Below are 72089 nucleotides of genomic sequence, written 5' to 3'. Positions count from 1 at the left end.
TTCAGGATTTAAGTCATATACCACCTTCTGCAGTAGGTCTTCTACTAGGTCTCCTGAGATTACCACCCAATTTTTCTGCATATATATTATATGTACCTATATACATATTTTCTCTTCCATTAGAATGTGAGCTCCTTGAGGGCAAGGACTATTTTTTTCCCTTTCTTTGTATCCCCAGAGCTTATTAAGTTGCAGTGCCTGGCACATTGTAAATGCTTAATAAATGTTTTTTGATTGTTTGCTTCATAACATTTAAAAAAATAAATCTTTATGATCCAAAGTTACCTGAGTCTTGCTTATTAAGTGGAAGAAAGATGCGTACTCAATGAGACCAAATTACATGAGTACATTCAGAATATGCTCATGGTCTTTAACCCAGAATCAAAAGGATGGTTTGGGGGTATATGCAGAAGCAGACTATGCTAATATACTGTAGTCTGGGTTAATGAGCACACCGCAGAAGAGTTATGTGAGTTGATTTAGAGTTAAACAGAACCACAAAAACAACATATACAATGATTAATATAAAGAAAATATAATGGAAAGAGCCTTTGTCCCAATGAATGCTATAAAATTGTAATGAGCAAGCTTGGGCCCAGAGAAGAGCAGAAAAAAATGCACCTCCTTCCTGTCATTGTGGAAGTGGGATGACTATGAGTGTAGAATATTGCATATGCTGTCAGACATGATGCTTTATTGCCTATTTTTGCTAAACTGCTCCCTTCCTGACCCCACACACACTTTCTGTTTTATTCTTTGTTTCAACAGATGACTTATTGCATAGGTCAGGGGAAGGGATGTATTTGGAAATGACAGCAATATAAAAACAAATGATGTCATGAAAACTTTTTTAAAAAATGGAACCTCTTCCAGGACCAGCGCTAAAGAACATGAAAAAGAGGCTTAATTAGAGTGCAACTCCCCTGGAGTAGCAGTGTCATAGAAAGTGTTGACCAAAGTAGATATCTTGCTAATGGAGAGGGATATCCATTTAACTAGATAGCTTTCCTTGTAAAACAAAACAGAACAAAACAAACTTCCCTTTTTATTATAATGGATTTCATAAACATCACAGAGATGAACATTTCCCTATGCAAACAAAAAAGAAAAAGAAAGAAAGAAAAAGCAGACTGCATATGAATTGCAAGACTTCCCACCACCCACAACTCCAGCTTTTTGAAAATTTCAAATTTAGGACTGTAGTTCCAAAACTGTCTTGCTTGTCTGCATTCTCTCTGAATTTTCTAATGCTCTTTGGTGTATGTTTTTAAATTGATTCTCTTTTCTTTATTTTTTTCCTTTTTTAAAGTACTGCTATCAATACTTAAAAAAAAAATACTATTTCACTCCTTTGTCTTTACCCCTCCTCAGCCCTCTCTTCTAACAAATAAGTTTAGTTAAGTAAGTCAAATCCACAGATTGACCATGTCGAAAAATGTATGTTTCATTCTGGACCCAATTCACTTCTCTGTCAAGATGTGGGAAGCGTGATTCATCATTAGGCTTCTGGACTTGTGATTGGTCATTGAGTTAATAAGTTCTTTAGTTGTTTTCTTTTATAATGTCAAAATCACTGTAAAGGTTGTTTCCTGGTTTTGCTCACTTAATTATGCATCAGTTCATATGATACTTTTTAGATTTCTCCTAATGATTTCTTTTGTCATTTCTCATAGAGTAACAATATTCCATTACATCCAAATGCTATAATTTATTTAGTCATTTTCCAATTGATGAGTAGCCTCTTCGTTTCTAGTTATTTGATACAAAAAAAAAGTTCTGCCATAAATATTTTTGTTTTTATGGGTCTTTTCCCCTTTCCTCTGGTCTCTTTGGCAAATACATGCATGTGCATATGCACACATGTGCATACATGTACACACAAATATGTGTAGATACATGTGTTTCTATGGATATACATATACACACCTTAACATATACATATATACACATACACACATTCACAAATACGTTTGTGTGGATATGTATGTGTGTGTACACATTCATGTATCTTTGGATATATATGTGTGTGTATGTACACATAAATACATAGATATACAATACATACCCATGCATAGATTTGTAAGTATATTTGTGTGTATGTATACACATGTATATACATACACACATACACGCACACACCCATCTGCATATACAGTTGTCTGTATGTGTCTACATATGTATATGTACACATAAATAGGGCAGCTGAGTGGCACAGCAAATAGAGTGCTGGCTCTGAAGTCAGGAAAACTCCTCTTCCTGAATTCAAATACAGCCTCTGACACTTGCTACCTGTGTGACCTTGGTCAGGTCACTCGAACCTGTTTGCCTCAGTTTCCTCATCTGTATAAATGAGCTGGAGAAGGAAATGGCAAACCATTATAGTATCTTTGCAAAGATGATCCTAAAAGGAGTCACAAAGCCTGAGACCCAACTGAAAAACAACTAAACAACAACAACAATAATAGACACACACATAATACAGATAGATAGATAGATGATAGCTGATAGATAGATAGACAGATAGGCATGCTTAGTAGTAATATCTCTGAGTCAAAGGGTTTGCACAGTTTTATGACTTTGGGGGCATAATTCCAAATTGCTTTCCAGAATGGTCCAGGATATCTAGGACCTTAGAGCCATAGAAACCTTTTGGAGAGAGGTGGAAGAGGCTATTTCATTGTCGGGACAGGGTAGCCTGCATGAAGCTTAGGGGAAACATGTTTGAGGCACAGAAGGGAAAATATCTTCCTTCATCAAGGTGCCAGGATCCAGTGCATGGCTCACAGAGTCTAAATATGAGCAGCGGTGAATATAAAGCAGAGGAGCTCAGCTGGAGTTATGTCCCACGATGAGCAGTGGGGACTTTACTATTATCTAGGAGGAAACACCTTGTTTTTTTTTGTTTTTTCCTTTTAGCTGGCTTGGCATTTTCCTCAGTGTTGATATATTCTGGTCAGACCGGCCAACTCTGATGTGTTAGAGTGCAGTTTAAGAGAGAGAGGTGAAAGGCACAGCAGGTAAGCAAGCCTCAAAGAATATTACAGTGGCTCAGGTGTGGCACTGTTACTTGCTGTAATACCTGGCCCCCTCTGCTTTGTCTATGGAGAGGGCATTCAGTCAAGAGCTTCTGTAACATGTTTCTGTTTCCCTGGGGTGTTGTGGAGCCCATGGTTGGGTGTCATATAATTTGATATCTAGGAAATAGAGTCCATCCAAGAAAGGATCTGAATGGCCATTCCATATCCTGCAGATTCAACCTGACATATGATTAGATATCTGGTTCTGTATGATTGAGTGCAAGCCCCCAACACTGGGAAAGATGGCGCACTGGTTGCTAACTTGGAAATAGTCTATAATGCCAGGGTGGTTTCAATATAAAAATACAATGCAGCTCAAGGCCAGAGTGTACTAGATGAAGATACCCAAACTTGGAAACCTACAAAGCAATGGACTGAGGATCCCTCCAGACCTGGAAACCATGCCAGCCCAAATCTACCAATCTGCAACACTCAGCAGCTTATTTTGACATACAAATAGGACATAGTTAAGGTGAAAAACAGTAAAGGAGTCTGAGGAGACTGTCATTTGTATCACCCGAGCTAGTCTGTGGCCAGACTTTGGGATACAGATGTTGGACTCTGTCCACATATGTTATTTCCAGGCTTGATGCTTTTCTATTTGGTTTTATTTTTCATTTAGTTTCCAAGTACAGCCTCTCTAGAAAAATTTTAACATTTTCCTGGCTGAACTAAGAATTTTTCCTCAGGGTTCTGACCATACCAGAGGGAGAATAGAGTTGGAATATTGGGTGTCCCAAGCCCCTTGACATAGGAGATGGAAATGAAGCAGACCCAAAGGTGAAAATTTGAAGACAGAGTCAATTGAGGAAGCAGGGAATAGAATGTGATTGTAATTGCTTGTCTGTTCCTACTTGGCCTTCTGCTTCAAAATGTTATCACTGAATTCCTCTTGCCCCCTTCTCCTGCCTCCACAACACATACTTTGGACCATCCTTTCAGGTGAGAATCCTTGCCTGCTAATCATATCTTGCCTGGATCTGCTTTCATCTGATGCAGTCAGGGGTGGTCAAGCTAATCAGATGCTGAAGGTACAGCTTCATCATTGGGCAGTGTAGGGGCAGGGTGAGGAGGAACGGGATAGGAATTAAAACAAAGGACATTTCATAAGAGCACTTTATGTAAGTCCACATATTTTCGATGCAAAAAAAAATCCTGGTCACATGATCCATAAGAATTTATTTGGTGATAAATCAAGTCACACGATATAGCGGAAAGAGCCCTGGATTTGGAGCTGGAGGATCTGGGTTTTAATCCTAGCTTTGTCACTTAGCACCTTATGAACTTTGCAAGTCACTTCTCTTCGCCCTTAGTTTCCTCCTCAGCAAAATGAAGGGGTTGAACTAAATTATCTCTAAGGTCTCTTCCAACTCTAAATCCTGTGACTTGAAGTCATGGATGACAGGGGAAGTGTGAAGCTTCCAATGAACCCAGAAGGCATGATTTTCAAAGTTTGCCTAGCTGGTGCACCCACAGTGTCCTGGCATCAGCCTTCATACCTAGTAAGAAGTTCACACCCTCATTAACTGTGAAGGACTCAGTATCCATTGCCAACTTGGATCAATACTTCCTGGGTTCCCACTCTGCCTGAGCTCCCCTGGGTTCTAGATCTGGTCCAGTAGATGCTGCCACCCCCATTTCTGGCCACTAGACAACCAATGATTCATTCATGTCTTTGCTGACCAATGTATGGATAAATCCATTTTCCTCCTGGTCAACAGAGATGAGATTACAGTTCAAAGTAACTTTTAAAAATCATATTTTTATTGATACCTTTTGTTTTCACATAACATTACTTTCCAAATATATCCCTTCCTTTTTTGCCTCCTTGGTGAGTCACTCCTTGTAACAAAGATTTAAAAAGAAAAAGAAAAAAAAAACATTTCAAGAAAAACAGCCAACTCATCAAACATGTCTGATAGTATATCGCATGTTCTACACCCATGTTGCTATGCCCTTGCAAAGAAAAGGGGAGGGGTGCATTTTCTCAACCATCTGGTAACTTTTGCTAAGAAACAGAAAAACACAAGGAAAAAGTTTGCCTTAGAGTCCAGGGTTTCTGTCCTGTCTAATCTGGGCATAAGGGATAGGGTAAGACTCACAGCTTAGTACAGTTGAGAGTTCTGTAGGGTGCTAGTGTATAGCAGAGGGGTCAAACACACAACCCATGGCCCACAACACTCCCAAGTATGGCTTGAAGCAGATTAAAATATAACTGGAAATATTTGAAAAATAAATTAAAAATACAATAAAATGTAGATAATGTTATATTTAAGAACTAAGACAATAATGCAGCCTACAGGGATCTTTATGGTTGGATTAGAGGTTCCTGTTTCCATATGAATTTGACACCATTGGTGTACACTACCATGAACCAAAGACCTGGAAATTAATGGAAGTTTGGGGGTGAATTTGAAGCTGGGTCATGTCAACAAGCTTTTATTAAGTACTTATGTGCAAGGCACTGTGCTGAGCACTATATATACAAATATAAGCAACCAAAAAAAAAGTTCCTATTCTCAAGAAGATTACATCCTAAATGGAGAAGTTAACACATAAAAGGAAGTTGAAAAGGATCAGATTAAGGTGGAAGTGGAGGTGGAACAGAAGGTACCCTCTGGGACCCTTGGTGAAGAAAGAAGTCCAAAGAGTCAAGAACAGAGCCCAGAGAGGAATAAAAAAGTGAACCTTGTTCGCTTGGACACTTTCTTTAAAATGGAGATTCTAGCAAGAATTGACCAATCAAAGGAAAGAGTTTCAAGGGAGGAGTCATCTTCCATGGTGAGAAGGCCACAGCGTAAAGGTGAAGGCTGCTGTGGCATGGTGAATAAACAAGTGTGGAGAGTCAGAAAAGGAGCCTGGAGAGAAATGATGGTGGGTCTTTCCTGTAGTGATGACATTGATAATTGGTCATCCAAAAGAGTCTGAAGGGGCCAAAGGCTAACAGATGTGTTCATATAATTTGGTGATGGATTAGGTTGGGGATTCAGGCTTTGAGATTGAAATCAAAGTCATGGGCAAGAGCTGGAATGAGCAAAACCGGGAGTCATGGAAATCATAGTTGGACAGCACCTGACCAACCTTCTGGTGCAGCTTATATCTAGCCACATCCTGCAACTACCCACCCTACAACTGCTCATCTAGTCTCTGCTTTAAGATGTGCGGTGAAGTGACAGAAGGGTGGGGGTGCTGCTTTGGGGTTTGTGGGTTCAGAGGAATTTGGAGGCATCTGCTTTAGGTTTTAAGGCCAGCTTCAAAAAGTTTCCTCATTATTGCTGCTGTGAGTAGGTTCCCTGGATTCCAATCTTCTTATTACTTAGGCTGATTTCTTGGAATCTGACTCCCAAATCTGCCAAAGCTGTTGACCCCTGGGTTCATGGTTGTCTCAGTCTAACCTTCTGAAAGGTCACTTCTCTCATGCAGAGTATAACTCCCCATTGTTCTCTGTAACTTGATATGACTATGGTCTTAGCCAGATACTGACTAAGCTTGTCAGGGGGTCAGTGGGAACAAAATATTTAATCGAGAACAATAGAGTCAGATGTGTACAGATATGCTCTGTGTGTTTGTTTATAGCCGTGTGTAGATGACTTGCTATCATTTTTTGCTAACTCCACAAAGTTTGGTAACATTGTATAAATATTTAATTCTATTTATTTCGAATGGACAAAAATTATTTTTTCTCCTTCCCCCTTCCCTGAAAAGAAGCCCAAACCCTGTTAACAATTTGAATAGTCAAGTCTTAGCTTAGTTGTAAAACATCTTGTTGCCTAGGCTGGGAATGCCTTCCCTCTCCTATATCTGTTGAATTCCTACATAATCTTTGTCTGTTTTGAATGGTAGCCCTGTCATGAAACCTTCCTTAATTATTCCTACCAGTAACATCTTTACCCTGCAGACCACACATAATACTTTGTTTCTATCTTACTGATATATCTATCACACAATATTGTGCATTATAGCAACATCTGCCTATCCCATACAGACCTAGAGATGAACCCGAACCAGGAGCATGTCAGGTCAGGCAAGTAATGGAGATATTTCACAGTGGAAAATTTGGAAGGAGACTGAATTTGAATATGAAGAGAGAGACTGAGGACATGGTGCTTAAATTGGCAAAAGCCCATGTATCTGCTTTCCATCAGTTTTGGCATGTGCTACCTAGCTAGCTTTATGAGGGTTCACCCTCAGACTTCTCTGGTATTAGAGGGACAAAGATGGAATTTAATGTATATAGTTAATAACAAGACAAGAAGGAAAACTGGATATTCCAAGTGAAACGTGGTTGCCTATAAGAAAAATCAGTGTCTCATGCTGCCCTGTTTGCTCAACCCATGGTACATCTTCAGAAGAGACCTTCTGGGAGCTCCTACATTGCATCAACAGTAAATTGATCCATCAAGGTCTCAGTATTTGAATTTTTATTGCATACTTCCATTAGGCTGGAGTTATCATATGTTACATAATTATAATTTCCCCTCACTAGTCCACTGCATCCTAGGCCATCACTAGTCATCTTGACTTTTGTCTTGCCACTGAACTGCAGTGACTCTGGAGGAGAGACTGAGGCTGAAGACTTTGCGTAAATTCAATTCACATGCAAGTCAATACATCACCCTCATGATGTCATCTGTCTTCTTTGAGAACAAAGGACAAACAACAACTAGAACAACAATAAGTTGATCCATGCAATGGTTTGTGAGTGGATAGCCTTGGGTACAAAGGTCATGCTTGCTCCCAATTGGGAATGATGGGAAATTGAGCTTCCAGGTTTTTGATCTGCCTGCCACTTGAAGGAGGGATATAGGGGCTGGAAAAGTCAAACATTGTAGATGCATATACTGGGTATTTGGGTATATTGACCACTGAGGTTAGGGACTGTTTCATCTATGTCCTTATCTCCTTCCCGCTATCATCTAGTGCAGTGCCTAGATCTTAATAGGCATTAAATAAGTGCTTGTTGATGGATTACTACAGTTTAGTTCTGCCATATGATTAAAACATTTATGCCATATGTCGTTGTAAATGACTTTAAATGAAATTATTTGTTGTTGTTTCATCATTTTAGTTGTGTCCAACTCTTTGTGACCCCATTTGGAATTTCCTTGACAAAAAAAAACAAAACTGAAGTGGCTTGTCATTTCATTTCCTTCTGCAGCTCATTTTGTAGATGAGGAAACTGAGGCAAGCAGGGTTAAGAGACTTGCCTAGGGTCCCATAGCTAGTAAGTCTCTGAGGCCAGATTTAAACTCAGGAAGATGAGTTTTCCTGACTTCAGGGTTGGCACTCTATCCACTGTGTCATGTAGCTACCCTTTAAAAGAAATACATATGGGTAAAGGATGAATGGAAGAAGTCACTGAAAATGGAGTATTCATGATGGAAAAATGGAGACCCCCAACTACTACTATCACTGATGTAGTAAACTGATAACCTGATGAGGAGGCAGAACAAAGGAGTGAGCAAAAACCAATTGGTCTGAGAGTCTGTAAATGGCACAGGGAGCTGGGCAGATACCCCAGAGCCTTTGGTGTTGGGTGGAACTGATTATAATAGTTATCTATGTATGTGTCTTTTCCTCCAACGGTAGATGGTGAGCTTCCTGAGAACAGAGACTTTTTTTCCAACTTTATGTCTTCCCAAGGACATAGCACAGTGTTCTGCACACAGTAGGTACAGAATATGGGTTTTTGTTTAGTTTTATTTGATTATGAAGAGACTGTAATATCTTTTTGTTGCAACAATCCCCAACTTTCTATATGAGGAAGTGGAAATAACACAAAGACAGGAAGAGCATTCAGACCCAACCCAATACACACAACCAAGATCCAAGCTCGAAGTGACTCAATTGTAAAAGTACTGAAAGACTGAGTCCTACAATATTTGAAAGAAAGGAATATGCTGAACAAATGGGAGAAAACATAGATGGTATTAGGGCAAAAAAAAGGCAATCAAAGGATCATCAACAACTACCAGTCCTTATATCTATTCCTTCTCTACTTTCTTATCTCTCCATATGAGATTGAGCTACCCATGTATTTGGGGCATCCTTGATGAAAATATTAGAAAAGAACAGATAAGATTTCACAAATTACATCATATGGCAGATCACATGTTCACAGTCACAAAATTGCCTAAAAGTTATAGCAAATAAAAGATCCCCTTGTGAAATATTTTATTAGAAATGACAAAGACAAATATTTTATTAGAAAAATTCTGCTTTAAAGGTTCTTTTCTAACAAGGGATAGCTTAAACTATGTAAGCTCCTTGGGAATAGGGATTGTTTCATTCTTTTATGTGTATTTTCAGAGACTAGTATCGTGAACAGTTCATAAATGCTTGTTGAATGATTGATTGATTGATCAATTCACTAACACATGGCCATGAAACCAAGGCCAAGTTAAGGGCCTGTCATGAGAGCAGACTACCAAAATCTCAGGACCAAGGCTGGGGTGTCTTTAATTTTGAAAGTTAACCTTGGTAGCTCTAATTTATTGTTAGTGTAGTCTAGACTTAATATTGGTGGGAGGGGATAAGGAAGGACTTATGTTGTCTCATGAAATACAGGAACCACAAATGATCCTTGGAGGTGAGCTGCAGGTAAGATTCACTAGATATCAGCAGGAGGCAGACTGTGCCCCAGAAGGTCACAGGAATGACAAACTGTAGGTGACTTGTTCAGGATACTCTCAGCATACTGAGGTAGTCATACTAAGACCATTACCTGGATAATAAAAGTTAGCATTTATATAACACTTTAAGGTATGCAAAACTTTTTACATTTTATCTCCTCCACCCTGGGAGATAGGTGCTTTTATTATCCCCATTTCACAGTTGAAGAAACAGAGGCACACAGATGTTAATGACTTGCTGGTTATTGGTACATATCTGAGGCCGGATTTGAACTGACGTCTTCATGACCAGGCAGCTAAGTGGCGTAGCAGATAGAGCACTGAGATGGGAAGGAAGAAGACTCATCTTCTTCAAGTTCAGAGCTGACTCAGACACTAGCTGTGTGACCCTGGGCAAGTCACTTAATCCTATTTGCCTCAGTTTCCTCATCTGAAGAGAAAAAATGGCAAGCTACTCCAATATCTTTGCCAAGACAACCCCAAATGGGGTCATGGAGAGTCAGACACAACTGAAATGACTGAACAACAACAACAAAAAAATAAAACTTCACGATTCCAAGCTGGACTAAGAGAAGCTAGACTAGAACCCAAGGCTTCTCACTTCCAATCCAGTGCTCCCAAGCACGTGCAGGACTATGTCAAAATGTGTCAATATGATAATTAAAGCAAATGAAGAAAAGAGGAATATCCTATACCCTTATTTGAGTGCCATTTTGATGGAGGTGAGAGAAGCAAAGCCTGGTTATAGGAATAGGAGGAAGGATGGAGGTACATGTATATCAGGAAGGGAGATCTCAGAAAACTAAAGCTAGGTCAATAAGACCTATTGGGGAGAGGCTGAGTGTAGTCAAAGAGCCAAGGGCAAACCCAGTCCCAAACCAGGCCTAGGAGAAGAGGATGTCTATTTATTTATTAAGTAGTCTTTTCTTTTTCCAACTCATCTTCCACACAGTTGCAAAAATAATTTTCCTAAAGTACAAATTTTACCATGTCATTGCCCTGCACAAAAATCTCTAGTGGCTCTGTATTGCCTATAAAACAAATGAAATACAAGCTCTTTAGGGAACATAATGAAGTCTATAAATTAAAAGTCAATCATCTTGACTTTCATTCCAGGTAAACTTCTAGAAACTATTATTAAAAGAATATAGTGGACATCTAGAAAAGACTTGGTATTCATAAAGATGCTGAATGATTTATCAAGAACTGCACTCATGGGGCTAATCTCATTCCTTTAAAAAATTCTCTTTTTAACTGTGAAATTAACAATTATTCAACGAACAAATTTTTCAACAAGCAAAGAAAAAGGAGACTCATAAAAGAAACTAAACTTCTGTATATACAGTTGATTGATTTTTAATAACCATATTAAACCTTAGCAAGGTAATAACAAAATTATTCTATTTGGCACCCCTTCTAAATTTAATTTTTTTCTAAAATACAATTCGATTGATTTTGTTTTCATATCTTCCGGATTTCTCACTATACCATTACCTTTCCTCCTCCCAGAGGGTCCTCCTCCATATCAAATGATATAATATATTATGTCCCCAAAGTCTTGGTGCAATTTTAAGCTTTTGGGATATCTTATATATGAAAAGTACTTCTAAAATCTTAAAACTTTGTTTAAATGTTAGCTATTATTACAACAAAGAGTTCAAGTAAGAGGGGAAAACAATTTAGCAAAACTAACAGACATATTGAAAAAGTATGAAATTATCCTCAGTGGGAGATACAAAAAGTCCCTCACTTCTGCAAAGAAGCAGGGCAGCTAGGTCAGTGGATAGAGCACTGGGCCTGGAGCCAGGAGAACCAAGAAGACCTGAATTAAAATCCAGTCTCAGACATTGCCTAGCTGTGTGACCCTGGGCAAGTCACTTAACACCTATATGCTGCATGGATCCTGTGTTGGTAATCAGTACTAGCTGATAAAGGGTGATCCACTGGAGAAGGAAATGATAAACCACTCTAGCATACTTGCCAAAAAAAAAAAAAAAAAGAAACAAATCCATGGAGAACTGGTCCATGGGGTCCTGAAGAGTTGGACATGACTAAAAAACATCTGCAAAAAAGGAATGGATGTGTCATCTTAAATCTCTTTTGTGGGGTCAAGCTTGATTTTCATAATTTCATAACATTCAGTTACGATTGTTTTGTTGTTCTTTCCACTTATATTGTTGTAGTTGTTGAATCTATTGTGTTCCTGGTTCTGCTTTTTTCCCCTTTTAATCAATTCACATGTCATCCTGTGCTTCTCTATATTCACAACAGTCACCAATTCTTACAGCACAGCAGTTTCCCACAATTTATTTGACCATTCCCCAATAGATGAGCATCTATTTTCTTTCTAGTTCTTTGCTACCACAAAAAGTGTTTCTAGAAATATTTTGGTGTATATAAGGCCTTTTAAAAAATATCATTGACCTCATTGGGGTATATGTCTAGCAGTGTGATCTCTGTGTCAAAGAGTTTGGACATTTTAATCATTTTCTTCACATAATTACAAATGACTTTCCAGAGTAGTTAAAACAATTAACATCTCTACTAACAGTGCATTAGCATGCCTTTTGACAACCCATCAGACATTGACCATTCTCATCTCCAACACTGACTATTTCCATCTTTTAATATCTTTGCTAATTTGCTGGGTGTCTTAATATCTTTTTATTACATGTTTATTAGACTGGGAATGCCAGTGACATAGTTTGCCTTGATTGTAATTTAGCAAAGTATTGGACCAAATTACTCATGATATCATTACAGAGAAGTTGAAACTTGAGAATATGTCTAGTTGATAATTTATTTGGGCAGATTTAAAAATGTTTGAATAAAAAGAACTAAAGAATAGTTACTAATGGGTCAATGTCAGCTTTGAAGCAAGTTTCCAGTGGAGTGCCCCAGGGATCTGTCCTTGACCTTGAATGCATAATTTAGATAAAGGCATACTTGGCATACTTATCAAATTTGCAAATGACAAAAAGCTAGAGATAGGGTAGGGAGTGACATTTTTTGAATCTATTAATTGCAGATGGTAGTAAATCTGCATAGAGTGGATGACAGAGTCAGGATTCAAAAAATAACTTGACAGGTTAGGTTAGGCTAAATCTAATGATATGGAATTTAATAGGGATAAAAGGAATGAACCTAAGTTTAAAAAAGCAACTTCACAAATGCCAGATGGGGGAGAAGTAGCTATATACCAGTTTTGGAAAAAAAAAAACAATCTGGGAATTTTTATGGACTACATGAAGAATCAAAGAGCATACCACAACAGTGGATGATCCTAATTCTATCTCAGGTTGCACTGAGAAGCAGAGCATCCAGTCCTAGGGCAGTGGTAGTCTTGTTGTATTCTGCTGAGGTTAGACCCCATCTGAATATTTTGTCCAATTCTGGGTGCCGTATGCAGGGTGGTAGAGAGAAAACTAAGTGGGAGAGGAATCAGAAAAACTGGGTTACAACTGTCCCATTGACCTATTGCGTTGTTGTTGAGTTGTTTCAGTTGTGTCTGATTCTTTTTTATCCCATTTGGAGTTATCTTGGCAAAGACACTGGAATGCTTTGCCATTTTCTTCTCCAGCTCATTTTACAGATGAGGAAGCTGAGGCAAACAGAGTTAAGTGACTTGCCCAGAGCCACACAGCTAGTAAATGTCTGAGACTGGATTTGAACTCATGAAGATGAGTCTTTCTGACTCTAGGCCTGGCACTCTATCTACTGAGCCACATTAGCTTCTCCAACCTACTGAGTCATTCTGTGCAAATTCTTTCTTCTCCCTGGCCCTCAGGTTTCTCTTCCATCAATTCAGGAGACTGGATGAGGTAGTTTTTAAGGTCCCGATCAACCTTCTATGATTCTGTGACGCTTCTAACTACATATAGTATTAGCCTCATGTATAGAAAAATAGGCAGCCATCTACATGGTATGATTTAATGCAAGATGAAAATGATATTTTCAAAGACTTGTGAACAAAAACGTCACAGGACCATAGATTTAGAGCTTGAAGCCACCTCAGAGATCATCTAGTCCAACCCCCTTTCTCTATCAAACTATTGAAATTTTGCCATTAGACATGCATGACTTGGGGTCTTAAAAGCCTCTGGGTCACTTATTAAAATACAAATGAAGATATAGCTGACCTACTTATCGAATTTCAGAAGGCAACAAAATTGAGAGGATTAAATAAAATGTTGGTTATCAGAATCAGGATCCAAAGAAATTTGAGTGATTCAAATGGGCTGACTAAAAAGATAACATTTAATATAGAGAGTTAGATGGCACCATGGATAGAGCACTTATCTGAACTGGGAAAACTTGAGTTCAATTTTTTCTCAGACACTTACAAGGTGCCTTACCATTAGTAAGTCACTTACATCTTCGAGTCTCAGTTTTTTCATCTCTTAAATAGAGGTAACAAAAGTATCAGCCTTACAAAGTTGTTGAGAAAACCAAATAAGCTAACACATGTAGAATGCTTTGAAAATTTTAAGGCGCTATATAAATGCTAGCTATTACAAATAGAGATAAATGAAAAATAATTCACTTGGATTAAAAAAAACTTCACAGGTATAGAACGGGGGAAGTATGATTAGATCTAAAAAAAGAAAAAAATAGGGGATTTTAATGGATTGAAAATTCAATTCAAGTCGTCTGTGTGACATAATAGCCAAAAAAGAGAGTTATTGTCAGTCCTTCAATGAATATTTATTTAGCACCTACTATGTGCCAGGCACTATGCTAAGCTCTTGTGATTTTTAGACTCTCTTGAGGGAGACAGTGTGAATAAGGCAGCTAATACTTTTGCTACACCCTGCCCTGGACAGATCACATCTCAAGTTACATGTTTGGTTTTGAAAACCATATTTTAGGAAAGGCATGGAGAACTTAGAGGGTCAAGGAAAGGGTGACCAATAGGGTGAGGAAACTGGAAAACATGCCCCAAAATAATTAGTAAAAGAATTATTTTAACAAAAGAAAAAAAAGAAAGTTTAACTTGGAGAAGAGATTTAGGGGAGACTCAGTAACTGTCTTGCAAAGGGCTATGTGGAAAAGAATATTTCTTGAAATGAATAGATTAGACTTATGGCCCCAGGATACAGAACTAGAACCAATGGATATGAATTGAAGAGAGGCAAGTTCCTGACTCTCCAGACTTCTTGAAGATCCCTCTACCCCTCAGTTCCTCTTTCTGATTAGTCTTTTCTTCCTGGAGCCTCCATTTTAAGGAATTCTCTGCCCTGACTCTCTGATCTTTCTCCAACATGCCCCCCCCCCCTTTCACCCCCATTTTATGTGTTGTCTTCCTCCATTAGAATACAAGCTCTTTGAGGGCAGGGACTGACTTTCTTTTTGCTTCTATTTGCTTGCTATTCGTATACCCAGTGCTTAGCATAGTTCCTGGCATACTAGTAAGTGCTTAGGAAATGCTTATTTACTGAATATTAAGGTGAAAATGTATTTCCTAACTATTGTCTAAAAGTTTAATGAGGTACTTCAGGAGATGACAGGCTCACCATCGTTGGAGGTTTTCAAATGGATTTTGGATGACCTTTGGTCATACCCATTGAGGTATGGGTTGGACTAGAACAGAGCTTCTTAACCTGGGGTCCATAGATTTCAGAGATGTCAATCTGGATGCAGAAAATATATATCTATTTTCATCAGCTTCTAGAAACTAAAATTTAGTAATTCCTCCCATTATGATTTTTTTTTTAAACTGAGTTATCTTTAGCCTTTACCAGACTGCCAAAGGGAACCAGAATGCCAAAAGGGTTAAGATCTCTAGACTATAATGCCCTTGAAATCCCTTACATCTTTGAAATTCTGTTTAATACTCTTGAGAAGAGTAATGCCTCAAGGATTCATACCTTTGCAGGGTTAGTTATGAAGTAGTTGAAAGCAAGACCTTATGGAAATGGGAGGCAGGATTAGTACTAGCTGGCCAGGTTTTACAAGGGGAGAGAAGAACATGGGAAGGGGTTAGGATGGTGCCAGGTATAAACTTTCCAATTCTTCTGAGGGATGGCTCTATCCATAGATTCCTCTAAGACAGTCCAGGTTATTTGGGGCTGACGGCCTTGAAGGCCACCTAAAGAGTTTGTGCTTAAAAAAAAAAAGCCATTCCCAGAGTACTTGCCTCTGGAGACTGTCAAATCATGTACTCTGTTAGCGACCTTGCTTTTTGGTACTCTTCCAGTGTCATAAACAATAGAAAAGAACCCTGGAAGTGCAGGTAATATAATTTAATGAAAGAAAACAAAAAACTTTTCTTGGAGTTAGAAGACTTAGATTCTAGTGCCGGCATAGCTATTAACTCACTGGATGACTTTGGGCAAGTACCTTCCAAAGTACTACGTCTGACTGTGTGACTCAGTCTGTACCTACAATCTTCAATCTTTTTAATGGGAAGAGGAAAATGTGTTTCCATTTTCTATTCTAGGGGGCTAAGATTGGTCATGGCTGTTCATCTGAGTTTATCTGCCTTTTAGTGTTATTTTAATTTATATTATTGTGATCATTATCTGTAATTTCACATCTGTAGTAATGAACAGATCAGGAATCACTCTGCTTGCCTCTCAGGAGGAGGCAAAATAAGACTAAAGCTTGGAACAGAGAAGCCCTCTCTTTAATCTGGATTTTCTTAACCTTTTTGTATCACAGAGACTTTGGTCAATCTGGTGAAGTCTATAGACCCCCTCTCCAAATGTTATTTTTTTAATCATAATGGAAGAAAATGCTAAATTTCATTTAGAGGTTAGTGAAAATGAAGATGTGATTTTTCCCATTTAAGTTCATGTACCCCCTGAAATTCCAGATTAAGAATCCTTACTTTAAATACAATGGTTCCACAGCTGTGAAAACTCACAGGACTTAAATAGGACTGTCATTAGCAGGGAGATTGTGGGGCTACAGAACACCCACTCTGAATATTCTGTTATCCTATGCCATCTCTCTGCTTAATTAAAGTATTTTAATGACACAGTCTGTATATATATTTCCTTTTCTGCTAAGATGAACCTCCCCATATGACAATTATCACAATGTTGTGAAAACTATCCACAGTTGGCTCTTAATAGTTTTCCATTTCCAATTGAAAAATGAAAATGTTTCTGGGGAAAATGCAAATGGATCAGGCTCGTCAACCACATTTCATGCCAGGCAGGCATTTTGCAAAGAAAAAGAAGTCAAACATTGATTGGAAAAAAGAGGTTTCATTAACATCAGCACTTGGGAGTTGGCTTTTGTTTCTGGTTCCAACACTGACTGGCTAACCCTGGATCACTACTCCCCAGTTTTTCTTCCTCCGAGGGGAATTAGTTAACTCCTTCCCTCATCAGGCCTAAATTGCTTTCTCTGTCAAATGAAGGGGTGAGATTACATTGGAGTTCTTAATCTGGAGACTGGGGATAGATTTTAGGAAGTTCTGTGAATGTAAATGGCAAGAAACATTTTTATTTCAATATAATTGATTTTCTTTCTGATCTTATGTACTTTATTCTATGTACTGAAAAATGTTATTCTGAGTAGAGTTTCCTAGCTTTCACCAGACTGCCAAATGAGTCCCTGACACAAAAAATTTTGAGAATCTCTGAGTTGGATGAATTTAAAGTCCCTTCCAGTGCTAGTGTTCCATGTTCTATGAATAAAGAGTCCTTCAAGCTCTAAGATAACTATGTTTAAGATTCCTTCGATTTATGACATTCTTTTTCTAAAGTCTCTTCTGACTCTGATATAGCCTCTCCAGCTATTACATTCTATGATCTCTGTTTAAGGAGCCCATACAAGGCTAAGATTCTATATTCTCTACCTTCTAGCTCTGACATTCCAGGATTCCATGATTATCACCAACGTAAAACTTCCCATGAGGCTCTTGATGAAAGTCATGATATTTTAGAGGTCCCAAAGACTACCCATCTCAACCATGCAGGCATACATGCCACAAACAACAAAACATCTCTGAAGAAGGAAAACAATAGTTTTTATTGATTCATCAGGAATAAACAGCAGAGACAGTATGAGATAGTAGAAAGAGCTTACGCAGGAATATCTGGCTTCTACTCCTCATTCTTAAGCTGACTTGTTGATGACCTTGTTGGACAGGTCACATCACTTGCCTGTTTTCTCATCTATTAAAAGAGAGGATTGAAATGAACACTCTCTGACACTTCTCCAGTTCTAATATTTTTTGCTAATTCTCTTTGTCTCAATTTCATTCATATTTGAGATTTTGTGTTCAGAGACCCAAATATTGAGGAGAATGGGATCTCAATCTCTTTGCAGAATCTTAGAGCTAGAAGAAGTTTGGGAAACCATCTGGTCTAATCCATACTTGAAAAAGAATCCCTTCTGTAACACCTAACATGCAATTATTCAGCCTTTTCTTGAATACTGCCAATGAGGAAGAATGTACTATCTCCTGAGGCCACCCATCCCATTTATGGATAGCTCTAATTGTTAGGAATTTTTTTCCTTTAAGCCTACATCTGCCTCTCTGGTACTTCTACCCATTATTTGCCCTCTAATGCTAAGTGAAACAAGCTTAGTCCCTCTTTCAAATGGTAGTTTTTCAAATACTTGAAGTTAGCTTAGTATACGTCATCTTCCTGCAGTACACGGGTCTCCTCAGACATCAGAGATAGCTGGCTTAGAAAGTGATAAATCAGGCATGGTTTTCACTTTCTCTGGTGGGATTGGGGAAGGCGGAGGAGGCACTGCTGCTGACTTCATTCTCAAAATTAGGACCAGGCAGAAAAGATCAGGGGCCTCAGAATTTCAATTAGAAGGGATCTCCTCAGAGTTAATCTAGTCCTGTGAAGTGATACTCAAACAGAAATGGGGGACACATTGACTCAGTTTTAAAATATAATGTTCTCTATGTTTTTTTATTGTATTTTATTAGGTTGTTAAATCTTACCAATTACATTTTAATCTGGTTTGGGCTGGGTGTTTGACATCTCTGATCTACTCCAAACTGTATCCAACAGTTTAGTTTTTCCCCAAGTCTCCTCTTTTCCAGGCTAAATAGCTCAAATTCTTCCTATTGATCCTTCTATGGCAATGGTCTCCATTTCTCTCACTATCCTCATTGCCCTCCTCTAGACACTATCCAATCTATGTACTTCCCAAAATGTGGCATCCAGAACTGAACATAGTACTCTAGGTATAGCTCCCCTTGCAGGGCATCCAAAGAAAGAACTATATCTGACATACTGGTATTCCAGCCTTGGGTACCTAGGTGATGCATCTGATCTGAAGCATTGCAAATTCCACAGGAATAGCACCTCGTTAATTTTGAATTTTGGAACCTCCATGGAAGTCTATCTACATTTCTATTATGTCTAGGCAGCTAGATGGTGCAGTGGATAGAACACTAGACCTGGAGTCAGAAAGAACTGAGTTCAAATTTGGCCTCAAACATTGACCACCTGTGTGTCCCTGGGCAAATCTTTTAACCTCTGTTTGCCTGAGTTTCCTAATCTTTAAAATGGGGATCATAATAACACCTACATCTCAGGGTTTCTGGGAGGAGCAAATGAGATAATATTTGTAAATTGCTTAGCACATTAATGAATGTTTAATTAATTAATTTAATTAGCAGTTAATGAATGTTTGTTGCCTTCTACTTTCTACTATCTTTGCTTATCTTTTGCTTAACTCTTTGCTTGACTCCAGAGGTAAAAGTCTCTCCATTCTGAGATAATGTTTACTGGACTGGGGTTAGTTTATCTGTGGCTCAAACTGGCATAACTACAGCAACTTTCTATGAATCACAGTTTTCTCTAGAGCTACCTGTGTTCTTTTTTGTTATGTCTTTCATGGTTTTCTCAGATCTTTGCAGGTCTGGGTCATAGCCATTCATAACATCTTTGGGAACCAGGTCAAAGTACTTCTTATAAATTACTTTATTCTTTGATTACCTATGATTTGAATAACTCTTGGAGATGATCCAGTCTAACCTTCTTATTTTACAGAGGAGGAAACTGGAGCCAAAGGAGATTAAGTGATTTGCACAAGATCACACAGTTATAAGTAGCAGAGGCAGATAGGTGGTGCAGTAGATAGAGTGCTGTGCCTGGAGTCAGAAAGATTCATCTTTCTGAGTTCAAATTCGACCTCAGACATTTATTAGGTATGTGACCCTGGGTGAGTCACTTAGCTCTGTTTGCCTCAGTTTCCTCATTTATAGAATGAACTAGAGAAAGAAAAGGCAAATAGCTCCAGTACCTTAGTCAAGAAAACCCCAAATGGGGCAATGAAGAGTGGGAAATGACTGAAAAACAACTGAACAACAACAACTTTTGACTAAATTCTGTTATGTCTTCTATGCCATCATCAAAGGTTTACACTCTCTGGGAACAGCTTGAGTTTGGTAACATGTAAAAGGCAATTTCCAGAGAAAGACACTATTTAGGGGAAGATTTTTTTTCCCTATTAAGAACATTGTCCCAAATAGCCCAATATTAGCCACAGCTGCCAAAGTGGTGGGAAGTAAACACCCGTTCTTAGGCTACATGATTACTATGTTTGGATTTCTTGTGATAGCAAAACACTGGACTCTGGGAAGGTCAACTTGACCTTTTCCATCAGCTGGGGGCAGCTTTGAAACTGTCCCTTCTGTAGGCATTCAGCGATAGGGGCAAGAGGGTGGGGGCAAGCATTGCTTCCACCAATGGAAGAGGAAGTCATAAAGTCAGTAGAGTCTGAGAGGCAACTAAAAAGAGAATGCTAGAGCTGGAAGAGACCTTAAATAGCATCTAGTCTAACTCAATCCTCCTACCCCTCCTTATTTTACAAATGAGGGAACTGAGGACCAGAGCAGGGAACTGACTAGCTCAATGCCACTCAGATAGTGAGGAGTGGAGCCAAGATTTGAACACAGGTCTATGATCTTTTCTACCTGAATCTAGTAATCATTTTATTCCATTAAAAAAAGTTATAGAATGTTAGATTTGCAAGGGATCTAAATGGCCTCTGAGCTCAACTTTTACTTCCCAGAATTTCCTCACAAGAAAACTGGCAAGATATGCTCCAGCCTCTGCTTAAAGATTGATTTGCAGGCACTGAGTTGGGTTTCTTCACAGACTTCAAAAACCACTCAGGTTAATTAGCTTTCTGGAAGTTTCAAGTTATCCAGTATATCATAATCAAAGGGCCAGGCTGAGATTTGCTCTGGAAGTGATTGCAAGGACCAAGGAGACAAATGGGGATTCTGGGGCAGAGACATTTTACTCTAAACTGTGGGATTCAACAACTTGGCTCTGGAACTTTTGCTCTTTCAAGGAGAGGACTGGCACCAGTTTGGATGGGAACGTCCAGCACCCCAGCTTAGCAGGATATTATGGTCTATGGCATTTCAGAGAGGGGACAGTTCTCTCCTGTATCTTCCCATCTCGTTTCAACAGCCTCCAGGAGCACCAGGTTTGACAACAGCTCAAAGAGAAGACAGGCGAGCAGGTTCCTAAGACCAGCAGCTCTGCAATGGATGATACTAAATAGGAAGGCAGTGAAGATACATCCTGTTCTTATTTTATTACTCCTAACTCTATCTTTGGCTCATTTGTTTTCTCACTCTCTTCCTCTTGTTCTTTTCCTCCTCTTTCTTCTCTTCACTCTCCTCTCATTCTCGTCTTTATGCTATTCTTCATTCTCTCCCTCCTTATTTTCCTCCTCATTCTCTCTCCTTCCTATTTGGTTCATCATTCTCCTCTTCATACTTCTCCCTCTCCATTCTTTTCCCCTAATATTAATCCTACCCTTTCTTCTCTCCTTCCTCACCTTATTCTTTCTCACTTTCCTTTTCTTCTTCTTCTCCCTTCTAAACAAGACCAGAAATCAAGTTGCTTCTTTCCTCATTGTTAGAGGTTTAACGTTCCCTGATCCTTTGTACTTTCTCCTAATACTTTTAGGTCATTGCTTATTTTCCACATCAACAGATATTAACAATGCAAGTACTCTATTATATGAAGTTCTTTGAAAAAAATTTTTTAACATGTTGGCCTTAAAAAGGTTGGGGACCACTTTGTTTTTCAGTCATGTCCAACTCTTTGAGACCCCATTTGAGGTTTTCTTGGCAAAAAATACTGAGGTGGTTTGTCATTCCTTCTCCAGCTCATTTTACGGATGAGGAAACTGAGTCAAACAGGGTTAGGTGATTTGCTCAGGATCAAACACCTAATAAGTGTCAGAGGCTGGATTTGAACTCAGGTCTTCCTGTCTCCAGGCCCTGTATTCTACCTACAGCATTACCTAGCTGCCCTGGGAACCTCTGGCTTAGGGTAAATCAAGGCCATGGTTCCAAATCACAAGTAGTTAACAAAAGACCTGGAGAACAGGACCAAAGAGCATGGGTTATAAGTTGTGTCCTAGGTACATTGTTTCTTCAAGCTCAACTGAGAAGGCCGTTTGAGTTCCCCAGCATGGCATAAGACATACCTCCTATTCAGTTTTAGGGGCCAAGTTCTAGTAACCATTATTTGACCAATGTGATGATGATGGTGATGATGATGATGAAGATAATGGCAAGGTGATTGACATTTCCATCCAGAATCAGGATGGTCATAAGGTCATGTTATTAACCTTGAGCAGGAATTCCAACTACATCATCTAGGATAATTTAATGCCCTCTCAGGTTAAGGAGAACTCATTATGCTCACCCCATTCCCCTTGGAAACTATTCTAATTGTTAAGAGACTTTTCCTTATGTTAAAGTTAAATTTGTGTCTTTTGCCATTTCCAATCACGGCTCCTATTATTGCCCTCTCAAGACATGTAGAACAATCTTAATTCTTCTTCCACATAATGATAGCCCTTCAGACATTTGAGCACAGTTGTCATGTCTATTTTTTCTTTTCCAGGTTAAACACGCCTGGAAAAGGTATTCTTCAATAAATCTTTATATGGCATGTATTTCTATCCCTCCATCATCCTGATTACCTCCCTCTGGTCTGACTTTCTTCCTAAAAAAGAGGGTTCTTAACTTTTTTTGTGTCATGAGAGACAAGGGAATGGAATAAGCACTTTTATAAAGCCTACTATGTGCCAGGCACTTTGCTAAGTGCATTTTACAAATATCTCTTTTGACCCTCACAACAACCCTGTGAGATAGGTGCATTTTACAGTTGGGAAAACTGAGGCAAACAGCTGTTAAGTGACTTGATCATGGTCATACAGCTATAACTATCTGAAGCCAGATTTGAACTCAGGTCTTCCTGACTCCAGATCTAGTGCTCTATCATTATCCCATCTAGGGCCTACCATCTTCCTCATTTAGGACACTATCTTTCTCTAATGAGGAAAGTTAAAGAGATCATAAAATGTTTTTTAAGCTCTAGAGGGTTAAAGAAGTAGATAAAAGAATGGCTAAGATCTTAGAATAGATGGGAAAATGATAACTGAGGACAGAGAGAAGGCAGAGTTATTAAATTCTTATTTTGCTTCTGTTTTCTCTGACAGGGAGATCCTAGATTCTGAAAAGGACAGAATAAATATAGCTAATGGGGTGTTGATAACCACAATAAATAAGGGGATATTAAGAGAGCACCTGACTCATGATGGAAAATGCTATCCACATCCAGAGAAAGAGCTGATAGAGTCTGAACACAGATCGAAGCATACTATTTTCACCTTTTTTTTGTTTTTTTTTTCCTCTTGTTCTATTTCTTCTTTCACAATGTGACTAATGTGGAAATATGTTTCACATTATTGCACACGTATAACGTATATCAGATTGTTTGCCATCTTGGGGAAGGGGAAAGGGAGGGAAGGAGGAAAATTTGGAACTCAGAATCTTTCAAAAAATGAATGTTGAAAATTGTCTTTACATGTAATTGAAAAAAATAAAATACAATTTTTTTAAAGAGAGCATCTCACTGCCCTTGTTGAATTCAAGTCATCTGGCCCCAGTGTTCTACATCCTTAGGCACTGAAAGAACAGGCAGCTGTGATTACTAAACCATTGTCAATGATTCTTGAAAATGTAGAGAATGGGACAGGTACCACAAAAGTGGGAAAAGGAGCAAATATTGCCTCAATTTTTACCAAAAAAAAGAACAGAAGCTTCAAACTACAGACTATAGACCAGCAAACTTGACTTCAGTTCCTAGCAAAATTCTACTGAGTATGATTAAAAGGATTGTTAGCGAACATTTAGAAAGGGAAACAGTAATCATAGAGTCAACATGTCTTCTTCTAGGACAAATTAGGCTACACTAATATTATTTCCTTTTTCAACAGGGATAATAAACTAGTAGATTAGAGAATACTGTAAATAGAGTCACAAAATCCCAAAAATCACAGAATTTCAGAATTGGAAACTCTTAATGGTCTTCTGGTTTTACTCATACTCCCAAAAGGATGACTATTACAAAATACACAACATATGGTCAACTGGATTTTGCTTGAAGACTTCCAACGGGGACGTGGGTAGGGGAGGGTTTCACTACACCCTTTTGGACAGCTCTAATTGTTAGGAAATTTTTCCTTATGGAAAGCCTAAACTTGACCATTACTCCTCATTCTACTTTCCAAGTCCAAGTAGAACAAGTTGAATGCCTCTTCCACCTGACAGTCTTCTAAGACTTTGAAGACACCTTCCATGTCTCTTTCCTCACTGCCAGTCTTCTCTTCAGCAGTACAAATCTCCCCAGTTCCTTCAACTCGCCCTTGTTCACCACAAACTCAAAGGCCTTTCACTATTCCAGTTTCTTTTAAATTAAGGAATACTCTTCCAAAGCCATATTCCAAGCATGTCTCATCCCACAAAATCTCAGTGATAGATCAAGTTTGCCCCCCGTGTTAAGAGAACTAATTAATCTTGCACGTGTTTATCTTGCACTTCTGTAGAAACATTTGAGGCCACTGCTGATTTCTTGAATTCTGTTTCCTGTCAACTTCTGGGCTTTTCAACTCTTATTCATCTTAGGTTCCTTCTATGCTCTCTGGCTTGGTGAATCTACATAGGCAATTTTCTCCTTTCCCTGTCTTTTTCAGTTTAAAGTTTTTTTGATTAGATTTTCAAGATAGAAAAATATATTCTTCCTAACCCTTGTTAGACACCTTATCCCTGTATATTGCTTTAAATCCCTGCCGTTCCTGTATTTTAAGTTGTGACCTAGGAATTCAAATCTCATTCTCACTATCTTCTTAACCAGCTATTCATTTCCCAAATTTGCCTTTCTTTCAAAAGCCCTTGGCTTCTTTTGGGAGCAGTGATGACATCTACTGTGTCCTTGGGGTTTTCAATTTCTTGCTAAAGATTTCAAAACCTTTAGCAATACTTTCCACATTCTGTTTAGCCATATCATTTGTACCCAGGTGAACCAATGAAAGTGGGTAATAGTCTTCTGTTTGAGAAGTCTTGACCTATATCTTCCTTGACCAGCAATTTAAAGAGTAGAAGAATGTCACATAGAAGAGAAAGGGAAGAAGAGGATTTCTGTTATGTTTTGTATATATTCCAGTCAATCTGTCAGCCACTGAGCATTTATTAAGTGCCTACTATGTGCCAGGCACTGTGCTAAACACTGGAGATATAAAGAAAGGCAAAAGACAATCCTTGCCCTTAAGGAGTTTACAATCTAATGGGGGAGACAACATGTGAACAGCTATGTATTGTTTAGTAACTTCAGTCATGAAACATCTTGGGAACCATTTTGCTCTTCAGCTATGTCCAATTCTTTCTGACCACATTTGAGGTTTTCTTGGCAAAGATACTAGAGTGGTTTGCCATTTCCTTCTCTAGATCATTTTAAAGATGAGGAAACTGAGGCAAACTGGGCTAAGTAACTTGCCCAATGTCACACAGCTAAGAAGTGTCTGAGGCGAGATTTAAACTCAGGAAGATGAGTCTTCCTGACTCTAAGGCCAGCACTCTATCCACTGTGCCGTCTAGCTGCCCCCTAAATAGTTATGTGCAAACAAGCTGAAAACAGTAAATTAGAGACAATCAACAGAGGGCAGACATTTGAATTCAGAGGGTCTGGAAAAAGCTTCTTGTTAAAGATGGTATTTTAGCTGGAATTTGAAAGAAATTAGGGAATCCAGGAGAACATATGTGAATATGTATGTGTATATATATGTATATATACAATATGAATATGTGTACATGTGTGTGGCAAGGCAGGTATTTGTTAGATTTACTTGATAAATATGGCAACTGTGACCCACAGAAATCAAGTGATTTATCTAAAATCACACAGCTACTGTGAATCAGGTCAGGGAAGAACCATAGGGCTATAGGAGAGAGACAGAGAGAGAGAGAGAGAGAGAGAGAATATTAAGTGCTAATTATATGCCAAGCATAGTGCTATACTGCTTAATGGTAGGATACAATCACAAGAAACTTACATTCTAATAAGAGAAGATAACATAAAGAAAGAGAGATGCAAAGAGGGGTGGTGGTAGTGACATGGAGCAGATCTGGAAGTAATATAGAGGCTTGGGTCCCTAAAAGATGGTGCAAAGATAACAAGATAATACAAAAGCTCACCTATTAGAGCTGAGGGACTATAGCTGTATCAGTAGGTACAGGCTGACATTATATGAAACATAGAATCAATTTCCTGTTGATTTGTGATGTTAGAGCTGTTTTACCACACATACACAGACAAAATCACTCCACATATAATGTCAATAATGCTTAATCCCACTACTTACTTCAAGGGGATGTTCCACCTTATTCAAATGCATCTAAATGCATTCATTAGAGCCACTAAGCATGGTGAAATTTTCTTTAATATACTGTCGTGCTGACATTGTAGAAAAATTCCCTAGGAAGTATATATAACATTGAGGACTATGTTAAAAGTTCCATAATTATGAACTTGAATTAGGAGAGGGATGGAATAAAGTAACAATACTCGATTTAAAATGCATCAGAGAGGTGCAGGGTATTTGCAGAGCTTTGTGCAATAGGCCTCAGAAATAATGAAATAAATAAAATAAAGTTCAGTTTGAAATACAAGATAGGTATGTAGGCATATACATGCCATACAAGCTCATTTACATGCACACATATGTGCGTGTGCATACACACACACACATACTATAGGCAGCTATAATAGTAGCCAGTAAATGTTAGATGAAAGGATGATAAAGGCTATGACAAAGAGGACAGAGAGATGACCATTGCCTAGCAGAATGAGGAAAGGCTTTCTGGGGGAGATGAGACTACATCTGGCCCTTAAAGGGGAAAAGAGAAGGGAATAAGAATTAAGTTTCTATTACATGCCCAGGGTTATCTCATTTAATTTTTCACAACAATCCTGGGAGGTGGGTGCTACTATTACCCTCATTTTCCAGTTGACAAGACAGAGGCAGACAGAGATTAAGTGACTTGCCTAGGGTCACACAGCCAGTAAATATCTGATGCTGGATTCCTGACTCCAGACCCAGCATTCCATCCACCACCCCACTTAGCTTCCCTGAATCAGGAGTGAATTTTAAATAAGTGAAGGAGTAAGAGTGGGTATTCTAGCTCACAGCCTGGACAGAGAGGCCTTGAGGAAGGAATTGTGATTACTGGCTTGTAAGGAGAGTAAGGGGAGATAGGGATGGAGAAGCAAGCTGGAGCCACATTTGGGAAGGCCCTAACCAAGGCCTCCTCTGTAAAATGAGAAAGTTGGATTTGATGATTCCCCAAGGTGTTTTCTGGTTCTCTGTGGCTCGATGGCCATTTCAGAGTAGTCTGGTGATTGCCTAGTTTCACCACTTGCTACCTTGAAAGCCCAGGTTCTGTTGAAATTAGCACTAAATTGTGTGTGTGTGTATGTGTGTGTGTGTGTGTATGTGTGTGTGTAAGTATAAGTTTTTTCAGTCTTGATTTTTTTTTTTTTTTAGAGTTTCACAAACTTCTTTTCCCAGGAGTATAAGGAAGCTTTAAGGAAGGAAGTCAAGGGGCCATAGGTTTTATCAAAGGGAAGGATCTGGATTCAGGAAGACCTGAACTCAAACCCAGCCTCAGAAAATGCCTAGCTGTGTGACTCTGGGCAAGTCACCTAACCTCTGTCTGCCTTAGTTTCTTCATCTGTAAAATGGAAAAAAAGAATAGCACCTTCCTTCCTGGGTTGCTATGAAGATAAAATGAGATAATATTTGTAAAGTGCTTTGGAAACCTTAAAATACTTTGTAAATATTAGCTCTTGGTATTTTCCTTATTCTTATTCTTATTTTACATATGAGGAGACTGAGGCTTAGAGAGGTAAAGTAACTTTGCAGAATCACACAATTTATTGGTGGGAGAGGCAGAAAGAAATCGAATCTAGGCCTTCTAAGTCCAAGTCTAGTGCATTTCAACCAAACCATAGTGAATGCCTTGCCCTTTGGCTAGCTGACAAAAGACTGGAGCCAGTTAGCAAATGCTTATTGTTTTCAAAGTGATTTTCCACCCTCACCTCTCCCCTGAGAGAACCTTGAATGGAAATATTTGAGGGAAACACATCTGCAAAGCTCCAGCAAATAGCGGGGTGTGTGCACAACAACGCACACAGCCAGGCTGCCCTGAGCAATTGTTCAGGACAGGAAATTTGTCCTCAGCACCCTGAGCTCCTCCTGCTCCTAGGAAATAATCTGAAATCAGTCACTGGGCCCTTCAGTGTTAGTATCAGTTCCTGGACTCCCCCTCCCAGAGACACATGTAATCACAGACATTCATTCAATTGGCATTTCTTAGTGTGGGCAAATCCTATGACAGTCACTGGGTGGGTGGTGGGGTAGAAATAAAAATAAATTAGATTCAATCCATATACTTGAGGACTTTATAATCTAGTTTGGAGAATAAGACAGGGACATAGATAACTAGAACACAAGGTAACATGATATTAATAGAAAGAACACTGGATTTGAGTGATGATACCTAATTTGAGGTCCTGGCTATTATCAATCCGTCAGTCAATCAACCAGTAAGCACTCATTAATCACTTCCTATGTGCGGGCACTGGGCTAGGTACTAGAGACATAAAGACAAAAGTGTCCTTGAACTCGAATTGCTTACACAAAACTCTCATTAACAAGGAAGAATGATTGTTAGAGTGGAAATGAGAACTCTGATGGGAAGGGACTGCTACATCTCAGAGTTTGCGATGAAGGAGAGGAAATCTGGAGATAGTCTGAAATGCACTCTAGATTTTTGGAAAGTGGATTTCCAAGGGCTCAGACAAAAAGATAAGTAGGATCCCATGCTTCAGAGGGAGTCAGCCCGGGATAGATGAGAGAATGAAATTCTGAAGGCATCAGGGGAAAAAATTCCTTTGAGGAGAGAAAATGGGATTTGTTTGAAAAGACCAATGTGAACCCATAGAGAAGAGGGGGCAGGAAGCAAGTATTTATTAAGTACCTAATATGTGCCAGTAACTGTGCTAGGCAACTCATTTGAACCCACCAGCTTAGGTGTTCTACAAACATATAGAATGCTGAAGAAAGGTTGATTAATAGAGAATGAAGGTGAATGTGGCAAATCCTGTGAAAACAGTGTAAGGAATATTAAAACTCTAAATGAAGAGCAGCTAAGAGAGAAATTAAGGATAACAAAAAAGGTAGTTTGTTTTTTTAAAAGCTATATTGAGAGGGAAAGGATCAAAGAACGGATAGGACCTATGTTTGGGGTGGATGGGACAATAATAACCGACAAGAAAGAGAAGGCAAAGTTCAGTTTTGGTTTCTCAGTCATGTCCAACTCTTCATGACCCCACGGGCTACAGCACACCAGGCCCTCCTATCCTCTCCTGTTTCCCAAAGTCTGTCCAAATTAATGTTTGTTGTTTCCATGACACTATGCATCTCATCTTCCGCCATCCCCTTCTCCTTTTGCCTTCAATCTTTCCCAAGATCAGGATCTTTTCCAGTTCCATTTTTACTTTTTTCTCTGCAAAGAAAGATGAACTTTACACTGGAAATGCTAGAACAAAAATGCCCAAGATAAATAAGGAGATACTAAGAGGGCACTTAGCTGCCCTTGAAGAATTCAAATCACTTGGCCCACATGAAATACAACCTAGGGTCTTGAAAGAACTGGCAGATATTATTTGCTAAACTGCTATCTAGTGGTACTTCAAAGGTTGTAAAAAATAGAAGAGGTGCTACAAGGTTGGAGAAGGACAAATATTGTTCTACTCTTCAAAAAGGGAACAGTTTATAATTTCTAGACCAGTGAACTCAATGGCAATTCCTGGGAAAGCTCTAGGATGGATCATTAAAGAGACATTGGTGAGCAACCGAAATGGGAAGGAAGTAGTGATTACAAAGAGTCAGCAGATCTTCATCAGGGACTGGTCATGTCGAATGAACCTCATTTCCTTTTGTGACAGGATTACTAAACCAGCAGATGAGGGAAATGCTGCAGATACAGATTGCCTAGATTGTAGCAAAGCTTTGGATGAAGTAACTCATCTTATTCTTGTGCAGAAGACAGCTTCAGAACGGGTTGAATTGGCGGGCTCAAAGAGTAGTAATTAATGATTCGGTGTCAAAGCAGCAGTGGACTGTCCCAGGGAGCTGGACTATTTAACTTTTTTGCCAATGACTTGGACAAAGGCATGGATGATATGCTTATTGAGTTTGCAGATGACACACATATGGGAGGGATGGCTAATGCACTGGATAACAGAGTGAGAATGCAAAAGGATTTTAACAAATTAACAAGGGCCTTGAGGTCACATATGGCCCTCTAGGTCCTCAAGTGTGGCCCTTTGCTTGGATTCAGGTTAAGCACCACACTTGAGGAACTAAAGGGCCACATGTGGCCTCAAGGCCTCAGGTTTCCCACAACTGGATTAGAACATTGGGCTTAATCTAATAAGATGAAATCTGATAAGGGATAAATATTAAGCCTTGTACCCGAGCACACACAAAAATAAAATTTATAATATAACTGGGGGGAGAATATATAGAAAGTAGTTGTTCTAAAAATGATCTGGGAGTTTTAGTGGATTCCAAACTCAATATGTGTCAGCAGTGTGATGTGGGAGCCAAAAAGACTAATTTGATCATAGGCTGCATTAAAAGCCTGGAATGCTCAGCCTCCTTGTGTCAGCCCATGGATTCCTTCAAGACTCAGTCCAATTACCACCCCTATAGGGGGCCCTTCCTGGTTATTTCCTCCTTTACCTCTGAGATTACATTCCGTTCACACTGTATTGTTGTTATTTAGTCATGTCCCACTCTTCATGACCTCATTTGGGGTTTTCTTGGCAAAGATACTAGAGTGCTTTGCCTTCTCCAGCTCATTTTACAGATGAGGAAACTGAGGCAAACATGGTAAAGTGACTTGTTAGTAAGCGTCTGAGATGGCATTTGAACTCAGGTCTTCCTGAGTTCCAGGCCCAGAGTTCTATCCACTGAACCGCCTAGCTGCCAGTATGGTAAGTAGTATTCTGAATTGTTGCAGGAGTGTGGAGGTCCTGGGTTCACATTATATAGCTAACAGGAATAGGGAGGTATTAGTCCCACTGTACCCTGCTCTCACCAGACTTTATCTGGAGTATTATATTCAGTTCTGGGCTCCATGATTTAAAAAGACTGTTCATAAACTGGAGAATGTCCAAAAGGGGACAGCCAACACGGTAAAGAGCCTTGAGTCCATGGCATGTGAGTATTAGTTGAAATAACTGAGGAGGTTTAGCCCAGAAAAGAGAAGCAGCCCAAGGAACATGATAGCTGTCTTTGGGTGTTTGAAGGGTTGTCTTGCGGAAAAGGGTTTAAATTTATTCTGTTTGGCCCAAGAGGGCAGAACAAGGGGCAATTTAGTGGATGTTGTAAAAAGACAAATTTAGGTTTGATGCCAGAAAAACTGTCTAAAAATAGAATTGGCCACCTCAGGACAAACTCCCTCTCCTGGGACGGAGTGTGCCTTGATGCCTGTCTTTATGGCAATCAGGCTTCTTTACTAGAATTTCATTAAAACAGGTTTGCCACTTGACTTCTGGTCAATCAGAGGTGTCCACCATGGAGAGGTTCCTGGCTGAGCCAAACTGTTTTCAGTGGCAGGAAATTGTTGGGGTATATTTCCTGTCTGAGGCTGGCCTCTGGTTTGGGTGGGATGTTCTGTTAGACACTCATGCAGAGGAGAGAAGAGGCCTGGCCTGTCTTGGAGACATTCCTCCCCACCCTTTCCTTAAAGGTCTTCAATCAGATGCTGTATGCCCACTTGTAAGTTATGTTGTAGAGGAGATTCCTTTCACGTATAAGTTTGACCAGACACCTGCCAAGGTCCCACTCTACTCTCAAATTCTGTAATTCTGTGATGTACATATGCAGGTTTATACAAAGTAGATACAAGATGATTGGGGGCGAGGGTGGGAGTGGGAAGACACTAGGATCTGAGGGAACTAGGATCTGAGAATCTCACAATTTGCTAAACAGCATATGATTACAAAATGTGACAAGGATGGAAGTTATCATCTGGCAAATGAAGCCGGTCCAAGAACAGTTTCCACAGACCCATATATAATGTAGAATTCATTCAGAAAAAGCCTATGTAGCAATCAATCCATCAACAAGTATTTACTAAGCACTTACTATATGCCAGGCCCTGTACTAAACGCTGGGAATACAAAAGAAATGCAAAACCAGGCCCTGCTCTCTGGGAGTTTCCCTTCTAATAGGGGGGAGGATGATAATAACAAGCATCATTTGTATGACTTCCCTTTGACATCTAGCCTATTAAATCTTCATTTATTGGCAGAACCTGGCAGAAAGCAGAGAAAGGCTGAGCGAGACAGGACGGAATCAAAGTCAATAAAATCTCTACGAGGATGAGAAGGGGAAGGCAGGCCTTCTTATCAATTCTTGTCAGACCAAAACAAATCACTGACTGGGCTGGACAGCTTTTATCAATATAAAGGACTTGTGACTTCTGTCAAGAGTTCAAAACATTCATCTTGCTTAACCTTCAAGGAAGGAAAAAAAAAAAAACCCAGGAAAGCTGTTTCTGCTGCCAAAGACAAATTCTCTCTCCTGGGATGGTGAGTGCCTGATGCCTGTCTCTGTAGCAATCAGCTGTCATTACCACTGACCAAGATTTCATTAAAACAGGTCAGTCAGAGGTGTTCACCATGGAGTGGTTCCTGGCTGAGCCAAATTGCTTTCAGTGGCAGGAAATTTGGGGGTATATTGACCCTCTGAGGCTGGCCTCTGATTTGGATGGGATGTTCTGTTAGTCACACATGCTGAGAAGAAAGTGATGTGATTATGATGGAATATTATTGTATGATAAGAAATGATGGGCAGGATGCTCTCAGAAAAACGTGGAAAGACTTGCATGAGTTGATGCAAAGTGAAATGTACGGTGCACAAAGTAACAGCAACATTATAAGATGATCAGCCATGAATGACTTAGCTATTCTTAGCAGTACAATGATCCAAGACAACTCTGAAGGACTTATGATGAAAAATGCTATCCATCATGGTGTCTGAAAACAGATTGAAGCATACTTTTTTTTTACTTTAGTTATTTTTCTTGAGTTTTTTTCTTGTCTATGTTTTCTTTCACAACATGACTATTACGAATAAGTTTTGCATGACTACGCATGTGTAACCTATATGGAATTGCTTGCCTTCTCAATGGGGAGGGAGGAAGGGAAAGAATTTTGAATTCAAAGTTTTTAAAATGAATGTTAAAAACTGTTTTTATATGTAAGTGGGGAAAAAATACAATACTAAATAAAAGCTAAAAAAAAAATACACCTGGCCTATATCTGAGGCAATCCTGGTAAATGTTAGAAAAATGGAGGACCCAACCTGTAGAGCTGTTCTAAGCCTCTCTCTGTTTGTCCGCTGCCTTCTCTGGAGCTGCCTTCTCACTGGCAGGAATGCTCCCTCTCTTCAGGTCAGCCTCTTGGCTTCATACACACACACACACACACACACACACACACACACACACACACACACTTCTGAGATTACCTTCCATTTACTTTGTATCTATCCAATATGTGTGATTTTTTTCTCATATTGTTCCTCCTACACTTCCCATTCACCCTATTAGTATGGGAACCCTTTTTTGTATCCTCAGCACTTAACATGGTACCTGGCACATGGGAAGAACTTAATAAATGCTTTTTGATTGACTTATTGTTTACTACCCTGAGATCAAATGGGATGAGATTCACGTTTTGGCTTCCAGCTGGAATTTGATAACTTGAGTTGTCAGCTTAAGGTTGATCCCACTCCCTCACGAATACCCCCCAATTTCTGACATCCAAAACAACTGTCTTCTTGGCTGCTGTCTGAATTTCCACCATTTGGACTCGATTCCGTTGGCAAAAGGTTAACATCTCCTTGTCAAAATGCCCAATTCCTGGGAGGGTTCACACTTTAAGCAATCAGTCATTGACACTGGGAATAAATATAGTGGGAATAAAGCTTGTCAGAGTAGATGAGTACAAGGGAGAAAACAGGAGGGCACTGGGTACTTCAGGTAGGTTGAGGAGGACCCACCAAAGGGGGAAAGGGAAAATGCCATAAGGCAAAAGAAAATTTTTAATGGGAAATCTAGTTAACAGGGGCAAAGCAATAGAGTTAGAAAGAGCACTAGACTCTCTGCCTTTTGTCTTCTCTACCACCTGCCTATGCTGGCCTACCATCATATACCTTCTGTCAGTCACCTTGTGCCAGTGAGTGGCAAATGGATAGCCAAGAAACTATGGCCTTGAAACAGATTTCCAGCAACAAGTGCTTTGAGGGAGTTTAGAATGTATATGAACATGAGAGTGGAACTAAAATGCAAAATGAAATGTAGAATCTACTTCCTACCAAAGGCAGAAACTGGAAAATGTCCTGTGCTTTATTGGCTAACTGTTTTAACTTGCACAGAATAAAATTTTATCACAAAAGCTGGTTATCACAAAACTGCAACAGAACACAGCCTCATTGTTGTTGCACCAGACACCAGTCCATGCAGCTGCAATATTAAAGGAGAAGGTGACAACTGGCACTTTGATATTGGTGCTGGTTTTTACAGGAATGCCGCTGAAGAACCTTGGAAAACCAACTATAGGATGTGTTCTTATATAACAGATGAGTTGCCCAAGCTGATAAATGCCAATTTTCCAGCTGACCCACAGCTGATATCTTTTTTTGGCCATTCTATGGGAGGCCATGGAGCTCTGAGTTGTGCTTTGAAGAATCCTGGAAAATACAAATTTGTGTCAGCATTCTCTCTAATCTGCAATCCAATGCTCTGATCTTTGTGGGGAAAGGCCTCAGTGGATATTTAGAATCAGATCAAAGTACGTGGGAGGCATATGATGCTACTCATCTTGTGACGTCTTATCCAGATTCTCAGTTGGACATTTTAATTGATCAAGGCAAAGACGACCAGTTCCTTAAAGATAGGCAATTGCTTCCTGACAACTTTATAGTTGCCTGTGTGGAATGGAAAATTCCAGTTGTTTTTAGATTGCAAGGGGCACATGATCATAACTACTACTTCATTGCAACTTTTGTTAATGATCATATCAGAAATCATGCAAAATACTTGAATGTATAAAGCTTCATATACAGGTAATTTCAAAATTATAAAAGTTATCATGTAAGCTGAACTTTAAAAAGATAGAATTATAACATGAACAATTACTGCCTGTGAACATTCACTTCTAATTTTTATCAAAGTCTGACCACTTTCTGAATAAATATATAAAATCAAGCAATATGATTCCTTTTTGTTCTCCATAAGTACTCTGATAGAAGACATGTCATAACCTAGGAGTAGTCTGAAATCCTGGTAAAATTAAGTTTAAAGGATCACAGAATATGCAAATGGTCACAGTTGACTGTAAAGAATATGGTGATTCAGACGTACTTGGGGACATAACAATACATTGTTATTGGGTGTATCAGTTCTTAGAGAACTAAATTATGGAATTGTATCTCAGCAAATGAATAAAGAGACAATGCAGAGAGAGAGACAGACAGACAGAGACAGACAGAGAGACAAAGAGAGAGAGAGAGACAGACAGACAGACAGACAGACAGACAGACAGAGAGAGAGAACTCTCACTGGATTTGTAGTTATAGACCTCAAATTAAAAATCCCAGTTTTGCTGTTTGTTACCTATATAACACTGGTCGATTCCTGTTTTCTCCCCTGTACTCATCTACACTGACATCCTTTATTCTCACCATAAATGACTGATAGCTTAAAGTGTGAACCCTCCTAGTTCCCCTGCCATTGTTGTTCAGGACGTCAGTTGTGTCCACTCTTAGTGGCCCCATGGATCAACTGTCCATGGGGATTTCTTGGCAAAGATACTGGAGTGGTTTGCCATTTCCTTTTCTAATTGGCAGGAGTTAAGTGACTTGCCCAGGATCACACAGCTAGTAAGCGTCTGGGTCAGATTTGAACTTTGGTCTTTCTGACTGTAGGCTCAGTGCTCTATCCACTGTGCCACCTAGCTTAATCCTACCCTGGTTTGCTTACTCTTCCACTAAAAAAAGAGGGTTAGATTAAGTGGTCCCTACATATTGGCATAACCACATAGTCAGGGCATTTGGGGGGTGGAACAGAAAAGCAGTATCTGCTGTCATTAACCCTAATGTAGTCTTTGAGGCTGCCTACAGGCAACAAATGAAAACAAAGGGAGAGTTAACTTCTGGGGGTAGTAACTGAGTTGATAGCAGGAATAAGATATATGAGTAAGGCTGTTTTATGGCAGAATAATTTTCTAGGAAGTTTGGTGACCTGGTTGTCTTTCCCTATGTGTTTGTGTTCATGTTTCTATGTTTTGTGTCCCCAGGGAAACCTTGTGCACTGTTCTGTCAGTGCTGTGAACTGCCTGAAGTCTGGGCCCCAGAGAACAGGCAAGGGTTTTGGGCTGTGATGACAAGTTGTCACAGAATCAGAGAAAAATAAATGCATCCTTGACAATTCCTTCTCAGCTCTTCCCTACTCTCTAGGGTGTGCCAGGGTCAAAGATCATGGTACCCAGACAACCCTTGAGATTCAGTGATCCTGTGAAACTGGCTATAGCAGGGTGTAGGCTGGAGAAAAATGAGGAAATGGGGTCACATGGGTTAATGGGGCTTATGAGACCTTGACAAGAAGGCTTAGCAATGATTGAGCAACAAGGTTTTCAGCCCCTGTTTTAAATTCTTTCAACTTTCGACATCATGAGGAAAGATGTATATTCTAAAACATAAAATGACCTGGAAAGGAGGAACCACATAATGTAGCCGCCCCTCCCTTTGGCAGGGTCTTTACCTCCAGTTACCACTTTCTCTCTGCTTGGTGAGGGCTGTCACCATTGTCCTACTTAGTAAACTCACTGGTGTTCAAGGTGACACCCCCGCCCCCTTTAATCATCAGTAGCAAGAAGAGAATCTCATCTGGGCCTTTGCTTTCCTAAATGACCTACTGATAGGCCACTCAAGGCTGCCTCCTGGAGCTCTGGGATTGACCTAATTGCTCAGAGTCTGTGAAAGACTTTCAGAGCTTTTTGAGTGGTTTTTTTTTTCTTTCTTTCCATTTTAAGGTGAATTGGAATAGGTGTGGAAAGTGCTGGTTCAGCATTTTCCTAGGTGGATGGATGGGCTGCTACTCTTTGGGTATGGCCAATTAAGGAGTGTCCTGGAGTTCCCAGCAGGGCATTGGGCCCTTCTGGAAACATGCAGGAGAAAGGGTCCATCTGTCAAGGAAACTTGACCTGACTCCTCCCTATCTTCCCAGTCTTATTTCAAAGTGTTACTCTTCACATAGTCTTCCTTCCAGTCAGTCTGTCCCTACTGGCTATTTTTCTGACATAGATTGCTTCTCTCACCTCTGTAGCTTTGTAGAAGTGGTGTTCCAGGTTTGGAATATACTCTCTCCTTATCTTTGAATTATAGTATCTTTTAGTTTCCTTCAAAGCATACCTCAGGTACCACTTCCTAAATAAGGTTTTTGCTTAATCTCCATTATTAGCACTCCTTACCAAAATGACTTTGCATTACTTTGTGTATCTTTTTCATTTACTTACTGTACATATTAAGAGGCAGCTAGATAGTTTGGTGGATAGAGTGCTGGGCCTGGAATCAGGAAGACCTGAGTTCAAACTGGGCCTCAGAAATTTACTAGCTGGGTGATCTTGGGCAAGTCATTAAACTCTGCTTTAATCCACTGTAGAAGGAAATGGCAAACTCCAGTATCTTTGCCAAGAAAACTCCATGGACAATACGATCCATGGGGTCATGATGAGTCAGACATGCAACAAATTGTACATATTATATCCCCCAGATAGAATGTAAACTTTTTGAAGATGGGCATACCATTTCATATTTGTCTTTGTACCCCCAGAGCCTTACTTGATGGTTTTACATAGCAGGCACTAAATAAATCTTTATTGAATTGAAATGTTTGTTGAAGGCCCTAGACATTATGTATGCCTACTCTCTGAAGAAAGGTGCTTTCTCCCCTGATGGAAATAGGGAGTAAACTCATCTGGTACCATTCAGATAGGAAACATGAAGCTGGATCTGACCATAAAGTCCAGCATTACTCACTTCCCCAATTCTTTGTTTAGGTTCTAGAGCTTAGATTCTCAGAAAAAAAAGTTATAAAAAGTTATGCCTTGACCTTGACTGGCATAGTCACTCATACCACACCACACCCCCCTACACACACACACACACACACACACACACACACACACACACACACACATACCCCTCCCTGGCACCACACCATAGTGACAACACACAGAGAAGAGATTGGGAAGCTAAGGACCAAACAATGGGCCCCCAGCCTCAACCTGTCCTTGCTCCTGTACTTAACCCACTAATGTTCAGTACTCATTACCCTATCACCACATCCAGACAGGCTATCTAAGTCACACCAACCCTCTTTCCCTTAACTGGACTCCTTGAAGAGGCAGTGGGGTGCCGTAGAAGAAGTGTTGGATTTGTAAGCTGTGTCATCTTGGCCAAGTCACGTACCTTCCCTACTTTTTAGTTTCTTCATTAATAAAAACTATAAAAAATAGCAAATTAAAAGAATAATAAAATAATACTCATAGCAGCTTCACCTCATAGAGTTGTTGTGAAGAAAGTGCTTTGTAAATTCTAAAGCTCTATAGAAATATTCATAATTATAATGGAAATAGCAAATAATGGAAATGCCGATGAGGTCAGCTTCCTTTCAGACTGTCTTCTACCTCTGTTCTTATAGTGTCCTGGGCTCCTTCTATACTGACACCTAGATAACATTAGATACCCAAGTTGTGGCCTGAGGTTGTAGGTGGGGGGAGCACACATTTTTTTCATGGGCCCCTGAGACTCCCTATCAGCTAGTTCTGCTCCATTTCAATAATTGGTCCTTGCTCTATATATAGTCATTGGTACTGATTGTAAAAAGCAGCTGGTCCCTGAGACTTTGGTGGCAAAACAGCCAAGGGAGAATTTGGGACCATTTTTATTTCAGTGAATGTGGGTAATGAATCAGGTTGGGACATCTCCAGTGGGCGTGCTTAGTCCCAACAGGAGATAAAATTTAGCTCAGAATCATCTGACTTGCCAGCATAATTAGGGCCCCATTTCATCTTCTACTGAGAGATGGACAAATGGGAGGGAAGTGAAGGGAGAGCGATCAAAATGGATCTGAAACTCTTGGGCCTTGTTTGAAGATTAGAGACACTAAATTTAGTTAGGTGGTACTTAAAGAAGGACATCTTGTACCAAATGTTCTAGGGTGGGAGTATTGGGATGGCATGAGTTATCTAAGATGCTCCATGCTCTTATCCAGCACATCCTAACTGCAATAGTGACAGAATCAGTGAATCCCAAAATTACAAGGGAGGTCATCTAATCCAACCCAGACCTGACCAAGAAACTCCTCTATAGTATTGCTAACTAGTGTGAAGGCCTTTGGTAGTGGGGACCGCACAAACTCAATCCAATTTGGCAAGTATTTATTAACTACCCAGGCAGTGGAGACACAGAGACAGATATCAAATAATCCCTGCCTTCTAGGACCTTATATTCTTTCTGGGAAAGACAATATATACACAGATAAATGTAAAGTATGTGCAAAACAAACATGACACGTGTGTGTGTAGGGAGGGGGATGGGTGGATGTTAACAAAACCTCCTGAGATAGCTCATTTCACTTTTGTACAACTCAGATTGTTAGGAAGTTCTCCTGACATGCTCCTATTTCTGCCTTCTGGGGCCAAAGCAGAATAAGTAGAATCCCTCTTCAATATAAAAGCCCTTCAAATTCAAGATTCAAATTCAAATTCAAGAAAGCCACCATTATTTCTCCCCATCCTTCTCCAGGCTGAATAGAATCTTTAGTGTGTCATGTTCTCTAGTCTTTTCATCATTCTGCCCACCCTCTTCTGAAAGCATTTTCAATGATCAGTCAGTTAAGAAGCATTTATTAAATGCTTACTATGTGCCAGACACTGATCTAAGAACTGAGGATACAAAAAAACCTAAGACCAGTACCTGTCCTCAGGGAGCTCACACTCTAATGAGGGAGTGGAAATGTGTAAAAAAAAATGTACATATAGGATATATATTGTAAATGGAAGATAATCTCCAAGGGAAGGTTCTAGCAGTTGGGGTCGAAGGAAGGAAAGGATTCCCAATTCTCTGCCAAGAAGGCAGGATTTGAACCGAGTCTCGAAGAAAACCAGGGAAGCCAAGGAGCTAGATCTTGTCTCAGATTCACATTTCCCCACTTCTGCTGCCATAATCGTATTGAATGAAAAGTTGGAAGGACAATCACAGCAGCTCAGAAACTAGTTAGGAAAATTCCTAACATTTGGTAAGAGGTTTGGCTTTCTGCCTGGATTTAAATTCATATTTATTTCTAGCTAACCCTTGGTCTCTTTAGGATTGAAGTAAAAATTCAAATTATGGGTAACACTGGCATAAAGAGCTGAATGGAGTCTGTTATGTTGTTCAGTCATTTTTCAGTCACTCTTCCTGACCTCACTTGGAGTTTTCTTGGCAAAGATACTGGAGTGGTTTGTCATTACTTCTCCAGCTCATTTTACAGATGAGGAAACTGAGGCAAACAGGGTTAAGTGACTTACCCAGGCTCACAAGCTAGTAAGTGTCTGAGCCCGGATTTGAACTCAAGAAGATGAATCTTTCTGATTTCAAGCCCCATGCTCAATCCACTGAGCCACCCAGTTGTATGTCATAGTGTCTCTCAAAGGAGAGTCACCAGGAAAGGAAATTAAGGGAAGAGCAGGCATTCTCTTATAACATCCCTCGGTCCTTAAAGAGATGGGTACAACTGGAAGTTTTAGTCTGAGTTCTGATCTGAGATGCCTGAAAGGGCCAATGGCTCTCCTCTATCTCTTCTCTCTTTCCTGAAGTTCCATCCTAGGTTTTATTTGTCTTTTCATCTGTTGCTCCCATTGCTTTCTGGCTCAACTCTTGAGGTCCCACTTTTCCTTCTCAGTCTCTCTCTCGCAGGCTGTGTGTGTCTCTTTAAGAATTCCAGGATGTGATTCAGTTTTACCTTCTGGCCCAAAGATTTTGGAAAAAGTTCCAAATCTCTCTCACTCCTGAGAGAGGCTGTTTATTCCTTTGAGCTACATATTCCAGAATGCCAAACAGTTCTCAAACCATTAGTACACTAGTACAAAGATCATTCTCCTTGGAAGAAAAAACAAATGAGATGAGTTGGTCTGCCTTCTCCTGTGTCATTCATTATCATCAGCCCATTATTTAATCAATAGGCATTTATTAAGTACCTTCTTTATGCCAGGTACCAAGGTAGGCACTGTGGATACAAATGCAAAATTGAAAGTCTTCTGCCCTCAAGGAGTATCAGCAATGAAAAGTAGGTCTTCTTTAATCCTACTTTTGCCTCCAACATAACTTTTAAAAGCCCTTTTGTCATTCTTAACATTCATTCCTAACCTTGGCTTGTTCTAATATTTCCTATGTTATTCTCACAGCACTATTCTACCCTTTCATTTAACCTCAGTTACTTACCACTAATTCCATCTCCTATGCATATCTAAAAAAATCCAAGTTGGTTGATTTTTCTGTATGTTCTTTTAGATTTCTTCCTTTCCCTATTTATCAGAATCATTTTTGCTTGTATTGTCAGAATTTTGTTCTTCGCATACTTCTTAGACTAGTTTTTCCTGCAGGACATTAAGCCACTATAGCCTATTCTTTATCTGAATCCTTTAAAATCAGACTTCCCCAAATCTTGGGTCCGTGTTAGACTATGCCTAGCTTTCCTCTTTTCTAACAAGAACTCTAGGATAAAGGAGTGGTCACCTGCTCCCTAGGATCCCTATCATTTCTATGTTAACAGATAGACCTTCTTTGTTGGTCAGAATCAGGTCCAGAATTGTAGATACCCTTGTCCTTTCTTCCACTTTTTGGAGATCATAGCTTCCTTTCGTTCTGTTTTTAGGCAATTACGGTTAAGTGACTTGCCCAGGGTCATACAGCTAATAAGTGTCGAGTGTTTGATCTGAGGCCAGATTTGAACTCAGGGACTCCTGACTTCAGGGCCAGTGTTCTATCCACTGCACCACCTAGCTGTCCCCATAGTTTTTTTTTTTTAAGACAATTCATAGATTGATCAACTGTTCTGTTTTTGGCAGAAAGGAAACTCCAATTTTTGTCCATATTAGTTTAAGTCTAGCATCACTACTATATCATCTTTATGTGTCAAGTTTGTGATCTATTTCCCAAACTCCTCATCTATTGAGTTCTTCTGTCCAGGTGGTCTGTTGTATATTTCCGTAACAAGATTTCTTTTATTTCTCTTTCCATTGATTCTTACCCATGTTCTTCACTATGTTTCCTTTCCTCTAGTCCCTGGAATTTCTCACAAGGGTTTATTTTTTAATATATGCACTATTCCTCCTCTGTCCTTTCTAACTATTCTGTTTCTTTTGAATAAAATGCATTTTTCAAGAGCCACAATCCAACCATGAGACTTGTCCCACCAAACTCATTGATAATGGAGTGGCCACATGGGTGAATGGAAAGATCACTAAACTTGGAGTTAGGACAAATGTGATTTGAACCCTGCCTCCAACATTTATTATTTGGCTGACCATAAGCAAGACCCTTGTATAACAATGTATGGCTGTGAGAGTTGGACTACAAGGAAAACTGATCACTGCAGTATCAAGGCTTTCAAATTATGATGCTGGAGAAGATTTTTGAGAGTCCCTTGTACAACAAGAAGATCAAATCAGTCAATACATAAAGAAATTAATTCAGGCTATTTACTGGAAGGTCAAATACTGAAGTTGAAGCTTAAATACTTAGATCACATAACAAGAAGACAGGACTCATTGGAAAAGACCCTGATGTTGGGAAAGATTGAAGGCAAAAGGAAAAGGGGATGGCAGAGTATGAGATAGATAGATAGTATCATGGAAACAACAAACATGAACTTGGACAGACTTTTAGAGATAGCAGAGGATAGAAGGGTCTTATGTGCTATGGTCCATGGGGTCACGAAGAGTCACCCAAGACTGAATGACAACAAGAAGCAAGACACTTAACCTCATTGGCCCTCAGTTTCTTCATCCATAGAGAATTGTAGCATCTCAAAATTGGAATGGAACTTGAGGGCCATCTAGTCTATCCTATGTCCAATAAAGGATTCCTTACTACAACACACCTACCAAGTGATCATCTAGTATTAATAACCTCACTGCCTCCTGAGGCAGCCCATTCCACTCATTTTTAGGAAGTTTTTTCTTTACATCTAGCCTAGATTTACCACTTTTTAGCTTCTATCCATTGCTCCTAGTTCTGGAATCTGTGGTCAATTACAAGTCTAATTCCACTTCAGTTTGACTAAAGACAACTATCATATCTCTCTCCCTAATAACCCATGCGCTCTCTCTTTCCTCCCTCTACCCATCCCTACCCAAGTCTTCCTTCTCTAGGTTATTCCTTCTTAGTTCCTTTGGAAGATTCTCATATGGCATATACTTGAAGCCCTTTGTCATTCTGGCTGCCTTCCCCAGAGGTCCTCTAGATTATCAAAGTCCTAAAATGTAATACCTAGAAATGAGTACAATAATACCTGCAAAACCTACCTTACAAAATTATTGTGAGGCTCAAATGGGATAATATATGTAAAGCAATTTATAAACCTTAAAGTGCTACATGTCATTATTATTATGCCTAGGATGTCAAATTTGCCTCTCTGTGTTAACACCTGTTTATTATCCACCCTTTGGATGCATTTGTTTATGGACATGAAGCTATGAGTTGTATTGCTGGCTTTCTCACTGAAGACTCTGTTCTGTGATTTCCTAGTCTTTTCTGATATTCTCCTTTCTGTGCTGTACCTGCTATCTCTATGGTTCTAGGCTTGACAGTTCCATATGAACTGTTTTTTTTCTTTAAAACTCTAGGCAAATATTCATTTGATTGGCTTGTTACATATACGCCACCCTCAGCCAAAAGCCAGGAATGATTCACATATTTTAAACTGTGGTCTACAACTCTAAATTCCATTCTCAGACATCATCTTTTCAGCCAGCCATTCACTTTCCCAAACCATCTTCTTCTCTTAAATCTCATGCGTCTAACCTGCTATAGTGATGAAAACACCCCTTTTGCCCCCCAGTGGCTTCATTTTCTTGCTTAGAATTTTATATTCTTAGCATAATTTCTAGGCTTTTATTCTGGTATCATCATTTGTCCCCCACATGAAAAAGTTAAAATGAGTACTGGTCAATAGGTTTGGCAAATCTCTGGAGGTTCCGTCACATCTCAGACACATATCCCAGGGAGAAAGCAGAGACCTCTCAGGGGCAGCTAGGTGGTGCAGTGGATAGAGCTCCAGCCTTGGAGTCAGGAGGACCTGAGTTCAAATCTGGCCTCAGACACTTGACACTTACTAGCAGTGTGACCCTGGGCAAGTCACTTAACCCCACTGCCTAGCAAAAAAAAAAAGAAAGCAGACCTCTCTATCCTTAAATGTCATGTTGACAAATAACCACATGGATACATGTGGTTAGTCAGAAGTAACCTATCCTCACTGTTCATCTCTTTACTCTTACTAATACTATATGATTTCTTACCTAATGTCATCTCCAGCTCTATATTTTCATTCTTTATAGCTCAAGAAGATGTTTTTCCTCAGAGAGTCTAAATTCCCCCTCTATGAAAGAATCTTATATCTATTATTTAGCTCCAAGTCTTTGCTAGTCATTCCTCCTCTTCATATTCTTTCATTCTCCAACTTCTGAATCCAGATCGGTATCCCCTTCTGCCTCTTTAGATTATTTTTTTCTCCTTTTTAAAAAAATCTTAAAATCCTTCTTCCACTTTTTTTTAAGAAATAGTTTGGCTTCCCTAATAAAGTAGAGAACAAACTAGTAATTCCTTTAGTCCTTTTTACTTCTCTTCTAGGAAGGACACCAGCTTGTATTTGTTGTTGTTTGTCCTTCATTTTTCTAACAGGACAAATGACATCTTGGGTGATGTCTTGACTTGTTCAATAATTGAATTTAAGTGAGGCCGAGTTGCACAAAGCTGTCAGCCTCATTCTCTGTTCCAGAGTCATTGAAGTCCAGTGGTAAGACAGAAGTCAAGATGACTGGTGGTAGGCCAGGATACAGTGGATAACTCTGGCATCTTCAATGTCAGACCACATACTAAGTTCTCCACGCCACCTACTTCAGCCACCTTCATGACCATGGAACAAATTGTTCTCATCAGCCCATTCTGCTGGGGAAAGTCTTTACATGCTTGGGGTAGATACCTCCCTAACTTATCGACAGGTTTGAGGTCTGTTGGTTACCCTCATTGGTTGTTTAGCCCATCTGCCAAGACCTTGTACTTAGTAAATACATGGATGTTACTTGATAATGGAAGAAAACAAACATAGTACTTTCTCTACAAATCATTGAAAACTTCTCTTTGCCCTCCACACTTTTGGTAAGAGTGATCCACAGTCCTTTGATTTGTAGGTGAAGCTCTTGGTTAACCCTGATGTGTAATTGTTGGTTCAAATTGCCTATTCGACACAGCCATTTGCTGAGCTGGGGGCTCAATCATAAAGGGTTCCTGGGAGAGGCTTAATCCACTTTGGGTTAGTGTTCCATCTTTTCTGGTGAAGATGACAGACTCTGCTTAGCTGCTCAATAGAACATTCCAGCCATGACATGTAGTGAACAGAAACAAACAGATGTCAATCCACAAGCAGAAATCAAGTTATCTGATCAAATCCTCTTAATGTATTTTACTTCATTGCAGATCTTCAGGTATTCCTCTTTCTGGGCTATTAGGATCTCTGATCTCCTCAGAAGGCTTAATTTATTTAGTAGGTAGAAGCAGACATAAGCACAAAAGATACAAGTGTGCTAAAGCAAAAAAGGATCTAATCCACAATCATAATCCAATCAGTGAATTAGATCAATCAACTTTGTTTTACCTTGCTGCTGATCTCCCCAACTTGTCTGGCTGCTCAGATCTCCCAGAATATTAAGTAAGAGAGGCCTTACCAGGCACACAACATCCATTGACCTTGAAAGCAAAGAGTCATCATAGACTTCTCCAGAATAGTATTTACTCCTCAGCTCTGGGCCAGCCAGTGTGCCCACTCTGCTCTAGGCAGACATTATCTAGGAGGGGGGCAGATATAAAGGAATATAGACCCCTTATACTCTACCATGGACCCCATCTCTCAAGGACATTAGCTGCACATACTTAGTCATATAGACTATATGAATATAATCATATATTCAACAAGGAATTGAAAAGTCCACAGCATTACTGTGACATCGAGACTGCTACCTGCTTCCTTCAATTAAATTTGACAAGCATTTATCTTATCATTCCCTCTTTCCTTTGTAATCAATCACTCTCTGTGAATAGAATAATGAGGACCCAGATTTTCACATCAGCAATACTCATATTGCCTTCTCTCCCCAGATATCCTGGATAAACACGGTGTGAACAGTAGTGCCAGAGCACCTACATGGCTTCTACTCCTAGAAGCCTCCCTCTTAAGGTAGCAAGCAAGTCATAGGATTGTGAGCTGGAAGGGACCAGCTTAATGCTCTAGTCTAGCTCTCTTATTGTACAACAGAGGAAACCAGGGCACAGAGAAGGGAAATGGCCTGCCCAGGATCACAAAGGCAGGCCACAGAAGAACTACTAATAGAGTCCAGGGCCTCCAAATTCAAATTCAGTGCCCAGATCCATGGGAGAAGCTGAGGAGGAGAAAGAATGAAAAGCAATTCCCTTTACCTTAAGGACCTCATACACATGAAACAATTAGAGAAGAAAAAAATATAAACATTTATATATATGAACAACAAAAATGTATATATACATATGTGTCTACACATAGACACATACATACGGATAGATATACAGATCTATCTACATATACATGTATATGTATAGATATATTGAAGGAGTCTAGCTAAATTTATGTATACATATATACATAAATTGGCATCTATATACATGCATATATAAATCTATAAAAGAATTATATCCATAACTCTTTTTCTATCTTTCTATTTATCTATCTATCCATCCCTCTATCTATCTGTCTCTCTGTCTATCTATCCATCTATCTATCTATGGGACTGCTAGGTGGCACAATGGATAGAATGCCAAGACTAGAGTCAGGAAGATTCATCTTCATGAGTTCAAATCTCTTCTCAGTCACTTACTAGCTGAGTGACACTGAGCAAGTCACTTAACCCTGTTTGCCTCAGTTTCCTCATCTATAAAATGAGCTAGAGAAGGAAATGGCAAACCATTCCAGTATCTTTGCCCAAAAAACAAAACGAAACAAAAAAAGCCAAATGGAGTCATGAAGAGTTACACGTGACTGAAAAAAAATGACTGAACAATAAATCTATCTATCTATCCATCTATCTATCTATCTATCCATCTATCTTATCTATCTACCTACCTACCTATCCTGACTACTTCATTATGCTTAGTGATTATGACTTGGGAAACAGGGCCAGGCTGAGGCAGGAAAGAGCCTAGTCTGCTCTGTTTCTAATTAGCCATACATATACATAGGATAAATCATAGAATTATAGATTTATCAATTTAGGCCTGGAAGGGATTTTACAGGTGAGAAAACCAAATCCCAGATCAGCCAAGTGAATTGTACAGGTATATACGGATTGTAAGTAGCACTTCATCTTTTTGAGTCTGTGTCTCCTCTAAAAATGGGGAGAATAGTCCATTTCACGGGAGTATTATGAGGAAAGTACTTTGTCAGCTTTAAAGCACTATATACATGAGATATTATTATGTCAAAGAAAAACATTAATACTGATAATGTATTCTGTGATTTGGTCCCAAATCTACCAGAAAGAATATTGTTGATTTTAACATAAATTTATATCCAAGCCATTTCAAGCTTGGAGACATAGTGGTGTCCAAATTGGCAGAGTTTTCCATGTCCTCTGACATGACTCTGTCCCAGGACAATTTGAGGTAACATTTATAGGAAACTTGAACAAGAAAAAGCACCATGATACATTAAAATATGATAACATTCCAGAATAACCACCACTCAGTTCCTTTCTGTACCATTCCCTTTAAGGATTGAAAATAGTTCCTTTGTGGGATCATTATTTTAACCTTTAATACAAAAGAAGATGTTACCCTTAGGTGCATCAAGGCTACAATCACTTCAGGAGTGGATAGTCAAGAGTTAAGTTTGCTTTCCACTTTTAGTGCCTTTTAAAGGAAGCCCTTAGCTTCTGTTCTTCCCCTTTTTCTTTTTTTATTAATTTATTTTAATTTGTCAACAATCACTTCCATAAGCTTTTGAGTTTTAAATTTTTATCCCCCACCCCTCCCCTCCTCCTTCCCCAAGACAGTGGGCAATCTGATATAGGCTAGACATATACATTCCTATTAAACATATATTCATATTAGTGATGTTGTAAGTAAAAATTAAAACCAATAGGAGGAACCATCAGAAAGAGAAAACAAAACTCAACAGAAGAAAAAAATAGCAAATAGTATGCTTTGATCTGCATTCAAACTCCATAGTTCTTCCTTTGGATGTGGATAGCATTTTCCATCATGAGACCTTTGGAGATGTCTTAGATCCTTGCATTGCTGAGAAGGGCTACTATCAATGTTAGTCATCGCACAAAGTGGCTGTTACTGTGTATAATGTTCTCCTGGTTCTGCTCACTTCATTCAGCATCAGACCATACAAGTCTTTCCAGGTTTTTCTGAAGTCTGCTTGCTCATCATTTCTTATAGCACAATAGTATTCCATTACATTCCTATACCACAACTTGTTCAGCCATTCCCCAATTGATGGGCATCCCCTCAATTTCCAATTCTTTGCCACCACAGAAAGAGCTGCAATTAATATTTTTGTACATGTAGGTCCTTTTCCCATTTGTATGATCTCTTTGGGATACAGCCCTAGAAGTGCTATTGCTGGGTCAAAGGGTATGCATAGTTTTATAGCCCTTTGGGCATAGTTCCAAATTGCTCTTCAGAGTGGTTGGATTGGTTCACAACTCTACCAACAATGCATTAGTGTTCCAATTTTTCCACATCTTCTCCAACATTTATCATTTTCATGTTTTGTCATGTTGGCCAGTCTGATAGGTCTGATGTGGTACCTCAGAGTTATTTTGATTCACATTTTTCTAATCAATAATGATTTAGAGCATTTTTTCATATGACTATAGATGGCTTTAATTTCTTCATCTAAGAACTGCCTGTTCATATCCTTTGACCATTTATCAATCATCTTCCCCTTTTTCTAAAGGGAAAAGTCTAGAAAAGGTTTTAGGCTGGAGAACATATTATTTATTAATATTCCTAGAGGAACTAAAAAGATTTTTTAAAAAAATATGATTCTATAATTATTACCATTGTCAATATAAATGTTTTTTGAATTATTTTCGTTCATTTAAAAAAATCTTTATATCCCCATGACCCAGTATATGACCTTGCCAATAGTAAGTGGTAAATAAATGTTTGTTGGACTGAATTAAATGCTAGAGTACTTTGAAAAGCATGAAGTATAAGACACATACATATAGAAGGCAGAAGGAGCTATGCTGTACCAGCCAGTCAGGGTTTCCTAGAGCACAGGCCCAGAATTTAAAGAACCACATCTACCACTAAGCATGGTAAAAATGAATAGCTACCTATTATCCATGTGACTTTAAAAATAAGAGCTGGCTTTTATATAACACTTTAAGGTTTGCCAAGTGTTTTATAAATATTATCTCATTTGATTCTCAAAATAACCCTGGAAGATAAGTGCTGTTATTATCCCAATTTTACAGTTCTAGAAATTGAGACAGACAGATACATGTAACACATGGGTGATATATGTAAACCATATATACGAAAAGATGATTTACTTGGTAGTGCTCTTAAAGTAGAGATTTTAAAAAGAGTTCTTTACTACTTACTCTAATGCTCCAGCCCTCCAGTCAAAGGGGTGGAGGGTATTGAGTATGCTAATGAGATGTGAGTGCTAATACTCATATATCTATATGTAAAGACAAATCTGTATCTATATCAACTATGACCGTATCATCTATGTTGCTGTTCAGTCACTTTTTAGTCATTTCCAATTCTTTGTTACCCGATTTGATGTTTTCTTAGCAAAGATACAGGATTGGTTTGTCATTTCCTTTTCCAGCTCATTTTACAGATGAGGAAACCGAGGCAAACAGGTTGCCAAGGGTCACATAGCTAGCAAATGTCTGAGGGCAGATTTGAACTCACAAAGATGACTCTTCCTGACTCCAGGCCCAGCACTCTATCCACTGCGCCACCCAGTTGCCCATATCATCTATATCTATATACAAACATAGATATGTGATATATAATAGATACATTACACACATGTCTTATACCTTATATATCACTTGTGACATTTATGTAGTATATAGCATGGAAACATTTAACACATGTAACACACAACATGTAATATTAATACAAGAATAATTGATGACATATTGCCCATGTGTAATTAGTGACACACTACACACATGTAATATGAAGCCCTCTTTAAAAAGAGGCTTTAGAAGGAGTTCTTTAATACACATTCCAGCCCTCCAATCAGACAGGCAGACAGTATTTGAAGATACCAATGACATGTAAGTAGCAATGCTGACATATCCATATCTATATCTATGTCTATTTCTATATCATTTATATTCATATGCACATATATTGTGTCATATATCAGATATGCATTATAACACATATCTTATATAACATATACCATGCAGCACTTTTGGCATTTATAAAACATGCACAACATGAACATATATCACATATAATATATACCCGACATATGAAACATACAATATATAGCATAAACAATGTGACTATAATTGATGACACGTTGTCCACTTGTAACCTGTGACACATTACATGTGTGTAATATGACATTTCTGAGATGTCATAATGCACAGCATGTAACTCATGGGTAATAATGTGTAAACAACATATATATGAAGAGATGGCTGGTCTGAGAAGCTTAAAAGGAAAGTTCTTTACTATTCACTCTAGCACTCCAATCAAGAGCAGATAGAACTGAGAATACTAAGGAGACATGAATACCAATGCTAAAATATCTATATCTCATCTATATCTGTATTTATACCTACATATTTAACTATAAACACACACACATATATATACATATGCATATACGTGATATATAATAAATATATATATAGCATATGTCATATATAATACATAGCATCTCAGTCATCTATCTATAGCATTTGTGACTTTTATATGGCATATATAACATACACATCCTTCCCTAATCTCCTCAGTTAGAAGCTTTGTCTCTTTCTTCAAAGTTTCTGAACAAACCATTTGTCAGGGTCACTCTCTTTCCTCTCTGCCTTGGATTACACTTCTCATGGTACATGTTACCCCCTCCTGCCCTGGCCAGGCATGAAATGTAAGCTTCTTGAGGTCAGAGTCCACGTCTTTTTAAATTTTATGACAAACTAACCCAGTGTAATCAGATTGAACTAGACTGGACTGGACTGGATTGGACCTGATTGGACTGGACTTGATGGGATTGAACTGAATTAAATTAGATTGAACAAGATTGGATCATCCTGGACTGGATTGGATTAGACTGCATCAGAGTGAACTGGACTGCATTGTATTGCACCTGATTGAACCAAATTAGATTTGATTGGAGGGGACTGGATTGGGCTGGACTGGACTAGATTGAACTGGATTGGACCATATTAGACTTGATTGGACCAGAAAGATGGTTGCACAGCTAATATATATATGAGGCCACACTTGATCTTAGGTGTTCATGGCTTCAGGTCCAGTGTTCTATCCATTGTGACACCTAGCTGCTCCTTGGGACAAATTACTTAACCTCTCTGGGCCTCTATAAAATAATGATGTTGATACTATTTTTACTTTCTTTATTTTTTCATGTTTTTTTTTTCCTTTTGGCCTGTTTCTTCTTTCACAACATGACTAATATGGAAATATGTTTTACATGATTGCACATATATAACCTATATCAACTTGCTTACTGTCTTAGGGAGGGGTGAAATGGGTAAGGGAGGGAGAAAATTTGGAACTCAAAATTTTTTTAAATAAATGTTTAAAATTGTCTTTATATTTAAAATGTTTAAAATTTTAAAATGTTTAAGATTTCCGTGTAACTACAAAGAAATAAAATACTATTTAAAGAAAAAAATTATGTTGAATTTGGTGGATTTATGTATAATGGGTACAAAAAGCAAAAATCAATGACATTGTGTTTCAGGAAAAGATGATGGGTAGTTGTATATCAAGTGTGAGAGTTAACAGATGTGTTGCACTGCTGTCCATGAAACATGAGAAAAGCCAAAGGAAAGTCCCTAGAGTGTTAGGTAATCCCTGTCAGGAGGATTTATGAAAAAGCATAGACAAGAATTTCAGAGATTAAGAAAATATGGTTGGCTTGCATTTGGTACCAGTAGAGTGAGTACCTATATTGACAAGATCAAAGAACATATCAAAGTGTTTATATACCTACTAGATGAGTGTTAGGACCCTTTATAATTTAGAGACAGGGCAAAGGTTTCCCCCAGAACTCCTGAAATCAGAATGATTTTCTACTTACAAAGCTGGCCATGCACACTGGAATGATTCATCTCAGAGCATTTTTCATTCTGGGATAATTTTGTTTTTGTATCCCTAGCCCTTATGCCCCTGGCATACAGTAAGTGCTTGATCGTTTTATGTTAATTGATTTATTGATTGGTACTTTCCCCTCAACTCTCTACCCAGGATTTGGAGGATTTCCCACAATGCTTTAGATCAGTCCCTGAAGAGTGGTGGGTCCTACCGAGATGGCATTGATTAGTTGTGATTGCAGTACCAATGTGAACTGGCATATGGGTAGCAAACTGGTGCCAGCATACCTACCTTTGAGTGCATACAAGAATAAAACATTCCAAAGGAGATGAGAGATTGGGTAGATCTCTTAAATGGCCATATGGGCCTTCAGGTTCTGTATTCTACCAAGCAGGTGTTGGAAGGCTCCCATCCAGTGCATGCTGGGAATGCTGGATGGTGCTTCACTGAAGAAAGAAGACCCCCTGGAAGTTTCTTGGCTATTCCTGTATAGAAATCAGGCCACCGCTCCTCAGGCAGGCAGATGGAATGGAGAGTGAGGGGGAAAAGCACCCTCTGCTTTTTTACCTGTATCCTGGCTACAACCTCCCCATTTGTAGCCTCTGTGTGTTAAGTCTAGGTATGTAAGACAAGAGAACATTTTCTTTCCCCAAACTTCAGGAGAGTAGGAAGAAGGTGGAGAAGAAGGAGATAGAAGAGACTGGAATTAACTTGTACAGTAAGTGCAAATTGTTGATTACTTTATGCAAATTCTCTTGAAACCCACTGTCTCATTTCCCTACCTAGAGCTAAAAAAGACAAGCTTCTCTCTGTCAGCAGGGATATGTTAGCTCATAGAAATTCAACACCTCCTATCAAGGCACTGAATGGCACCGGCTGGCTGGCGCCGTTATCTACAAAGGGAATTTTCAATGAATTCGGGGAATAGGAATAATGAGCCTAGGATGTGATAAATGATGCCTGCTGGAAAAGTTGTCCAAAAACACACACACAAGGTAGCAGTAGATTAAATAAACACCACAGCAAGAAAATTAGCTAGGAATTGGAGCTGAAAGTGAGGCATCTATAATCTGTTGGGGCCAACCCATTCATACACGACCCATCACGGTGCCATGGAATTACTCATCCAGCTAACCTTAGTTAATTATCTAAGTTCAGCCAAAAGACCACATACTGATGTCACAAGGCCTTTTGACTCAAAGAAAATTCTATTTGGATCTTTAGAACAAAGGCCTTTTATCTCCTAGGATTCTAGAACCACCTTTTGAAAATGGTTAAGTATGAGTCTCAGAGATTTGCCTGGTACCCTCCAGAAGAGGTTTTGGAAGGAATTAGAGACTGCTTCTTCTCCTCCCTGGCACTGCCTCCTTTCTAAATGAGAAACAACAAATGGTTTAGTGGTAAAGCAGTTATGTTTAGTTCTACCCATGTTTGAAGAGGTATATTCCTAGACCAAAATAACTGGGTCCAAAGGATTAGGAAGGTTATGTATAACAGAAAGAACACTGGATTTGGAAATGAAACCTGGGTTTTAATCCCACTTCTGCTACAAAATACACACATATATATATGTATGTATATATGTCTGTATGTATATATATATATATGTATATATGTATGTATATATGTGTGTGTGTATATATGTGTATAAATATATATATACGTGTATAAATACACACACACACACACACACACACACACATATATACATATATATCTTGGTTTCTCCCTCTCTGGTGTACTTGATCCTAATTTGTAAGGCTACATGCTGTCAAACACTCATCTCTACTTGTCATGTCCACCATCCCGTACCAGCAGGCACTTTGGTGTAACTGCCAAGTACTCTCTGACTTTCAACTCTAAAGAGTTAGCTCTCTTTCTGTGTGTGTGTGTGTGTGTGTGTGTGTGTGTGTGTGTGTGTGTGTGTGTGTGTGTGTAAGGTACTACTTCATCTTTTGTTCTAAGCTAATGTTTGTATTATGGCTACCCTTTCAGATCTCATGACTCTACTCCCTATCCTACTCTAGGGAAATTCTTCCTCTTCAATTTATACTCACTATGTTTCCTAGTTACCTAATCTTCCTTGGCAGTTATGATAAATGTTTAATTGAAGTAATAAAAGCATAGTAAAATGAGCTATAAATGAGGATTGGCATAAATTCTTATTTATGCCATCATGCAGCCATAATATGAAAACCACCTTGTTTTGCCCAACCTCCCAACCACCCCAAGGAAGGGGTGAATGAACCTGGGACTTCAGAGCAATCAAACAACAACCAATTAATGTCTACTATGCACTAGGCATTGGGGATTAAAAAAAAAAGAATGAAATGACATTTTTAAGGAACTCTATATTCCAATGGGGGAGGTGACAGTATATTTGTAAATATATACAGAATAATAGTCTATATACATCTGGTCCTGGGCAGCTAGGTGACACAATGGAGTGCCAGGCCTGGAGTCGGGAAGACCTGAGTTCAAATTTGACATCAGACACAACAACTGTGTGACCCCGGGCAAGTCACTTAACCCTGTTTGTCTTAGTTTCCTCATCTGTAAAATGAGCTGGAGAAGGAAATGACAAACCACTTTAGTATCTTTGCCAAGAAAACCTCAAATAGGATCATGAAAAGTAGGGCACAACTGAAATGACTGAACAACAACAACAAAATACATCTTGTTCTAATTGGAACTGGTCAAGAACCCTGGCTGCTATACTACAAATGAGAAAACTAAGATACAGGTATTAAGTGACACTAAGGTCACATAGTTTAGTTGCAGAAATGGGATTCAAAATAAAAGTTATTTCAACTTATATCTCTTTTATTCCTCATGATCTGAAGAGGGTTTTTTCTTAATATGGGTGCTGATAATTTTGAGGTCTTTTAAAAACTTTTTATATCCTTCAACTTCTTTTGGGATGAGTGTCCCATTTTAAGAAGACCACTGACAGACCAGAGTGTGCTCAGAGACGGGCAGCCAGGATGGTGAAGGGACTGCAAACCATATATTTAAGGATCCATTGAAGAAACTGGAGAGGTTAAGCTTGGAGAAGATGATATAAGGTGGGGTGGGAACATGATGGTCATATGGATCAAACTATTTAACCTTGTGGGTCCCTTCCAACTCTAAGATTTTATGATTTGCCACAAACAGTGTGCCATTTGTGGTTCAAGCTCTGGTCTAGGCTTCATCTTGATGAAAAAAGAAAATGGGAAGGTCGAATATAAGGTCAGGAGTAAAGGGAAGTCCTTCAGGAATTTCTAGGAAGGAATGGCATGTAGTCTGGGGTTGGGGTTGGGAAGATGTGTTCCAATTGGCTTTTCCTCCCCTCTATCCCTCAGATGAGGCTGTGGGAGCTAGGCCAATCAATGACACATATCTAGAGTGCCTGCTTTGGGCTTAGCATGGTGTGGGATGCAAGAATATAAGGTGTAGCCCTTGCTCCATCAGAACACTTTTTCAAGAATATCAAGTTGCTTCTCTTCATGTGGTCAGTTCCTTTCTGTTTGTGATTTCACCCCCTCCAGAGGGGGTACCTCTGGAATGTAGGAACCCCAGAGCTACCTCCTCCTCCTCCTCTTTGGGAGCAAGGTTCCCTCAGAATTCCTTCAGAATTTTGCTATCTCCATTTCCACCTTTTCTATCAATGGTTCCTCCCAACTCAAGATAGATATCATTTGTTTTCTTCCTTGAATGTTTAAGGCTAGGTGACATTTAAAAGAAAATGACTTATAATCTAAGGAGACTGATAACTGATTTTCAAAAGGTCTGTGGGCTTTCTTCGCTTTCTATCAGTTTTTACAAGTCATATCAAACTGCCTTGATGCTGTTCTTTACATATAATATTTCATCTCTGATCTAGTCCCTCGTACCTGTGGGGTACTCCCTCTTTACCTTGGTCTTTTAGAATCCCTACTTTCCTTCAAAGTTCTGTTCAAACTCTATCTACTATGTAAGGTCTTTCCTGATTCATCTCCCCACCCCAAGCTGCTAATGCCTTTCCCCAAAAATTGCCTTATATTTATTTTGTTTATCCACCCATCCATCCAAATATGTATGCACATATGTATATACATACATGTGTGTATATACATACATGTGTGTATATAGATACATGTGTGTATATATAAATATAAACACACACTTGTGTGTGTGTGTGTGTGTGTGTGTGTGTGTGTGTGTATTTTCCCCCAATGGAATGTAAGCTCTTTGAGGATAGGTATTGTTGGTGTAATAGAGTGCTGGACCAGGAGTCAATAGAACCTGAGTTCATGTCTTGCCTCCTATACTCATCACTTGTGTCTCTCTAGATTAGTCACTTAAACTCTGTCAGCCTCAGTTCTCTTATCTATAAAATGGTTATGGTAATGATACCTACCTTGAAGGGTTGTTGTGAGGATGAAATGAGATATGTAAAGCACTTTGCAAACTTAAAGTACTATATAAATGTTAATATTATTACTTTTGCTTTGAATCCCCAGCACCTGGCACAGTGCCTGATACACAGTAGGTACGTAGAAAATATGTGTCAATTGATTAATTGAAGTTTGGCTGGGCTCTTCTTGACTTTTCTCATCTTCTTAAGACCCTTGATTCACACGAGTTACTTTTGGGGACAAGGCACTATCACAGAAAACAGTAGTTGTGGCCACGGCAAGCTTTTTCCTGGGGCTTTTGGGTTCACCTGCAAATGTAGGATTTCAGCCTGAGAACGGGGTAAAGGGCAGGCCTTCTATATGTCTTTATTAAATTGTATAATGTTAGATTTGGCCTGTTGTTCTAACCTGCCAAGATCCTTTATGGATCCTGGTTCCATTATCCAATGCATTTTATTAGCTAGCCTTACCAAGCTTGGTGTCATCTGCAAATCTAATAAGAATGACATCTAGGTTATATCTTCATCCACAATATTAATTTAAAAGCTTGAACAGAACAGGACTAAGGACAAGGTATCATAGACTCCAAAGAAAGAAGAGACTGTAGGGATCACATAGCTTAATAGTTCTCAAGCTTTTTGGTCTCAGAACCTCTTCTATATTCTTAAAATTATTTTTTTTTGTTGTTTTTTGCTAGGCAATGGGGTTAAGTGACTTGCCCAGGGTCACACAGCTAGTAAGTGTCAAGTGTCTGTCTGAGGCCGGATTTGAACTCAGGTCCTCCTGACTCCAGGGCCAGTACTCTAGCTGCCCTACTCTTAAAATTATTAAGGACCAAAAGAACTTTTGTTTATGTGGGTTATTTTTAATTAATATTTACTGTATCAAAAGTTAAGATTGATAAAATTTTAAAATATTTATTAATTAATTTAAAAATAACTATAAATACATTGTGTGCTAATATAAATAACATTTTCATTAAAAAACCACATTTTTCAAAACAAAAATTTGACTAGAAAAGTGGCATTGTTTTACATATATTTTTCAAATCTCTTTAAAGTCTGTCTTAATATGAGACAGGATTCTCAAACCTGCTTCTTTATCAGATCTGCTGTAATATTTTGGTTGAAAAATAGATAGATAGATAGATAGATAGATAGATAGATAGATAGATAGATAGATAGACAGACAGACAGACAGACAGACAGACAGATAATAGACAGACTGACTATCCACCCTAATAAAGATATCTAGTTGGAAAAGGGTGGTATATTTTAATAGGCAAATAATGTTTAAATATTATTGTGAAAATAGTTTTGACCTCACAGACCCCCCCTCCCCCCACAAAGGGCCTCAGGGAGGTGTAGTCAACAGGGCCAGTATTGCTCAACAGATGGTGAAGGCTGAGGGCTGAAAAAGGCTAATGGATGTGTTGTTTAGGATGTCACTGGTGACCTTAGAGCAGTTTCTGTCAAATGACAAAAAAAGGCTGAAGTAGTTTACCAAAGTTCATAGGTCAGTAAGACGTGTAAAAGAAAATTAGCTCCAAAGCAAGGCTGATAAAAGTTTTTGACCCTTATAGCAAACGGTAGGGTCAGTTAAGCACTGGAGACAGACATCATGAGTAGGAAGACTAGAGTCAAGTAGAACAGATAGAAATCGTGTTGGAGGCTAAGAATTTGAGTCTGAAATGAGATTTTCTTTGACTTTCTCCAGAGCAAAAGTGTCAACCATGATGCCCCAAGTCAAAGGCAGCCCATATCACTTCCCAGTGTGGCTCAACCAAATTAAAATATAATTGCAAAAATAGATAAAAATACAGAAAAAGCATAGAAAATATTAATATGTGGGGTTTTTTTTAAGACAATATGTTCCCATAGGGGTCTTTATATACAATTTAGTGGCTCCATTTCTATTTGAGTTCTCCAGAGGACCCTTTTGAGATGACCAAAAGGATAGAAAATAGATTTAGTAGTAGCAATTTGAATACAAGAAACAGAAAGGAATAATAATAGCTAAAAATAATAGTTAAAAAAAGGAAGAAAGATTAAGGAATAGGCAATTGAGTCAACTAAAATAAGAAGGGAAAAACCCTACATCCCAGAAAACCAGAGGTTCAACCTGTGTGCAAATTCTCTCTATAATTCCCATACTATCTGACTATTGTGTCAGATGTAAGTTGACCCCAAAGTCTTCTTTGACTCCAGGTCCAATACTTTTTCTATGACTGCACACTATTTGATACCAGAGAACTGTGATACCTCTCTTTCAGCCTTTTCTAAGAGCAAGGCCTCCATCTTAGTTTGGTATTCTAGTTACTCAAATCCCAGTTGTGCCACTTGCTATCTATATGGCTTTGTATATGTTTAGTCTCCCTGGACCTCAGTTTCCTCACATATAAATTGAGGGGATTGGACTAGATGTTCTCAGGTCACTTCTAACTCTTAAATGTTTGATTTTATAAGCCTGTGCCCCAGCCCATGTCGTTACCAGCATGGCTGAGTCAGGAGGGAACATGGCAGGTCTTGTGTATCACTTCAGGGAAGAAGCACAAAACGCCAACAATTACCATAAAAGATTAAAATTTGGGAGAAACAGCTGAGTCAGATAAATGCTAAACTTCCCCCAGTTCCCTGTATCTTGCCCCTTGATCCAGTGGAGACTAACAGCCTGAATCCTGCAAATAATTTTCTAGCTAGTCTCAGTACCTTGGATTTTCAGTGCTGTAAAGTGTTATTGACTGGCCTTTTGGCTCATGCTCCTATCGATCTAGATCAGGGCCCTACTCCATACTTTCCCACAGCAGGAATTTCCCTTACCCAGCCCTAGAATTTGCCAAGTCATTGGCATTCTCTATCCCTGACCCATGTGGTATTTGACATCCTCTACTGTTTCTATTTTATTTAATGTCAAAGGCCAGTTTGAAGAGGACTGTTTGCTCATCTGGATGGTAAGTGGTGGTGGAGGGCATAGGAGAGAACAAAACTGAGTGGACAAAAAATTGGCATACTGAGAAGAAAGAGACTAATTCAGTTGTCAAGGTGGTTTGCTTTTTTCCACTCCATCCTTGCCTTGGTTTCCATTCCCCACCTCCATCTACACACACACACACACACACACACACACACACACACACACACACACACACACACACACACACACGCATTCAAGGGCTCTATAACCCTCAGGTTATCCCTTTCCTGTTTGGTCTCACCCTTCCCCCTACTTACCCAAGGAGGTACATGATATAGTATAGAAAATCCTGGCCTGGTAGTATAGAGTTTGGTTCCAGGCTTTGCCAGTAAGTCACTGTGTAACTCTGGACAAATCAGTTTTTCCGTATGTGTTTCAATTTCCTTTTCTGTAAAACTAGGAAATGGAGAGGTTAGACTAAAATCTAAGAGGTTTTCCATCACTAACAGTGTTTGTTCTATTTTCTTTTTTTTAATTTTTTAAAAAATTAATTAATTTTTATCCATTCTGAACTAAAATACAAAAAGACAAAAAAAAAGTATCCATGCACACAGCACAACATAAAAATAGGATTCAATATAAAACCATGAATTTCCATTTGACATTGTTAACTTTTTTTTGAAAAACTATGTAATAAATGCTATACATCATTTTAAAAGCTATCCTTCTTTTCTATGCTTCTATATTTTCTTTTGCTCTCTGCTGTGCACTTTTTATTTTTTTTCTCCCTCCCTTCCCACCCTACCGTAGAGAAGGCTACCATTAAACACAAATATGTGTATATATATATATATATGTATGTATATATATGTATATGTATATATGTAAAACCGTACTATACATACTTCTATTTATCAGTTCTTTCTCTGGATTTCATAGGCCCTTTAGAGCAATACTCAAAACGGGTTAGTTGGTCAAAGTTGTTCTTGAATCAATATTGCTGTTACTGTGTTCAATGTTCTCTTAGTTCTGTTCACTTCACTTGTTTCATGCATGTTTTTCTAAAACAATGAGTTTATCATTTCTTATAGCACAGTAGTATTCCCTCACAATCATATACCACAACTTGTTTATCCATTCCCTAATAGATGGGCATCCCCTCAATTTCTAGTTCTTTGCCACCACAAAAAAAGAGCTGCTATAAGTATTTTAGAATATATAAGTTCTTTTCCTTTTTCCCTGATTACCTTGGGAAACAGACCTAATACTATTGGGTATACGCAGTTTTATAACTCTTTGGGTATAATTCCAGATTGCTTTCCAAAATGGTTAGATCCACAGTTCTACCAACAATGAATTAATATCCCAATTTTTCCACAACCTTTCCAACATTTGTTGCTTTCCTTTTCTATCATTTTAGCCAATCTGATTAGGTATGAGATGATATCACAAACTTGTTTTAATTTGCATTTCTCCAATCAATAGTGATTTACAGCATTTTTTCATATGACTATGTATAGTTTCTATTTCTTCATCAAAAAACTGCCTGTTGGGGGCAGCTAGGTGGTGCAGTGGATAGAGCACTGGCTCTGGAGTCAGGAGGACCTGAGTTCAAATCCAGCCTCAGACACATAACACTTACTAGCTGTGCAACTCTAGGAAAGTCACTTAACCCCAATTGCCTCATATATATAGATACAAAAACAAACAAAAAACTACCTGTTCATATCCTTTGACTATTTGTCAATTGGGGATGTTTGTTCTATTTTCTAAGGCCATTTCTAGCTCCAATATTCTAAGTTGGACTAGATGGGCACTAAGGGGCCTTCTAACTCTGAAATTTTGTAATTATTGATTCTGTGATCCATGTTCTAAAGTCTTTCTCACTGATGACATTCTATGCTCTAAAATTATTTTAATAAGCTTGGATATCCCATAAGTAATCCCATAAGAGAGGCAGACTAATGTAGCAGAAAGAATTCTAGATGTGGAAAGACAGGGCTTCAAATCCTGTCTCTGCTGCTTAATTAGTTATATGACTACGTGGAAGTCACTTAATTTCTCTGAACTTCATCTGTAAAATGAACCTTCTTCCAGAGCCACAACTAGGGAGTGAGGCCTGGGACTTTGTCCCAAGATACCAAATTTAGGGGTCAATGAAAGTACATGTGGCCTAAAATCCTAGAAAGAGGGAAAGTAACGAGCATTTATTAAGCACCTACTATGTATCAAGCTGGCAGATAGGTGATACAGTGGATAAAGCACTGGGCTTGGAATCAAGAAATTTCATCTTTCAATCCAGCCTCAGATGCTTACTAGCTGTTTGACCCTGGGCAATCTTTTTATACCTCCCTAATTAACTCACTATTTCATTCAGGATAGTGGCTCTTCCAAACATATTAATCCCTTCCCAAGACTCCCATGGCTCATGATTCAAGATGAAAGCAAGTTTGTTGAGTATGGACCAGGCCTTTCAGAGAGCACAGTGGAAGGGATAAGTAGCTTTGGAATATAATATTGGTATATACTGGTATATTGGGTTGAAGAGAATGGGAATAAGGGATAGAGCATTGGGGGGTGGGCGGATGACAGGGTTTGAATGATGACAGAAGTTTGGAATCATGGGAATGGGAAGAATATGACCAGGGTAGAGTTTGTTAATTATTGAGAAATGAATTCAGGTAGATTTTCATTATCCGTAGGGCTTTGATTTCAAGGTGGAGTTCTCTTAGGAACTAAAGCATTTCAGGCCAGAGGACTAGTGCTTGGAGCTGAAGGAAAGGTGCCCTTATGCACAAGGCAGAGACTAGGCTGGAGACTTGATAGAATGGCTTTTCTGGAGGAAATAAAATACTTATATAACCTGATTTCAGCAAAAGAAATTGAACAAGCCATCAATGAACTCCTTAGGAAAAAATCTCCAGGGCCAGATGAATTTAAAGTGAATTCTATCAAACATTTAAAGAACAATTAATTCCAATACTATATGGACTATTTGGGAAAATAGGCAAAGAAGTCCTACCAAATTCTTTTTATGATACAAATATGATACCTATAGCTAAACTGGGAAGAGCCAAAATAGAGAAAGAAAATCACAGACTAGTTTCCCTAGTGAATATAAACGCAAAAATTTTAAATAAAATACTAGCAAAAAGATTATAGCAACTTATCACAAGAATATTACATTATGACCAGGTAGGATTTATACCAAGAATTCAGGGCTGGTTCAATATAAGGGAAACTGTCAGCATAATTGACCATATCAACAACAAAACTTACAGAAACCATATGATTATCTCAATGGATGCATAAAAATCTTTTGACAAAATACAGCACCCATTCCTAATAAAAGACACTAGAGAGCATAGGAATAAATGGAGTCTTCCTTAAAATGATAAGTTGCATCTACCTAAAACCATCAGCAAGCATCGTATGTAATGGGGATAAGCTCGAAGCATTTCCAATAAGCTCAAGAGTGAAACAAGGATGTCCATTATCACCACTGTTATTCAATATCATATTAGAAATGTTAGCTTTAGCAATAAGAAACGAAAAAGATATTGAAGGAATTAGAATAGGCAAAAAAGAAACAAAGCTATCACTCTTTGCAGATGATATGATGGTATACTTAGAGAATCAAGTAAAAAACTCCTTGAAATAATGAACAACTTTAACAAAGTTGCAGGATATAAAATAAACCAACAAAAATCATTGGCATTTCTATATATTGCTAATAAAGCCCAACAGCAAGAGACAGAAAGAGAAATTCCATTTAAAGTTACTGTAGACATTATAAAATATTTGGGAGTCTACCTGCCAGGAACTATATGAACACAATTACAAAACATTTTCACACAAAGTCAGCTCTAAATAATTGGAAAAATATCAGTTACTCATGGGTAAGCCAATCTAATATAATAAAAAAAATTAAAATCCTACCTAAATTAATTTACTTATTCAGTACCATAGCAATCAAACTACCAAAAATTATTTTATAGAGCTAGAAGAAATAATAACAAAATTCATCTGGAAGGACAAAAGGTCCAGAATATCAAGGGAATTAACGGAAAGAAATGCAGGGGAAGGTGGCCTAGCCATACCAGATCTTAAATTATATTATAAAGCAGCAATTATTAAAACTATTTGGTACTGGCTAAGAATTAGAGCAATGGGTCAGTGGAATAGGTTCGGTATGCAAGACACAGTAGTCAATGACTACAGTAATCTACTGTTTGATAAACCCCAAGACTCTAGCTTCTGGGATAAGAACTCACTATTTGACAAAAACTGCTGGAAGGGCAGATTAGGGGAACGGGTATTCAAAATGCACACCATCTTGGGCTGGGGGGAGGGGAGAGATGGGGAGAAAATTTGGAACTCAAAATCTTATGAAAGTGAATATTGAAAACTAAAAACAAATATATAAATTTATTAAAAAAAAAAAGAATGGCTTTTCTGCTTTTCCTGAAAAAGGAGAGGTCTAGTGCTCAGTATTTTTACTCTTCTAGTTGGAAAGAGACTGATCAAGCAACAGATCTGATATAATGGAATGACATTTTCTTCCCTTACCCCAAAGATAGGAAACTAGTGTGCTATGGAATAGTGGTTCTCATCTTCCAAAGGGAGACAGAGACCAGGCAGAACTTGCTCAATGCAATAGCATTTCTTCTACTTTTGCTACCTGCTTAACTTCAGGAAGAAAGACCTTTACAAAAAGACCTTTTAAAGCATTAGAAAAATGGGGACTATTGTTATTAGTAAAGCTGGACATACCTATCACTTCTCATAGCTTCCTCCTGAATGGGGCCAACAATTAAGCAGATTTGCTTTCATCTCCTCCTTAGAACATTTCACATATTGGAAAAGAGATCAAATCCTTAGCCTGGCACTAAAGGACTCTACAATCAATCAACAAATATTTATTGAGTGTTGGCTATGTGCCAGGCACTGTGCTTGGCCCTGCAGATGCCCACCTTTCTAACTTTATCGCATGTTACTCTTACACACACATACACACACACACACACACACACACACACACACACACACACACACAAAACCTTTCCTGCAACAAATAATCATAGTCAAGCACAATGACATCATACTGCCATGTTTTTCTCCCACCTCTGTACTTTTGCTCATGCTGTTACCTACACCAAGTATGTAGAACTCTACCTGCCATCCTTTAAGGGCTAACTCAGGTGTCACCTCTTCAATGAAAACTTCTTAGATCCCCCAGTCAAAAATGAGTCCATTATCCTATGCATTCTTATGATACCTGATTATACCTCTCATTCACATATTCAACCTTGCTTTATGGTTATGCATGTGACCTATCTTCTGTCCACTACTAGATTATGTCTTTTCATCCCAATCCCTCTTAATTCTAGTGACTTCTCTCTGTTGCTTATCTCAAGTTATACATATATATATATATATATCTTTTTTGTACATAGTTATTTGCATGTTATCTCCCCTATTACATCCTTAAAAACAAGAACTGTACTTTGTCTTTCTTTATAACCCCAGTGCTTAAGCTTGGTGACTGATACATCCTAGTTATTTAATAAATGCTTGCTGACTTACTTATCTTAATGATCTCCAACCTTGTTATCATATTCAGCGCCTAACTCTGGATGATAGGCACTGGGAAGTCTCTCTTGAATTGAAATAATCTGAAGGGACCCAGTGTAGTACAATGGACAGGAGTTTGTTTTGCTTTACTGTGCATATTTCTTCTAAAGATTTTGTTTTTTCTTCTTTTTTCCAATGGGGAAAGGTTAGAGAGAGAAAAATAAATTTTTATTAATTTTTAAAAAGAAAATTAAACTTAAAATAGCAAGAGCATTAGACAGAAAACCTGGATTTTAGAACTCAATATGGCATATGACTTTGGGGAAATCACTACATTTTCTCAAAGGTTCCTTCTAGTTCTAAATCCTATGAAAACACAACGATGATGATATAGAGGTACAGAAGTATCTGGGATACAGAAACAAAGAAGACTGCCTAGTGGGTAAGATAAGACAGGTACACAAATAACTGTAGGACAAATAGATTGTTCTGAGTCATAAGCAATGTTCTGTTTGATCCTGGGTGTCTCTCCCCACGCCCCCCATCCCCTTCCACACCTCCATGCTCTTTCCTTGGTCCTTTTTTCTGTCTATATATTACCTTGTTTAGGGATCTCAGACATTTCCATGTATCATCTTTTTTTTTTTTAAGTTTGTACACAGAGAGATTTACTTTAAAAGGCATAATCACAAATGTACAAACTTACTCTTTCAACTCATAGAGTTCAATTCTCCTCCCCTTTTGCACTGCCTCAGTCTCTGGGGAGGGGAAGAGGGTTAGGTTTATAGCTTAGCTTGGTTCCCACAGAGGGCATTCTGAATTTCAAGTCCCAAACCCTCCTTGACCTCCAAGTCTCAGGCAGACTGGCTTCTCCAGACTTCCTTGCTGAGGCGACTGGCTGCATCTCCCACCTGCAGTCCTGGTTCCAGGTTTGCCATGACTCAGACTCTCCACTTGGTCCTGTGAAAATCACCTCCAGTACCTGTAACTGAGGAAGACAAAAATACAGCAAAGAAACAAATTCCCCCCAGGCCCATTTCTCCGAGCCAGGGTAAAAGAGATAGAGAGCAGAGGAAGTCCTTTCCCTCTCTCCCGATCAGTTCATAGCATTCATGCTGTTGGTGAGCTGGGATCTTCGTTCTCTGGACACGGCAGATAAGAGCGGCCAAAAAGATCAGTTATCATCTCCACAAAATTATCATTTCTAGTCTTTCTTATGAGCTTCAGTCTCACATTGCTGTCTTTCGGGTATCTCAAATAGATGTCCCATAGGCACCTTGAAGTAGACATATAATATTTATGATCTTTCTAATTATTCATGATATTCCCCCCAAAGCCTCCCCTCTTCCCAGATTTCCTTCTATTGTCGAGGCCACCATCAGCTTCTCGGGCACCCAGACCCTCACCTTTGAAGTGGTCCTTGCCTTTTCACTTACACTCACCCCACATATCCAGTCTGATGCCAAATCGTGTCCTTTTTATCTCGTTCAGGCCCTCACACCTTTTACCCAGACTATTGTAAAAGCCTGCTGTTTATTCTTCCTGACTCTAGTCACTTCCCATTCCATGTTCCACTTAACTGTCAAATTGATCTTCCTAAAGGAAGTCGGGTCACACCACCTCCCTATTCCATAAACTCCAGTTTATTAAACTCTGTATTACTTAGGATCACACGTCCATTTGGTACTTAAAGCCCTTTACAACATGGGCCCTTCCTACCTTTCCATTCTTCTTACACTTTATTCCCTCTGCACACTCTGATTCAGTGACCCTGGGCTTCTTGCCATTCCTAGAACAAGATACTCCTCTCAACTCCATGACTTTTCACTGGCTGTCCCCCCATTCTCCCTCTTTACCTCTTGCCTCTTGGCTTCCCTGGCTCCCTTCAAGACCCAACTTAAATCCTGCCTTCTGCAGGAGGCCTTTTCAGGTCCCTACCACAACTACCTTCCTTCTGGGATTAATTTTATCTACCTTCTCTATATCTTGTATGTATCTGTTTATTTACATCTGTCTCCCATATTAGAATGTAAGCTCCTTGAGAACAGGGAGCCTGTTTTTTGCTTTCTTTGTATCCTTGGCATACTTAGCGCAATGTCTGGCATACAGTAAGTGCTTTTACGATGTTTGCTGATTGGGCAGCTAGGTGGTGCAGTGGATAGAGCACCGGCCCTAGAGTCAGAAGGACCTGAGTTCATATCTAGCACTTACTAGCAATGTGACTCTGGGCAAGTCACTTAACCCCAATTGCCTCACACCCCAAAAAAATGTTTGCCGATTGACCAAAAAATGAGTATGTTACAGGCGCTTCCCTATATATAGAACCATCCCAAAGTGAAATGAGTTGTATCAGTGTGTGGTGAGTTTTTGCATCAATGGAGTCTTCAAGTAAAGGCCAAATGACTGATAGGCAGAGAAGTTTGGGAATACAAGTGCTACATCATCTCTGAGGTCCCTTACAATTCTGAGTCTATGATTCTTCGATTTTTGCTTCCTGGGACATTCTTCTGCAAAGCTTAGAGCCATTATAAAATTTGTTGAAAGTTGGAAAAATATACCCCTTATCAAAAGAGTTCTACAGAATTGGAATCTTATTTCAATGTAACATGGAATTATGCCTTATTGAATTGGCCTGAATTAATTCAGAAACTGTTATAATTTGGATGGTGTGGGATAGGTTTGCCAAGAAAGTTGAATTCACTTTGATTTGGTTCAATTCAATTCAACATTTATTAAGCAGCTACTTTGTGCAAGCCACTATGTAATGGTATAAAAAGATTGTGGGAGGAATATTTAACTTACCTAAAGAAACTATTGTATGTATTTTAAAAGCACACATTTAAAGAGAAGGAACTTATAATTCATTCTTATCTTTCCATCAAAGTAAGACCTGAAGAAGCTTTATTTGCTATGCTTTTATAAGCTTTCCAATTACAGAATATGGGATCGGAATCAGAGAATTTCGGAATTGAAAGTGATCTCCATGGCCATTGTGGAATTTATACCCCCAGAGAATTCCCTCTGCCACATATCTGATAAATGATAATCTAGTCTTTGTTTGAAGTCATAAAATAAGAGTGGAGGATTAAAATGTGATTATAATAATAAACTGATAAAAATAAAATAAAAATGAGTGAGCAAAGAAAAAAAAACCTGACTATAGATAACTACTACGGTGGAAAAGAAGATGTGGGAGCTCACTACCTCTTGAGGCAACTTATTCTGCCCTAATTGTTAGGAAGTATTTTTTGGCATCAACCCTAAATTTTCCACTTTGCACCTTCCACCCACTGCTCCAGGTTCTGTCTCATGAGACAAAATAGAACACGTCAAATCATTCTTCCACATAACAATCCTTCAAATACTTAAGGATGGTATCATATTCCCAATGAACTTTCTCTTTTCCAGGATAAATATACACAGTTTCTTGAACCTATCCTAGTATGACATGAACTTAAGACTCTTCACCATCCTGGTCCCTCATGTATATCTTCTTATCAGTTTATCAATGGCCTTCCTAAAGTGTGGTACCCAGATTTAGGCCCTGTACTCAGATGTGATTTTACCATGCCAGAGTACAGTGTGGCTATTACCTCTTTATTCTTTGAAGCTATGCCTCTTTTACTATAATCTAAGGATTTTCCTGGCTGTCATAGCACTCTATTGACATATTGAGATTAAGTTGACTAAAATCCCCAGAGCTTTTTCAGATGAATTGCTATCTGGTCTTGCTTTTATCATCTTTTACTTGTGATGTTGATTTTTCTTTTTCTTTTTCTTTTTTTTTTTTTGCTTTCTAATCCCTCTTTATTTTTTTTTTTTACAGATTATACATGTGTAATCATGCAAAACACTTCCATAGTAGTCATGTTGTGAAAAACTAAGTATATTTCCCTTCCTCCTATCCCGCCCCCCATTTATTCTATTCTCTCTTTTGACCCTGTCCCTTCTCAGAAGTGTTTGCTTCTGATTACCCCCTCCTCCAATCTGCCCTCCCCTTTATGACCCTCCTCCCCGCTCTCTTGTCCCCTTCCTCCCCTATTTTCCTATGGGGTAAGATAGATTTCCATACTCAAATGAGTGTGTATATTATTCCCCCTTCAAGCCAAATCCTAGATTCACTCATTCCCTCTCATCTTCCCCCACTTCCCCTTCACTGTTGAAGCCTTTTCTTGCCTGTTTCATGTGAGATAATTTACCCCATTCTACTTCTCCCTTTCTCCTTCTCCCAGTATAATCTTTTCTCACCCCTTAATTTTATTCTCCAGATATCACCCCTTCATTTTCAACTCACCCTGTGCCCTCTATGTATCTATCTATCTACCTATCTATCTGTATACATACATATAATTTTTTCCCTCCAACTACCCTAATACTGACAAAGGTCTCATGAGTTACAAATATCATCTTTCCATGCAGGAATGTAAACAGTTCAACCTTAATAAGTCTCTTATGATTTCTCTTTCCTGTTTACCTCTTCATGTTTCTCTTGAGTTTTGTATTGGAAAGTCAAATTTTCTATTCAGCTCTGATCTTTTCATCAAGAATGCTTGAAAGTCCCCTATTTCGCTGAATGACCATTTTTTCCCTTGAAGGATTATGCTCAGTTTTGCTGGGTAGGTGATTCTTGGTTGTAATCCCATCTCCTTTGTCCTCCAGAATATTATATTTCATGCCTTGCGGTCCCTTAATGTAGAAGCTGCTAAATCTTCTGGTATCCTGATTGTGTTTCCACAATACTTGAATTGTTTCTTTCTGGCTGCTTGCAACATTTTCTCCTTGACCTGGGAACTCTGGAATTTGGCTACAATATTCCTAGGAGTTTTCCTTTGGGGATCTCTTTCAGGAGGTGATTGGTGGATTCTTTCAATTTCTATTTCACCCTCTGGTTCTAAAATATCAGGGCAGTTTTCCTTGCTAATTTTTTGAAAGATGATATCTAGGCTCTTTTTTTGATCATGGCTTTCAGATAGTCCAATAATTTTTAAATTCTCTCTCCTGGATCTATTTTCCAGGTCAGTTGTTTTTCCAATGAGATATTTTACATTGTTTTCTATTTTTTCATTCTTTTGCATTTGTTTTACAGTGTCTTGATTTCTCATAAAGTCACTAGTTTCCAATTGCTCTATTCTAATTTTTAAGGAAGTATTTTCTTCAGCAAGCTTTTGGACTTCCTTTTCCATTTGACCAATTTCGGTTTTTTTAGGGCATTCTTCTCCTCATTGGCTTTTTGGGCCTCTTTTGCCATTTGGGTTAGGCTATTTTTTAAGGTGTTATTTTCTTCAGTATTTTTTGGGGTCTCCTTTAGCAAGCTGTTGACTTGTTTTTCATGATTTTCTTGCATCACTCTCAGTTTTTCCTCTACTTCTCTTACTTGCTTCTCAAAATCCTTTTTGAGCTCTTCCATGGCCTGGGACCAATTCAAATTTTTCTTGGAGGCTTTGAATGTAGGAGCTTTGATTTTATTGTCTTCTTCTGGTTGTATGTTTTGATCTTCTTTGTCACCAAAGAAAGATTCTGTTGTCTGACTCTTTTTGCATCTTTGTTTGCATGATCCCATCCAATTACTTGAGTTATAAATTCTTTGTTAAGGTAGGAGTCTGCTTCCAGTGTGGAGAATGTACTGTCCCAAGCTTCAGAGGTTTTGTGTAGCTGTGTTCAGAGATACTTCTAGGGACCTGTAAATTTTCAGTTCTTCCAAGGTGGTATGATAAGAGGCGAGGAGTTTATTCCTTTCCTGGACTGTGTTCTGGTCTAAGAGTGACCACAAGCACCTTTTCTGCCTTGGAACTATGAGGAGAATTTCCTCTCCACCACCACCTCAAGCTCCACCATGCCAGAGCTCCTCCTCGCTCCAGGACCGCCAACCAGAACTGTGACTCAGATCCAAGCATGGGCAAAGCAAGGGAATCCTGCACCAGCAGAGAGATTCCTGCAATTCCCCCTCTGATCAGCCACTCTATTTCCCCTCAGTCTGTGGGCCAGGAGCTCTGGAAGCAGCCACTACCCTTGGGGCCAAGCTTGGGGACTAAGGCTGGAACTAAGCTTCTCTCTATTACCTCAGATACAGACTTTTTCCACTGACCTAATAGTTGTCTTTGGCATTCGTGAGTTGAGAAGTCTGGAAACCACCGCAATTGCCAGTGAATCAGTCCTCTGAGGCCTGCTTAGGTTCACTGAGGCCTGCCTTGCCTGCGCACCCACCCTGAGCTGCGCTCCTCTCCCTGCTCGGTGCAATATTCCTTTCTGATCAAACATCCAGGCTGTGTTGGGCTGTAAATTTGTTTCACTCTGTCTTTTTGTGGGTTCTGCTGCTTTAGAATTTGTTTAGAGCCACTTTTTATAGGTTTTTTGATGTTGATTTTTTTTTAACCCAAGTGTAAGACTTAATGAAATCTTAATGAATTTCATCTTAGTTAATTTAGCCTGATGTTCCCCACCCCTGTTCTAGACTGTCTAGATCTTTTTTG

General features: G+C 38.9%; 1 pseudogene; it reads left to right on the top strand.

The window, feature by feature from the left end:
- The first annotated feature begins 34343 nt into the window (after nucleotides 1-34343).
- On the top strand, nucleotides 34344-35189 carry LOC114034610 (annotated as a pseudogene).
- The last annotated feature ends 36900 nt before the right edge of the window (nucleotides 35190-72089 follow it).

The sequence above is a fragment of the Vombatus ursinus genome, unplaced genomic scaffold (genome assembly GCF_900497805.2).
Source record: "Vombatus ursinus unplaced genomic scaffold, bare-nosed wombat genome assembly UNPS02009062.1, whole genome shotgun sequence".
Lineage (NCBI taxonomy): Eukaryota > Metazoa > Chordata > Mammalia > Diprotodontia > Vombatidae > Vombatus > Vombatus ursinus.
This window is presented reverse-complemented; position numbering and strand designations above follow the sequence as displayed.